We start from the raw sequence: 72089 nt of genomic DNA, 5'->3' as shown, positions 1-72089 counted from the left end.
GTCAATAAGAAGCTCCAAGGTATACAGTAACCTGAAGTGAAGCATCGGAATCTAAAACTGGACTCACAGGAGAGGCTGAAATCATAAAATGTTAGAGTGTCAGTCCTCTTGTACTTAAGTTGGAATTGTGCCTTTTGTATTAAATACGGATGCAAACTCTGTGTTTCATCGTCAATAAGAAGGTCCAAGGTTTACAGTAAACCTGAAGTGAAGCATCGGAATCAAACACTCAACTCACAGGAGAGGTACCAATCATAGAAAGTTAGTCAGTCCTCTTGTACTTATGTCGGCATTGTGCCTTTTGTATTAAATTCAGATCCAATTTCTGTGTCTCAACGTCAATAGGAAGGTTCAAGGGATACAGATAACCTGAAGTGAAGCATCGGAATCTAAAACTGGACTCACAGGAGAGGTTCAAATCATAGGAAGTGAGAGTGTCAGTCCTCTTGTACTTAACTCGGCATTGTGCCTTTTCTATTAAATTCAGATGCAATTTCTGTGTTTCATCGTCAATAAGAAGGTCCAAGGGATACAGTGATCCTGAAGTGAAACATCGGAATCTAAAACTGGACTCACAGGAGGGGTACAAATCACAGAAAATTAGAGTGTCGGTCCTCTTGTACTTAAGTCGGCATTGTGCCTTTTGTATTAAATTCGGATGCAATTTCTGTGTTTCATCGTCAATACGAAGGTCCAAAGGATACAGTAAACCTGAAGTGAAGCATCGGAATCTAAAACTGTACTCACAGGAGAGGTACAAATCATAGAAAGTTGGAGTGTCAGCCCTCTTGTACTTAAGTCGCCATTGTGCCTTTTGTATAAGATTCGGATGCAAGTTCTGTGTTTCATCGACAATAAGAAGGTCCGAGGTATACAGTAAACCTGAAATGAAGCATCAGAATCTAAAACTGGACTCACAGGAGAGGTTCAAATCATAGAAAGTGAGACTGCCAGTCCTATTGTAGTTAAGTCGGCATTGTGCCTTTTGTATTAAATTCGGATGCAATATCTGTATTTCATCGTCAATAAGATGGTCCAAGGTATACAGGAAACTTGAAGTGAAGCATCGGAATCTAAAACTGGACTCACAGGGAAGGTTCAAATCATAGAAAATGAGAGTGTCAGTCCTCTTTTACTTAAGTCGGCATTGTGCCTTGTGTATTTAATTCAGATGCAGTTTCTGTGTTTCATCGTCAATAAGAAGGTGCAAGGTATACAGTAAACCTGAAGTGAAGCATCGGAATCTAACACTCAACTCACAGGAGAGGGTCAAATCATAGAAAGTTAGAGTGCAAGTCCTCTTGTACTTAAGTCGGCATTGTGCCTTTTGAATTAAATTCGGATGCAATTTCTGTGTTTCATCGTCAATAGGAAGGTCCAAGGGATACAGTAAACCTGAAGTGAAGCATCGGAATCCAAAACTGGACTCACAGGAGACGTTCAAATCAAAGAAAGTGAGAGTCTCAGTCCACTTGTACTTAAGTCGTCATTGTGCTTTTCTATTAAATTTAGATGTAATTTCTGTGTTTCATCGTCAATACGAAGGTCCAAAGGATACAGTAAACCTGAAGTAAAGCATCGGAATCTAAAACTGGACTCACAGGAGAGGTTCAAATCATAGAAAGTGAGAGTGTCAGTCCTCTTTTACTTAAGTCGGCATTGTGCCTTGTGTAGTTAATTCAGATGCAATTTCTGTGTTTCAGCGTCAATAAGATGGTCCAAGGTATACAGAAACTTGAATTGAGGCATCGGAATCTAAAACTGGTCTCACAGGAGAGGTTGAAATCATAGAAAGTTAGAGTGTCAGTCCTCTTGTACTTAAGTTGGAATTGAGCCATTTGTATTAAGTTCGGATGCAAACTCTGTGTTTCATCGTCAATAAGAAGGTCCTAGGTATACAGTAAACCTGAAGTGAAGCATCGGAATCTAAAACTGGACTCACAGGAGAGGTTCAAATCATAGAAAGTTAGAGTGTCAGTGCTCTTGTACTTAGGTCGGCATAGTGCATTTTGTAGTAAATTCGGATGCAATTTCTGTGTTTCATCGTCAATAAGAAGGTCCAAGGTATACAGAAACCTGAAGTGAAGCATCGGAATCTAAAACTGGTCTCACAGGAAAGGTTGAAATCATAGAAAGTGAGAGTGTCAGTCTTCTTGTACTTAAGTCGGCTTTGTGCCTTTTGAATTAAAATTGGATGCATTTTCTGTGATTCATCGTCAATAAGAAGGTGCAAGGTATACAGTAAACCTGAAGTGCAGCATCGGAATCCAACCCTCAACTCACAGGAGAGGTTCAAATCAAAGAAAGTTAGAGTGTCAGTCGTCTTGTACTTATGTCGGCAATGTGCCTTTTTTTAAATTCGGATGCAATTTCTGTGTTTCACCGTCAATAGGAAGGTTCAAGGGATACTGTTAACCTGAAGTGAAGCATTGGAATCTAAAACTGGACTCACAGGAGAGGTTGAAATCATAAAATGTCAGAGTGTCAGTCCTCTTGTACTTAAGTTGGAATTGTGCCTTTTGTATTAAATACGGATGCAAACTCTGTGTTTCATCGTCAATAAGAAGGTCCAAGGTTTACAGTAAACCTGAAGTGAAGCATCGGAATCTAAAACTGGACTCACAGGAGAGGTTGAAATCATAAAATGTTAGAGTGTCAGTCCTCTTGTACTTAAGTTGGAATTGTGCCTTTTGTATTAAATACGGATGCAAACTCTGTGTTTCATCGTCAATAAGAAGGTCCAAGGTTTACAGTAAACCTGAAGTGAAGCATCGGAATCTAACACTCAACTCACAGGAGAGGTACCATTCATAGAAAGTTAGTCAGTCCTCTTGTACTTATGTCGGCATTGTGCCTTTTGTATTAAATTCAGATGCAATTTCTGTGTTTCATCGTCAATAAGAAGGTCCAAGGGATACAGTGAACCTGAAGTGAAACATCGGAATCTAAAACTGGACTCACAGGAGGGGTACAAATCACAGAAAATTAGGGTGTCAGTCCTATTGTACTTAAGTCGGCATTGTGCCTTTTGTATTAAATTCGGATGCAATTTCTGTGTTTCATCGTCAATACGAAGGTCCAAAGGATACAGTAAACTTGAAGTGAAGCATCGGAATCTAAAACTGTACTCACAGGAGAGGTTCAAATCATAGAGAGGGAGAGCGTCAGTCCTCCGTTAATTAAGTCGGCATTGTGACTTGTGTATTAAATTCGGATGCAATTTCTGTGTTTCATCGTCCATAAGAAGGTCCAAGGTATACAGTAACCTGATGTGAAGCATCGGAATCTAAATCTGGACTCACTGGAGAGGTTGAAATCATAAAATGTTAGAGTGTCAGTCCTCTTGTACTTAAGTTGTAATTGTGCCTTTTGTATTAAATTCGGATGCAAACTCTGTGTTTCATCGTCAATAAGAAGGACCAAGGTTTACAGTAAACCTGAAGTGAAGCATCGGAATCTAAAACTGGACTCACAGGAGTGGTTCAAATCATAGAAATTTGGAGTGTCAGCCCTCTTGTACTTAAGTCGCCATTGTGCCTTTTGTATAAGATTCGGATGCAAGTTCTGTGTTTCATCGACAACAAGAAGGTCCGAGGTATACAGTAAACCTGAAATGAAGCATCAGAATCTAAAACTGGACTCACAGGAGAGGTTCAAATGATAGAAAGTGAGACTATCAGTCCTATTGTAGTTTAGTCGGCATTGTGCCTTTTGTATTAAATTCGGATGCAATATCTGTATTTCATCGTCAATAAGATGGTCCAAGGTATACAGGAAACTTGAAGTGAAGCATCGGAATCTAAAACTGGACTCACAGGAGAGAATCAAATCATAGAAACTGAGAGTGTCAGTCCTCTTGTGCTTAAGACGACATTGTGCCTTTTGTAATAAATTCGGATGCAATTTCTGTGTTTCATCGTCAATACCAAGGTCCAATGGATACAGTAAACATGAAGTGAAGCATCGGAATCTAAAACTGGACTCACAGGAGAAGTTCAAATCACAGAATATTAGAGTGTCAGTCCACTTGTACATAAGTCGGCATTGTGCCTTTTGAATTTAATTGCGATGCAATTTCTGTGTTCCATTGTCAATAAGAAGGTCCAAGGTATACAGTAAACCTGAAGTGAAGCATCGGAATCTAAAACTGGACTCACAGGGGAGGTTCAAATCATAGAAAGTGAGAGTGTCAGTATTCTTTTACTTAAGTCGGCATTGTGCCTTGTGTATTTAATTCAGATGCAGTTTCTGTGTTTCATCGTCAATAAGAAGGTGCAAGGTATACAGTAAACCTGAAGTGAAGCATCGGAATCTAACACTCAACTCACAGGAGAGGGTCAAATCATAGAAAGTTAGAGTGCAAGTCCTCTTGTACTTAAGTCGGCATTGTGCCTTTTGTATTAAATTCGGATGCAATTTCTGTGTTTCATCGTCAATAGGAAGGTCCAAGAGATACAGTAAACCTGAAGTGAAGCATCGGAATCCAAAACTGGACTCACAGGAGAGGTTCAAATCAAAGAAAGTGAGAGTCTCAGTCCACTTGTACTTAAGTCGTCATTGTGCTTTTCTATTAAATTCAGATGCAATTTCTGTGTTTCATCGTCAATAAGAAGGTCCAAGGGATACAGTAAACCTGAAGTGAAGCATCGGAATCTAAAACTGGACTCACAGAAGAGTTTCAAATCATTGATAGTGAGGGTGTCAGTCCTCTTGTACTTAAGCCGGCATTGTGCCTTTTGTATTAAATTCAGATGAAATTTCTGTGTTTCATCGTCAATACGAAGGTCCAAAGGATACAGTAAACCTGAAGTAAAGCATCGGAATCTAAAACTGGACTCACAGGAGAGGTTCAAATAATAGAAAGTGAGAGTTCAGTCCTCTTTTACTTAAGTCGGCATTGTGCCTTGTGTATTTAATTCAGATGCAATTTCTGTGTTTCAGCGTCAATAAGAAGGTCCAAGGTATACAGAAACTTGAAGTGAGGCATCGGAATCTAAAACTGGTCTCACAGGAGAGGTTGAAATCATAGAAAGTTAGAGTGTCAGTCCTCTTGTACTTAAGTTGGAATTGAGCCATTTGTATTAAATTCGGATGCAATCTCTGTGTTTCATCATCAATAAGAAGGTCCTAGGTATACAGTAAACCTGAAGTGAAGCATCGGAATCTAAAACTGGACTCACAGGAGAGGTTCAAATCATAGAAAGTTAGAGTGTCAGTGCTCTTGTACTTAGGTCGGCATTGTGCATTTTGTAGTAAATTCAGATGCAATTTCTGTGTTTCATCGTCAATAAGAAGGTCCAAGGTATACAAAAACCTGAAGTGAAGCATCGGAATCTAAAACTGGTCTCACAGGAAAGGTTGAAATCATAGAAAGTGAGAGGGTCAGTCTTCTTGTACTTAAGTCGGCATTGTGCCTTTTTTATTAAATTCGGATGCAATTTCTGTGATTCATCGTCAATAAGAAGGTGCAAGGTATTCAGTAAACCTGAAGTGCAGCATTGGAATCCAACCCTCAACTCACAGGAGGGGTTCAAATCAAAGAAAGTTAGAGTGTCAGTCGTCTTGTACTTATGTCGGCAATGTGCCTTTTTTTAAATTCGGATGCAATTTCTGTGTTTCATCGTCAATAGGAAGGTTCAAAGGATACAGTTAACCTGAAGTGAAGCATCTGAATCTAAAACTGGACTCACAGGAGAGGTTCAAATCATAGAAAGTGAGAGTGTCAGTCCTCTTGTACTTAAGTCGGCATTGTGCCTTTTCTATTACATTCAGATGCAATTTCTGTGTTTCATCGTCAATAAGTAGTTCCAAGGGATACAGTAAACCTGAAGTAAAGCATAGGAATCTAAAACTGGACTCACAGGAGAGGTTCAAATCATAGAAAGTGAGAGTGTCAGTCCTCTTGTACTTAAGTTGGCATTGTGCCTTTTGTATTAAATTCGGATGCAATTTCTGTGTTTCATCGTCAATAAGAAGGTCCAAGGTATACAGTAACCTGAAGTGAAGCATCGGAATCTAAAACTGGACTCACAGGAGAGGTTGAAATCATAAAATGTCAGAGTGTCAGTCCTCTTGTACTTAAGTTGGAATTGTGCCTTTTGTATTAAATACGGATGCAAACTCTGTGTTTCATCGTCAATAAGAAGGTCCAAGGTTTACAGTAAACCTGAAGTGAAGCATCGGAATCTAACACTCAACTCACAGGAGAGGTACCAATCATAGAAAGTTAGTCAGTCCTCTTGTACTTATGTCGGCATTGTGCCTTTTGTATTAAATTCAGATCCAATTTCTGTGTTTCATCGTCAATAGGAAGGTTCAAGGGATACAGTTAACCTGAAGTGAAGCATCGGAATCTATAACTGGACTCACAGGAGAGGTTCAAATCATAGAAAGTGAGAGTGTCAGTCCTCTTGTACTTAAGTCGGCATTGTGCCTTTTCTATTAAATTCAGATGCAATTTCTGTGTTTCATCGTCAATAAGAAGGTCCAAGGGATACAGTAAACCTGAAGTGAAACATCGGAATCTAAAACTGGACTCACAGGAGGGGTACAAATCACAGAAAATTAGAGTGTCAGTCCTCTTGTACTTAAGTCGGCATTGTGCCTTTTGTATTAAATTCGGATGCAATTTCTGTGTTTCATCGTCAATACGAAGGTCCAAAGGGTACAGTAAACCTGAAGTGAAGCTTCGGAATCTAAAACTGTACTCACAGAAGAGTTTCAAATCATTGAAAGTGAGGGTGTCAGTCCTCTTGTACTTACGTCGGCATTGTGCCTTTTGTATTAAATTCAGATGAAATTTCTGTGTTTCATCGTCAATACGAAGGTCCAAAGGATACAGTAAACCTGAAGTAAAGCATCGGAATCTAAAACTGGACTCACAGGTAAGGTTCAAATCATAGAAAGTGAGAGTGTCAGTCCTCTTTTACTTAAGTCGGCATTGTGCCTTGCGTATTTAATTCAGATGCAATTTCTGTGTTTCAGCGTCAATAAGAAGGTCCAAGGTATACAGAAACTTGAAGTGAGGCATCGGAATCTAAAACTGGTCTCACAGGAGAGGTTGAAATCATAGAAAGTTAGAGTGTCAGTGCTCTTGTACTTAGGTCGGCATTGTGCATTTTGTATTAAATTTGGATGCAATTTCTGTGTTTCATCGTCAATAAGAAGGTCCAAGGTATACAGAAACCTGAAGTGAAGCATCGGAATCTAAAACTGGTCTCACAGGAAAGGTTGAAATCATAGAAAGTGAGAGTGTCAGTCTTCTTGTACTTAAGTCGGCATTGTGCCTTTTGTATTAAATTCGGATACAATTTCTGTGTTTCATCGTCAATAGGAAGGTCCAAGGGATACAGTAAACCCGAAGTGAAGCATCGGAATCTGAAACTGGACTCACAGGAGAGGTTCAAATCAAAGAAAGTGAGAGTGTCAGTCCACTTCTACTTAAGTCGGCATTGTGCTTTTTCTATTAAATTCAGATGCAATTTCTGTGTTTCATTGTCAATAAGAAGGTCCAAGGGTACAGTAAACCTGAAGTGAAGCATCGGAATCTAAAACTGGTCTCACAGAAGAGTTTCAAATCATAGAAAGTGAGGGTGTCAGTCCTCTTGTACTTAAGTCGGCATTGTGCCTTTTGTATTAAATTCAGATGCAATTTCTGTGTTTCATCGTCATTACGAAGGTTCAAAGGATACAGTAGACCTGAAGTGAAGCATCGGAATCTAAAACTGGACTCACAGGAGAGGTTCAAATCATAGAAAGTGAGAGTGTCAGTCTTCTTTTACTTAAGTAGGCATTGTGACTTGTGTATTAAATATGGATGCAATTGCTGTGTTTCATCGTCAAAAAGTAGGTCCAAGATATACAGTAACCTGAAGTGAAGCATCGGAATCTAAAACTGGACTCACTGGAGAGGTTGAAATCATAGAAAGTTATAGTGTCAGTCCTCTTGTACTTAAGTTGGAATTGAGCCATTTGTATTAAATTCGGATGCAAACTCTGTGTTTCATCGTCAATAAGAAGGTCCAAGGTATACAGTAAACCTGAAGTGAAGCATCGGAATCTAAAACTTTACTCACAGGAGAGGTTCAAATCAAAGAGTTTAAGAGTTTCACTCCTCTTTTATTTAAGACGGTATAGTGCATTCTGTATTAAATTTGGATGCAATTTCTGTGTTTCATCGACAGTAAGAAGGTCCAAGGGATACAGTAATCCTGATGTGAAGCACCGGAATCTAACACTCAACTCACAGGAGAGGTTCAAATCATAGAAAGTTAGAGTGTCAGTCCTCTTGTACTTATGTCGGCAATGTGCCTTTTGTATTAAATTCGGATGCAATTTCTGTGTTTCATCGTCAATAGGAAGGTTCAAGGGATACAGTTAACCTGAAGTGAAGCATCGGAATCTAAAACTGGACTCACAGGAGAGGTTCAAATCATAGAAAGTGAGAGTGTCAGTCCTCTTGTACTTAAGTCGGCATTGTGCCTTTTCTATTAAATTCAGATGCAATTTCTGTGTTTCATCGTCAATAAGAAGTTCCAAGGGATACAGTAAACCTGAAGTGAAGCATCGGAATCTAAAACTGGACCCACAGGAGAGGTTCAAATCATAGAAAGTGAGAGTGTCAGTCCTCTTGTACTTAAGTCGGTATTGTGCCTATTGTATTAAATTCGGATGCAATTTCTGTGTTTCATCGTCAATACGAAGGTCCAAAAGATACAGTAAACCTGAAGTGAAGCATCGGAATCTAAAACTGTACTCACAGGAGTGGTTCAAATCATAGAAAGTTAGGGTGTCAACCCTCTTGTACTTAAGTCGCCATTGTGCATTTTGTATAAGATTCGGATGCAAGTTCTGTGTTTCATCGACAATAAGAAGGTCCGAGGTATACAATAAACCTTAAAAGAAGCATCGGAATCTAAAACTGGACTCACAGGAGAGGTTGCAATCATATTAAGTTAGAGTGTCAGTCCTCTTGTACTTAGGTCGGCATTGTGCATTTTGTATTAAATTCGGATGTAATTTTTGTGTTTCATCGTCAATAAGAAGGTGCAAGGTATACAGGAAACCTGAAATGAAGCATCGGAATCTAAAACTGGACTCACAGGTGAGGTCCAAATCATAGAAAGTGAGACTGTCAGTCCTTTTGTTGTTAAGTCGGCATTGTGAGTTTTGTATTAAATCTGGATGCAATTTCTGTGTTTCATCGTCAATACGAAGGTCGAAAGGATACAGTAAACCTGAAGTGAAGCATCGGAATCTAAAACTGGACTCACAGGAGAGGTTCAAATCATAGAAAGTTAGAGTGTCTGTCCACTTGTACATAAGTCGGCATTGTGCCTTTTGAATTTAATTGCGATGCAATTTCTGTGTTCCATCGTCAATAAGAAGGTCCAAGGGATACAGTAACCCTGAAGTGAAGCATCGGAATCTAAAACTGGACTTACAGGGGGGGGTTCACATCATAGAAAGTTAGAGTGTCAGTCCTCTTGTACTTAAATCGGCATTGTGCCTTTTGTATTAATTCGGATGCAATTCCTATGTTTCATCGTCAACAAGAAGGTCCAAGGGATACAGTAAACCTGAAGTGAAGCAACGGAATCTAATTCTGGACTCACAGGAGAGGTTCAAATCATAGAAAGTTAGAGTGTCAGTCCTCTTGTACTTAGGTCGGCATTGTGCATTTTTTATTAAATTCGGATGCAATTTCTGTGTTTCATCGTCAATAAGAAGGTCCAAGGTATACAGGAAACCTGAAGTGAAACATCGGTATCTAAAACTGGACTGACAGGAGAGGTTCAAATCATAGAAAGTGAGAGTGTCAGTCCACTTGCACTTAAGTCGACATTGTGCCTTTTCTATTAAATTCAGATGCAATTTCTGTGTTTCATCGTCAATAAGAAGGTCCAAGGGATACAGTAAATCTGAAGTGAAGCATCGGAATCTAAAACTGGACTCACAGAAGAGTTTCAAATAATAGAAAGTGAGGGTGTCAGTCCTTTTGTACTTAAGACGGCATTGTGCCTTTTGTATTAAATTCAGATGCAATTTCTGTGTTTCATCGTCAGTACGAAGGTCCAAAGGATACAGTAAACCTGAAGTAAAGCATCGGAATCTAAAACTGGACTCACAGGTAAGGTTCAAATCATAGAAAGTGAGAGTGTCCGTCCTCTTTTACTTAAGTCGGCATTGTGCCTTGAGTATTTAATTCAGATGCAATTTCTGTGTTTCAGCGTCAATAGGAAGGTTCAAGGGATACAGTTAACCTGATGTGAAGCATCGGAATCTAAAACTGGTCTCACAGGAGAGGTTGAATTCATAGAAAGTTAGAGTGTCAGTGCTCTTGTACTTAGGTCGGCATTGTGCATTTTGTATTAAATTTGGATGCAATTTCTGTGTTTCATCGACAGTAAGAAGGTCCAAGGGATACAGTAATCCTGATGTGAAGCACCGGAATCTAACACTCAACTCACAGGAGAGGTTCAAATCATAGAAAGTTAGAGTGTCAGTCCTCTTGTACTTATGTCGGCAATGTGCCTTTTGTATTAAATTCGGATGCAATTTCTGTGTTTCATCGTCAATAGGAAGGTTCAAGGGATACAGTTAACCTGAAGTGAAGCATCGGAATCTAAAACTGGACTCACAGGAGAGGTTCAAATCATAGAAAGTGAGAGTGTCAGTCCTCTTGTACTTAAGTCGGCATTGTGCCTTTTCTATTAAATTCAGATGCAATTTCTGTGTTTCATCGTCAATAAGAAGTTCCAAGGGATACAGTAAACCTGAAGTGAAGCATCGGAATCTAAAACTGGACTCACAGGAGAGGTTCAAATCATAGAAAGTGAGAGTGTCAGTCCTCTTGTACTTAAGTCGGCATTTTGCCTTTTGTATTAAATTCGGATGCAATTTCTGTGTTTCATCGTCAATACGAAGGTCCAAAAGATACAGTAAACCTGAAGTGAAGCATCGGAATCTAAAACTGTACTCACAGGAGTGGTTCAAATCATAGAAAGTTAGGGTGTCAACCCTCTTGTACTTAAGTCGCCATTGTGCCTTTTGTAAAAGATTCGGATGCAAGTTCTGTGTTTCATCGACAATAAGAAGGTCCGAGGTATACAATAAACCTGAAAAGAAGCATCGGAATCTAAAACTGGACTCACAGGAGAGGTTCCAATCATATTAAGTTAGAGTGTCAGTCCACTTGTACTTAGGTCGGCATTTTGCATTTTGTATTAAATTCGGATGTAATTTTTGTGTTTCATCGTCAATAAGAAGGTGCAAGGTATACAGGAAACCTGAAATGAAGCATCGGAATCTAAAACTGGACTCACAGGTGAGGTTCAAATCATAGAAAGTGAGACTGTCAGTCCTTTTGTTGTTAAGTCGGCATTGTGAGTTTTGTATTAAATCTGGATGCAATTTCTGTGTTTCATCGTCAATACGAAGGTCGAAAGGATACAGTAAACCTGAAGTGAAGCATCGGAATCTAAAACTGGACTCACAGGAGAGGTTCAAATCATAGAAAGTTAGAGTGTCTGTCCACTTGTACATAAGTCGGCATTGTGCCTTTTGAATTTAATTGCGATGCAATTTCTGTGTTCCATCGTCAATAAGAAGGTCCAAGGAATACAGTAAACCTGAAGTGAAGCATCGGAATCTAAAACTGGACTTACAGGGGGGGGTTCACATCATAGAAAGTTAGAGTGTCAGTCCTCTTGTACTTAAATCGGCATTGTGCCTTTTGTATTAATTCGGATGCAATTCCTATGTTTCATCGTCAACAAGAAGGTCCAAGGGATACAGTAAACCTGAAGTGAAGCAACGGAATCTAATTCTGGACTCACAGGAGAGGTTCAAATCATAGAAAGTTAGAGTGTCAGTCCTCTTGTACTTAGGTCGGCATTGTGCATTTTTTATTAAATTCGGATGCAATTTCTGTGTTTCATCGTCAATAAGAAGGTCCAAGGTATACAGGAAACCTGAAGTGAAACATCGGTATCTAAAACTGGACTGACAGGAGAGGTTCAAATCATAGAAAGTGAGAGTGTCAGTCCACTTGCACTTAAGTCGACATTGTGCCTTTTCTATTAAATTCAGATGCAATTTCTGTGTTTCATCGTCAATAAGAAGGTCCAAGGGATACAGTAAATCTGAAGTGAAGCATCGGAATCTAAAACTGGACTCACAGAAGAGTTTCAAATAATAGAAAGTGAGGGTGTCAGTCCTTTTGTACTTAAGACGGCATTGTGCCTTTTGTATTAAATTCAGATGCAATTTCTGTGTTTCATCGTCAATACGAAGGTCCAAAGGATACAGTAAACCTGAAGTGAAGCATCGGAATCTAAAACTGGAATCACAGGAGAGGTTCAAATCATAGATAGTGAGAGTGCCAGTCCTCTTTTACTTAAGTCGGCATTGTGCCTTGTGTATTTAATTCGGATGCAATTTCTGTGTTTCATCGTCAATAAGAAGGTCCAAGGTATTCAGAAACCTGAAGTGAAGCATCGGAATCTAAAACTACACTCTCAGGAGAGGTTCAAATCATAGTAAGTTAGAATGTCTGTCCGCTTGTACTTAAATTGGCATTGTGCCTTTTGTATTTAATTCGGATGGAATTTCTATGTTTCATCGTCAACAAGAAGGTCCAAGGGATACAGGATACCTGAAGTGAAGCATCGGAATCTAAATCTGGACTCACAAGAGAGGTTCAATTCATAGAAAATTAGAGTGTCAGCGCGCTTGTACTTAGGTCGGCATTGTGCATTTTGTATTACATTCGGATGCAATTTCTGTGTTTCATCGTCAATAAGAAGGTGCAAGGTATACAGTAAACCTGAAGTGAAGCATAGGAATCTAAAACTGGACTCACAGGAGAGGTTAAAATCATAGAAAGTTAGACTGTCAGTCCTCTTGTAGTTAAGTCGGCATTGTGCCTTTTGTATTAAATTCGGATGCAATTTCTGTGTTTCATCGTCAATAAGAAGGTCCAAGGTATACAGGAAACCTGAAGTGAAGCATCGGAATCTAAACCTGGACTCACAGAAGAGGTTCAAATCATTGAAAGTGAGAGTGTCAGTCCTCTTGTACTTAAGTCGGCATTGTGCCTCTTGTATTAAATTCGGATGCAATTTCTGTGATTCATCGTCAATAAGAAGGTGCAAGGTATACAGTAAATCTGAAGTGAAGCATCGGAATCCAAACTCAACTCAGAGGAGAGGTTCAAATCAAAGAAAGTAAAAGTGTCAGTCCTCTTGTACTTAAGTCGGCATTGTGCCTTTTGTATTAAATGCGGATGCAATTTCTGTGTTTCATCGTCAATAGGAGGGTTCATGGGATACAGTAAACCTAAAGTGAATTATCGGAATCTAAAACTGGACTCACAGGAGAGTTTCAAATCATAGAAAGTGAGGGTGTCAGTCCTCTTGTACTTAGGTCGGCATTGTGCCTTTTGTATTAAATTCAGATGCAATTTCTGTGTTTCATCGTCAACACGAAGGTCCAAAGGATACAGTAAAATTGAAGTGAAGCATCAGAATCTCAAACTGGACTCAAAGGAGTGGTTCAAATTATAGAAAGTTAGACTGTCAGTCCTCTTGTAGTTTAGTCGGCAATGTGCCTTTTGTATTAAATTCGGATGCAATTTCTGTGTTACATCGTCAATAAGAAGGTCCAAGGTATACAGGAAACCTGAAGTGAAGCATCGGAATTTAAAACTGCACTCACAGGAGAGGTTCATATCAAAGAAACTTGGAGTGTCAGTAATCTTGTATTTAAGTCGGCATTGTGACTTTTGAAATTAATTCCGATGCAATTTCTGTGTTTCATCGTCAATAAGTAGGTCCAAGGGATACAGGAAACCTGATGTGCAGCATCGGAATCTAAAACTGGACTCACAGGAGAGGTTCAAATCATAAAAAGTTAGAGTGTCAGTTCTCTTGTAATTAAAGCGGCATTGTGCCTTTTGTATTAAATTCGGATACAATTTCTGTGTTTCATCGTCAATAAGAAGGTCCAAGGGATATAGTAAACCTGAAGTGAAGCATCGGAATCTAAAACTGGACTCACAGGAAAGGTTCAAATCATAGAGTTTTAGAGTTTCACTCCTCTTTTACTTAAGTCGGTATTATGCCTTTTGTATAAAATTTGGATGCAATTTTTTGTGTTTCATCGTCAATAAGAAGGTCTAAGGGATACTTTAAACCTGAAGTGAAGCATCGGAATCTAAAACTGGATTCACAGGAGAAGTTCAAATGATAGAAAGTTAGAGTGTCAGTCCTCTTGTACTTATGTCTTCCCTGTGCCTTGTGTATTATATTCGGATGCAAACTCTGTGTTTCATCGTCAATAAGAAAGTCCAAGGTATACAGCAAACCTGAAGTGAAGCATCGGAATCTAAAACTGGACTCACAGGGGGGGTTCAAATCACAGAAAGTTAGAGTGTCAGTCCTCTTGTACTTAAATCGGCATTGTGCCGTTTGTATTAAATTCAGATGAAATTTCTGTGTTTCATCGTCAATACGAAGGTCCAAAGGATACAGTAAACCTGAAGTAAAGCATCGCAATCTAAAACTGGACTCACAGGGGAGGTTCAAATCATAGAAAGTGAGGGAGTCAGTCCTCCTTTACTTAAGTCGACATTGTGCCTTGTGTATTTAATTCAGATGCAATTTCTGTGTTTCAACGTCAATAAGAAGGTGCAAGGTATACAGTAAACCTAAAGTGAAGCATCGGAATCTAACACTCAACTCACAGGAGAGGGTCAAATCATAGAAAGTTAGAGTGCAAGTCCTCTTGTACTTAAGTCGGCATTGTGCCTTTTGTATTAAATTCGGATGCAATTTCTGTGTTTCATCGTCAATAGGAAGGTCCAAGGGATACAGTAAACCTGAAGTGAAGCATCGGAATCCAAAACTGGACTCACAGGAGCGGTTCAAATCAAAGAAAGTGAGAGTCTCAGTCCACTTGTACTTAAGTCGTCATTGTGCTTTTCTATTAAATTCAGATGCAATTTCTGTGTTTCATCGTCAATAAGAAGGTCCAAGGGATACAGTAGACCTGAAGTGAAGCATCGGAATCTAAAACTGGACTCACAGAAGAGTTTCAAATCATTGAAAGTGAGGGTGTCAGTCCTCTTGTACTTACGTCGGCATTGTGCCTTTTGTATTAAATTCAGATGAAATTTCTGTGTTTCATCGTCAATACGAAGGTCCAAAGGATACAGTAAACCTGAAGTAAAGCATCGGAATCTAAAACTGGACTCACAGGTAAGGTTCAAATCATAGAAAGTGAGAGTGTCAGTCCTCTTTTACTTAAGTCGGCATTGTGCCTTGTGTATTTAATTCAGATGCAATTTCTGTGTTTCATCGTCACTAAGAAGGTCCAAGGGATACAGTAAACCTGAAGTGAAACATCGGAATCTAAAACTGGACTCACAGGAGGGGTACAAATCACAGAAAATTAGAGTGTCAGTCCTCTTGTACTTAAGTCGGCATTGTGCCTTTTGTATTAAATTCGGATGCAATTTCTGTGTTTCATCGTCAATACGAAGGTCCAAAGGGTACAGTAAACCTGAAGTGAAGCATCGGAATCTAAAACTGTACTCACAGAAGAGTTTCAAATCATTGAAAGTGAGGGTGTCAGTCCTCTTGTACTTACGTCGGCATTGTGCCTTTTGTATTAAATTCAGATGAAATTTCTGTGTTTCATCGTCAATACGAAGGTCCAAAGGATACAGTAAACCTGAAGTAAAGCATCGGAATCTAAAACTGGACTCACAGGTAAGGTTCAAATCATAGAAAGTGAGAGTGTCAGTCCTCTTTTACTTAAGTCGGCATTGTGCCTTGCGTATTTAATTCAGATGCAATTTCTGTGTTTCAGCGTCAATAAGAAGGTCCAAGGTATACAGAAACTTGAAGTGAGGCATCGGAATCTAAAACTGGTCTCACAGGAGAGGTTGAAATCATAGAAAGTTAGAGTGTCAGTGCTCTTGTACTTAGGTCGGCATTGTGCATTTTGTATTAAATTTGGATGCAATATCTGTGTTTCATCGTCAATAAGAAGGTCCAAGGTATACAGAAACCTGAAGTGAAGCATCGGAATCTAAAACTGGTCTCACAGGAAAGGTTGAAATCATAGAAAGTGAGAGTGTCAGTCTTCTTGTACTTAAGTCGGCATTGTGCCTTTTGTATTAAATTCGGATACAATTTCTGTGTTTCATCGTCAATAGGAAGGTCCAAGGGATACAGTAAACCCGAAGTGAAGCATCGGAATCTGAAACTGGACTCACAGGAGAGGTTCAAATCAAAGAAAGTGAGAGTGTCAGTCCACTTCTACTTAAGTCGGCATTGTGCTTTTTCTATTAAATTCAGATGCAATTTCTGTGTTTCATTGTCAATAAGAAGGTCCAAGGGATACAGTAAACCTGAAGTGAAGCATCGGAATCTAAAACTGGTCTCACAGAAGAGTTTCAAATCATAGAAAGTGAGGGTGTCAGTCCTCTTGTACTTAAGTCGGCATTGTGCCTTTTGTATTAAATTCAGATGCAATTTCTGTGTTTCATCGTCATTACGAAGGTTCAAAGGATACAGTAGACCTGAAGTGAAGCATCGGAATCTAAAACTGGACTCACAGGAGAGGTTCAAATCATAGAAAGTGAGAGTGTCAGTCCTCTTTTACTTAAGTAGGCATTGTGACTTGTGTATTAAATATGGATGCAATTGCTGTGTTTCATCGTCAAAAAGTAGGTCCAAGATATACAGTAACCTGAAGTGAAGCATCGGAATCTAAAACTGGACTCACAGGAGAGGTTGAAATCATAGAAAGTTATAGTGTCAGTCCTCTTGTACTTAAGTTGGAATTGAGCCATTTGTATTAAATTCGGATGCAAACTCTGTGTTTCATCGTCAATAAGAAGGTCCAAGGTATACAGTAAACCTGAAGTGAAGCATCGGAATCTAAAACTGGACTCACAGGAGAGGTTCAAATCAAAGAGTTTAAGAGTTTCACTCCTCTTTTATTTAAGTCGGTATAGTGCATTCTGTATTAAATTTGGATGCAATTTCTGTGTTTCATCGACAGTAAGAAGGTCCAAGGGATACAGTAATCCTGAAGTGAAGCACCGGAATCTAACACTCAACTCACAGGAGAGGTTCAAATCATAGAAAGTTAGAGTGTCAGTCCTCTTGTACTTATGTCGGCAATGTGCCTTTTGTATTAAATTCGGATGCAATTTCTGTGTTTCATCGTCAATAGGAAGGTTCAAGGGATACAGTTAACCTGAAGTGAAGCATCGGAATCTAAAACTGGACTCACAGGAGAGGTTCAAATCATAGAAAGTGAGAGTGTCAGTCCTCTTGTACTTAAGTCGGCATTGTGCCTTTTCTATTACATTCAGATGCAATTTCTGTGTTTCATCGTCAATAAGAAGTTCCAAGGGATACAGTAAACCTGAAGTGAAGCATCGGAATCTAAAACTGGACTCACAGGAGAGGTTCAAATCAAAGAGTTTAAGAGTTTCACTCCTCTTTTATTTAAGTCGGTATAGTGCATTCTGTATTAAATTTGGATGCAATTTCTGTGTTTCATCGACAGTAAGAAGGTCCAAGGGATACAGTAATCCTGATGTGAAGCACCGGAATCTAACACTCAACTCACAGGAGAGGTTCAAATCATAGAAAGTTAGAGTGTCAGTCCTCTTGTACTTATGTCGGCAATGTGCCTTTTGTATTAAATTCGGATGCAATTTCTGTGTTTCATCGTCAATAGGAAGGTTCAAGGGATACAGTTAACCTGAAGTGAAGCATCGGAATCTAAAACTGGATTCACAAGAGAGGTTCAAATCATAGAAAGTGAGAGTGTCAGTCCTCTTGTACTTAAGTCGGCATTGTGCCTTTTCTATTAAATTCAGATGCAATTTCTGTGTTTCATCGTCAATAAGAAGTTCCAAGGGATACAGTAAACCTGAAGTGAAGCATCGGAATCTAAAACTGGACTCACAGGAGAGGTTCAAATCATAGAAAGTGAGAGTGTCAGTCCTCTTGTACTTATGTCGGTATTGTGCCTTTTGTATTAAATTCGGATGCAATTTCTGTGTTTCATCGTCAATACGAAGGTCCAAAAGATACAGTAAACCTGAAGTGAAGCATCGGAATCTAAAACTGTACTCACAGGAGTGGTTCAAATCATAGAAAGTTAGGGTGTCAACCCTCTTGTACTTAAGTCGCCATTGTGCCTTTTGTATAAGATTCGGATGCAAGTTCTGTGTTTCATCGACAATAAGAAGGTCCGAGGTATACAATAAACCTTAAAAGAAGCATCGGAATCTAAAACTGGACTCACAGGAGAGGTTCCAATCATATTAAGTTAGAGTGTCAGTCCTCTTGTACTTAGGTCGGCATTGTGCATTTTGTATTAAATTCGGATGTAATTTTTGTGTTTCATCGTCATTAAGAAGGTGCAAGGTATACAGGAAACCTGAAATGAAGCATCGGAATCTAAAACTGGACTCACAGGTGAGGTTCAAATCATAGAAAGTGAGACTGTCAGTCCTTTTGTTGTTAAGTCGGCATTGTGAGTTTTGTATTAAATCTGGATGCAATTTCTGTGTTTCATCGTCAATACGAAGGTCGATAGGATACAGTAAACCTGAAGTGAAGCATCGGAATCTAAAACTGGACTCACAGGAGAGGTTCAAATCATAGAAAGTTAGAGTGTCTGTCCACTTGTACATATGTCGGCATTGTGCCTTTTGAATTTAATTGCGATGCAATTTCTGTGTTCCATCGTCAATAAGAAGGTCCAAGGGATACAGTAAACCTGAAGTGAAGCATCGGAATCTAAAACTGGACTTACAGGGGGGGGGGTTCACATCATAGAAAGTTAGAGTGTCAGTCCTCTTGTACTTAAATCGGCATTGTGCCTTTTGTATTAATTCGGATGCAATTCCTATGTTTCATCGTCAACAAGAAGGTCCAAGGGATACAGTAAACCTGAAGTGAAGCAACGGAATCTAATTCTGGACTCACAGGAGAGGTTCAAATCATAGAAAGTTAGAGTGTCAGTCCTCTTGTACTTAGGTCGGCATTGTGCATTTTTTATTAAATTCGGATGCAATTTCTGTGTTTCATCGTCAATAAGAGGGTCCAAGGTATACAGGAGACCTGAAGTGAAACATCGGTATCTAAAACTGGACTGACAGGAGAGGTTCAAATCATAGAAAGTGAGAGTGTCAGTCCACTTGCACTTAAGTCGACATTGTGCCTTTTCTATTAAATTCAGATGCAATTTCTGTGTTTCATCGTCAATAAGAAGGTCCAAGGGATACAGTAAATCTGAAGTGAAGCATCGGAATCTAAAACTGGACTCACAGAAGAGTTTCAAATAATAGAAAGTGAGGGTGTCAGTCCTTTTGTACTTAAGGCGGCATTGTGCCTTTTGTATTAAATTCAGATGCAATTTCTGTGTTTCATCGTCAGTACGAAGGTCCAAAGGATACAGTAAACCTGAAGTAAAGCATCGGAATCTAAAACTGGACTCACATGTAAGGTTCAAATCATAGAAAGTGAGAGTGTCCGTCCTCTTTTACTTAAGTCGGCATTGTGCCTTGTGTATTTAATTCAGATGCAATTTCTGTGTTTCAGCGTCAATAGGAAGGTTCAAGGGATACAGTTAACCTGATGTGAAGCATCGGAATCTAAAACTGGTCTCACAGGAGAGGTTGAAATCATAGAAAGTTAGAGTGTCAGTGCTCTTGTACTTAGGTCGGCATTGTGCATTTTGTATTAAATTTGGATGCAATTTCTGTGTTTCATCGACAGTAAGAAGGTCCAAGGGATACAGTAATCCTGATGTGAAGCACCGGAATCTAACACTCAACTCACAGGAGAGGTTCAAATCATAGAAAGTTAGAGTGTCAGTCCTCTTGTACTTATGCCGGCAATGTGCCTTTTGTATTAAATTCGGATGCAATTTCTGTGTTTCATCGTCAATAGGAAGGTTCAAGGGATACAGTTAACCTGAAGTGAAGCATCGGAATCTAAAACTGGACTCACAGGAGAGATTCAAATCATAGAAAGTGAGAGTGTCAGTCCTCTTGTACGTAAGTCGGCATTGTGCCTTTTCTATTAAATTCAGATGCAATTTCTGTGTTTCATCGTCAATAAGAAGTTCCAAGGGATACAGTAAACCTGAAGTGAAGCATCGGAATCTAAAACTGGACTCACAGGAGAGGTTCAAATCATAGAAAGTGAGAGTGTCAGTCCTCTTGTACTTAAGTCGGCATTGTGCCTTTTGTATTAAATTCGGATGCAATTTCTGTGTTTCATCGTCAATACGAAGGTCCAAAAGATACAGTAAACCTGAAGTGAAGCATCGGAATCTAAAACTGTACTCACAGGAGTGGTTCAAATCATAGAAAGTTAGGGTGTCAACCCTCTTGTACTTAAGTCGCCATTGTGCCTTTTGTAAAAGATTCGGATGCAAGTTCTGTGTTTCATCGACAATAAGAAGGTCCGAGGTATACAATAAACCTGAAAAGAAGCATCGGAATCTAAAACTGGACTCACAGGAGAGGTTCCAATCATATTAAGTTAGAGTGTCAGTCCTCTTGTACTTAGGTCGGCATTTTGCATTGTGTATTAAATTCGGATGTAATTTTTGTGTTTCATCGTCAATAAGAAGGTGCAAGGTATACAGGAAACCTGAAATGAAGCATCGGAATCTAAAACTGGACTCACAGGTGAGGTTCAAATCATAGAAAGTGAGACTGTCAGTCCTTTTGTTGTTAAGTCGGCATTGTGAGTTTTGTATTAAATCTGGATGCAATTTCTGTGTTTCATCGTCAATACGAAGGTCGAAAGGATACAGTAAACCTGAAGTGAAGCATCGGAATCTAAAACTGGACTCACAGGAGAGGTTCAAATCATAGAAAGTTAGAGTGTCTGTCCACTTGTACATAAGTCGGCATTGTGCCTTTTGAATTTAATTGCGATGCAATTTCTGTGTTCCATCGTCAATAAGAAGGTCCAAGGGATACAGTAAACCTGAAGTGAAGCATCGGAATCAAAAACTGGACTTACAGGGGGGGGTTCACATCATAGAAAGTTAGAGTGTCAGTCCTCTTGTACTTAAATCGGCATTGTGCCTTTTGTATTAATTCGGATGCAATTCCTACGTTTCATCGTCAACAAGAAGGTCCAAGGGATACAGTAAACCTGAAGTGAAGCAACGGAATCTAATTCTGGACTCACAGGAGAGGTTCAAATCATAGAAAGTTAGAGTGTCAGTCCTCTTGTACTTAGGTCGGCATTGTGCATTTTGTATTAAATTCGGATGCAATTTCTGTGTTTCATCGTCAATAAGAAGGTCCAAGGTATACAGGAAACCTGAAGTGAAACATCGGTTTCTAAAACTGGACTGACAGGAGAGGTTCAAATCATAGAAAGTGAGAGTGTCAGTCCACTTGTACTTAAGTCGACATTGTGCCTTTTCTATTAAATTCAGATGCAATTTCTGTGTTTCATCGGCAATAAGAAGGTCCAAGGGATACAGTAAATCTGAAGTGAAGCATCGGAATCTAAAACTGGACTCACAGAAGAGTTTCAAATAATAGAAAGTGAGGGTGTCAGTCCTTTTGTACTTAAGACGGCATTGTGCCTTTTGTATTAAATTCAGATGCAATTTCTGTGTTTCATCGTCAGTACGAAGGTCCAAAGGATACAGTAAACCTGAAGTGAAGCATCGGAATCTAAAACTGGAATCACAGGAGAGGTTCAAATCATAGAAAGTGAGAGTGTCAGTCCTCTTTTACTTAAGTCGGCATTGTGCCTTGTGTATTTAATTCGGATGCAATTTCTGTGTTTCATCGTCAACAAGAAGGTGCAAGGTATACAGTAAACCTGAAGTGAAGCATAGGAATCTAAAACTGGACTCACAGGAGAGGTTCAAATCATAGAAAGTTAGACTGTCAGTCCTCTTGTAGTTAAGCCGGCATTGTGCCTTTTGTATTAAATTCGGATGCAATTTCTGTGTTTCATCGTCAATAAGAAGGTCCAAGGTATACAGGAAACCTGAAGTGAAGCATCGGAATCTAAACCTGGACTCACAGAAGAGGTTCAAATCATTGAAAGTGAGAGTGTCAGTCCTCTTGTACTTAAGTCGGCATTGTGCCTCTTGTATTAAATTCGGATGCAATTTCTGTGATTCATCGTCAATAAGAAGGTGCAAGGTATACAGTAAACCTGAAGTGAAGCATCGGAATCCAACACTCAACTCAGAGGAGAGGTTCAAATCATAGAAAGTAAGAGTGTCAGTCCTCTTGTACTTAAGTCGGCATTGTGCCTTTTGTATTAAATTCGGATGCAATTTCTGTGATTCATCGTCAATAAAAAGGTGCAAGGTATACAGTAAACCTGAAGTGAAGCATCGGAATCTAACACTCATCTCACAGGAGAGGTTCAAATCATAGAAAGGTAGTGTGTCCGTCCTCTTGTACTTAAGTCGGCATTGTGCCTTTTGTATTAAATTCTGATGCAATTTCTGTGTTTCATCGTCAATAGGAAGGTTCAAGGGATACAGTAAACCTGAAGTGAATTATCGGAATCTAAAACTGAACTCACAGGAGAGGTTCAAATCATAGAAAGTGAGGGTGTCAGTCATCTTGTACTTATGTTGGCATTGTGCCTTTTCGATTAAATTCAGATGCAATTTCTGTGTTTCATCGTCAATAAGTAGGTCCAAGGGGTACAGTAAACCTGAAATGAAGCATCGGAATCTAAAACTGGACTCACAGGAGAGATTCAAATCACAGAAAGTGAGAGTGTCAGTCCTCTTGCACTTAAGTCGGCATTGTGCCTTTTGTATTAAATTCGGATGCTATTTCTGTGTTTCATCGTCAATACGAAGGTCCAAAGGATACAGTAAACCTGAAGTGAAGGATCGGAACCTAAAACTGGACTCACAGGAGAGGTTCAAATCATAGAAAGAAAGAGTGTCAGTCCTCTTTTACTTAAGTCGGCATTGTACCTTGTGTATTAAATTCGGATGCAATTTCTGTGTTTCATCGTCCATAAGAAGTTCCAAGGTATACAGTAACCTGAAGTGAAGCATCGGAATCTAAAACGGGACTCACAGGAGAGGTTGAAATCATTGGAAGTTAGAGGGTCTGTCCTCTTATACTTAAGTTGGAATTGTGCCTTTTGTATTAAATTCGGATGTAAACTCTGTGTTTCATCGTCAATAAAAAGGTCCAAGGGATACAGTAAACCTGAAGTGAAGCATCGGAATCTAAAACTGGACTCACAGGAGAGGTTCAAATCATAGAAAGTTAGAGTGTCAGTCCTCTCGTACTTAATTCGGCATTGTGCCTTGTGTATTATATTCGGATGCAATTTCTGTGTTTCATCGTCAATAAGACGGTCCAAGGTATACAGTAACCTGAAGTGAAGCATCGGAATCTAAAACTGGACTCACAGGAGAGGTTGAAACCATAGAAAGTTAGAGTGTCAGTCCTCTTGTACTTAAGTCGGCATTGTGCCTTGTGTATTATATTCGGATACATGTTCTGTGTTTCATCGTCAATAAGAAGGTCCAAGGGATGCAGGATACCTGAAGTGAAGCATCGGAATCTGAAACTGGACTCACAGGAGTGGTTCAAATCATGAAAAGTTAGAGTGTCAGCCCTCTTGTACTTAAGTCGCCATTGTGCCTTTTGTATAAGATTCGGATGCAATTTCTGTGTTTCATCGTCAATAAGAGGGTCGGAGGTATACAGTAAACCTGAAGAGAAGGATCGGAATCTAAAAGTGGACTCACAGGAAAGGTTCAAATCAAAGAAAGTTAGAGTGTCAGTAATCTTGTAGTTAAGTCGGCATTGTGACTTTTGAATTTAATTCCGATGCAATTTCTGTGTTTCATCGTCAATAAGAAGTTCCAAGGTATACAGTAAACCTGAAGTGAAGCATCGGAATCTAAAACTGGATTCACTGGAGAGGTTCAAATCATAGAAAGTTAGAGTGTCAGTCCTCTTGTACTTAAGTCGGCATTGTGCCTTTTGTATTAAATTCGGATGCAATTTCTATGTTTCATCGTCAATAAGTACGTCCAAGGGATACAGTAAACCTGAAGTGAAGCATCGGAAACTAAATCTGGACTCACCGGAGAGGTTCCAATCATATTAAGTTAGAGTGTTAGTCCTCTCGTTTTTAGGTCGGCATTGTGGATTTTGTATTAGATTCGGATGCAATTTCTGTGTTTCATCGTCAATAAGAAGGTACAAGGGATACAGTAAACCTGAAGTGCAGCATCGGAATCTAAAACTGGACTCACAGGAGAGGCTCTAATCATAGAAAGTTAGAGTGTCAGTCCTCTTGTACTTAAGTCGGCATTGTGCCTTGTGTATTATATTCGGATACATGTTCTGTGTTTCATCGTCAATAAGAAGGTCCAAGGGATGCAGGATACCTGAAGTGAAGCATCGGAATCTGAAACTGGACTCACAGGAGTGGTTCAAATCATGAAAAGTTAGAGTGTCAGCCCTCTTGTACTTAAGTCGCCATTGTGCCTTTTGTATAAGATTCGGATGCAATTTCTGTGTTTCATCGTCAATAAGAAGGTCGGAGGTATACAGTAAACCTGAAGAGAAGGATCGGAATCTAAAAGTGGACTCACAGGAAAGGTTGAAATCAAAGAAAGTTAGAGTGTCAGTAAACTTGTAGTTAAGTCGGCATTGTGACTTTTGAATTTAATTCCGATGCAATTTCTGTGTTTCATCGTCAATAAGAAGTTCCAAGGTATACAGTAAACCTGAAGTGAAGCATCGGAATCTAAAACTGGATTCACTGGAGAGGCTCAAATCATAGAAAGTTAGAGTGTCAGTCCTCTTGTACTTAAGTCGGCATTGTGCCTTTTGTATTAAATTCGGATGCAATTTCTATGTTTCATCGTCAATAAGTACGTCCAAGGGATACAGTAAACCTGAAGTGAAGCATCGGAAACTAAATCTGGACTCACCGGAGAGGTTCCAATCATATTAAGTTAGAGTGTTAGTCCTCTCGTTTTTAGGTCGGCATTGTGGTTTTGTATTAGATTCGGATGCAATTTCTGTGTTTCATCGTCAATAAGAAGGTACAAGGGATACAGTAAACCTGAAGTGCAGCATCGGAATCTAAAACTGGACTCACAGGAGAGGCTCTAATCATAGAAAGTTAGAGTGTCAGTCCTCATGTACTTAAGTCGGCATTGTGCCTTGTGTATTATATTCGGATGCAATTACTGTGTTTCATCGTCAATAAGAAGGTCCAAGGTATACAGTAACCTGAAGTGAAGCATCGGAATCTAAAACTGGACTCACAGGAGAGGTTCAAATCATAGAAAGTTAGAGTGTCAGTCCTCTTGTACTTAAGTTAAAATTGTGCCTTTTGTATTAAATTCGGATGTAAACTCTGTGTTTCATCGTCAATAAGAAGGCCAAGGTATACAGTAAACCTGAAGTGAAGCATCGGAATCTAAAACTGGACTCACAGGAGAGGTTCAAATCATAGAAAGTTAGAGTGTCAATCCTCATGTACTTAAATCGGCATTGTGCCTTTTGTATTTAATTCGGATGGAAATTCTATGTTTCATCGTCAACAAGAAGGTCCAAGGGATACAGGAAACCCGAAGTGAAGCATCGGAATCTAAATCTGGACTCACAGGAGAGGTTCAAATCATAGAAAGTGAGAGTGTCAGTCCTCTTGTACTTAAGTCGGCATTGTGAATCTTGTATTAAATTCGGATGCAATTTCTGTAATTCATCGTCAATAAGAAGGTGCAAGGTACACAGTAAACCTGAAGAGAAGCATCGGAACCTAAAACTGGACTCACAGGAGAGGTTCAAATCATAGAAAGTTAGATTGTCAGTCCTCTTGTACTTGAGTCGGCATTGTGCCTTGTGTATTACATTCGGATGCAATTTCTGTGTTTCATGGTCAATAAGAAAGTCCAAGGTATACTGTATCCCGAAGTGAAGCATCGGAATCTATAACTGGACTCACAGGAGAAGTTGAAATCATAGAAAGTTAGAGTGTCAGTCTTCTTGTACTTAAGTTGGAATTGTGCCTTTTGTATTAAATTCGGATGCAAACTCTGTGTTTCATCGTCAATAAGAAGGTCCAAGGTATACAGTAAACCTGAAGTGAAGCATCGGAATCTAAAACTGGACTCACAGGAGAGGTTCAAATCATAGAAAGTTAGAGTGTCAGTCCTCTTGTACTTAAATCGGCATTGTGCCCTTTGTATTTAATTCGGTTGGAAATTCCATGTTTCATCGTCAACAAGAAGGTCCAAGGGATACAGAAAACCTGAAGTGAAGCATCGGAATCTAAATCTGGACTCACAGGAGAGGTTCAAATCATAGAAAGTTAGAGTGTCAGTCCTCTTGTACTTAGGTCGGCATTGTGCATTTTGTTTTAAATTCGGATGCAATTTCTGTGTTTCATCGTCAATAAGAAGGTGCAAGGTATACAGTAAACCTGAAGTGAAGCATCGGAACCTAAAACTGGACTCACAGGAGAGGTTCAAATCATAGAAAATTTGACTGTCGGTCCTCTTGTAGTTAAGTCGGCATTGTGTCTTTTGTATTAGATTCGGATGCAATTTCTGTGTTTCATCGTCAATAAGAAGGTCCAAGGTATACATTAAACCTGATGTGAAGCATCGGAATCTAAAACTGGACTCACAGGAGAGGTTCAAATCATAGAAAGTGAGAGTGTCAGTCCTCTTGTACTTAAGTCGGCATTGTGCATTTTGTATTAAATTCGGATGCAATTTCTGTGTTTCATCGTCAATTAGAAGGTGCAAGGTATAATGTAAACCTGAAGTGAAGCATCGGAATCTAACACTCAACTCATAGGAGAGGTTCAAATCACAGAAAGTTAGAGCGTCAGTCCTCTTGTACTTAAGTCGGCATTGTGCCTTTTGTATTAAATTCGGATGCAATTTCTGTGTTTCATCGTCAATAGGAAGGTTCGAGGGATACGGTAAACCTGAAGTAAATTATTGGAATCTAAAACTGGACTCACAGGAGTGGTTCAAATCATAGAAAGTGAGGGTGTCAGTCCTCTTGTAGTTAAGTCGGCATTGTGCCTTTTCGATTGAATTCAGATGCAATTTCTGCCTTTCATCGTCAATAAGAAGGTCCAAGGGATACAGTAAACCTGAAGTGAAGCATCGGAATCTAAAACTGGACGCACAGGAGAGATTCATATCATAGAAGGTGAGAGTGTCAGTCCTCTTGTACTTTTGTCGGCATTCTGCCTTTTGGATTAAATTCAGATGCAACTTCTGTGTTTCATCGTCAATAAGAAGGTCCAAGGGATACAGTAAACCTGAAGTGAAGCATCGGAATCTAAAACTGGACTCACAGGAGAGATTCAAATCATAGCAAGTGAGAGTGTCAGTCCTCTTGTACTTAAGTCGGCATTGTACCTTTTGTATCAAATGCGGATGCAATTTCTGTGTTTCATCGTCAATACGAAGGTGCAAGGTATAGAGTAAACCTGAAGTGAAGCATCGGAATCTAAATCTGGACTCACAGGAGGGGTTCCAATCATATTAAGTTAGAGTGTCAGTCCTCTTGTTTTTAGGTCGGCATTGTGCATTTTGTATTAGATTCGGATGCAATTTCTGTGTTTCATCGTCAATAAGAAGGTCCAAGGGATACAGTAAACCTGAAGTGCAGCATCGGAATCTAAAACTGGACTCACAGGAGAGGTTCAAATAATAGAAAGTTAGAGTGTCAGTTCTCTTGTACTTAAAGCGGCATAGTGCCTTTTGTATTAAATTCGGATACAATTTCTGTGTTTCATCGTCAATAAGAAGGTCCAAGGGATACAGTAAACCTGAAGTGAAGCATCGGAATCTAAAACTGGACTCACAGGAGGGGTTCAAATCATAGAGTTTTAGAGTTTCACTCCACCTTTACTTAAGTCGGTATTGTGCATTTTGTATTAAATTTGGATGCAATTTCTGTGTTTCATCGTCAATAAGAAGGTGCAAGGGATACAGTAAACCTGAAGTGAAGCATCGGAATCTAACACTCAACTCACAGGAGAGGTTCAAATCACAGAAAGTTCGAGTGTCCGTCCTCTTGTACTTAAGTCGGCATTGTGCCTTTTGTATTAAATTCTGATGCAATTTCTGTGTTTCATCGTCAATAGGAAGGTTCAAGGGATACAGTAAACCTGAAGTGAATTATCGGAATCTAAAACTGGACTCACAGGAGAGGTTCAAATCATAGAAAGTGAGGTTGTCAGTCCTCTTGTACTTAAGTCGGTATTGTGCCTTTTGTATTAAATTCGGATGCAATTTCTGTGTTTCATCGTCAATATGAAGGTGCAAGGTATACAGTAAACCTGAAGTGAAGCATCGGAATCTAAAACTGGACTCACAGGAGAGGTTCAAATCATAAAAAGTTACACTGTCAGTCCTCTTGTAGTTTAGTCGGCAATGTCCCTTTTGTATTTAATTCGGATGCAATTTCTGTGTTTCATCGTCAATATGAAGGTGCAAGGTATCCAGTAAACCTGAAGTGAAGCATCGGAATCAAAAACTGGACTCACAGGAGAGGTTCAAATCATAGAAAGTTAGACTGTCAGTCCTCTTGTAGTTTAGTCGGCAATGTGCCTTTTGTATTAAATTCGGATGCAATTTCTGTATTACATCGTCAATAAGAAGGTCCAAAGTATACAGGAAACCTAAAGTGTAGAATCGGAATCTAAAACTGGACTCACAGGAGAGGTTCAAATCACAGAATATGAGAGTGTCAGTCCTCTTGTACTTAAGTCGGCATTGTGCCTTTTGTATTAAATTCGGATGCAATTTCTGTGATTCATCGTCAATAAGAAGGTGCAAGGTATGCAGTCAACCTGAAGTGAAGCATCGGAATCTAACACTCAACTCACAGGAGAGGTTCAAATCACAGAAAGTTAGAGTGTCCGTCCTCTTGTACATAAGTCGGCATTGTGTCTTTTGTATTAAATTCTGATGCAATTTCTGTGTTTCATCGTCAATAGGAAGGTTCAAGGGATACAGTAAACCTGAAGTGAATTATCGGAATCTAAAACTGGACTCACAGGAGAGGTTCAAATCATAGAAAGTGAGGGTGTCAGTCCTCTTGTACTTAAGTCGGCATTGTGCCTTTTCGATTAAATTCAGATGCAATTTCTGTGTTTCATCGTCGATAAGTAGCTTCAAGGGATACAGTAAATCTGAAGTGAAGCATCGGAATCTAAAACTGGACTGACAGGAGAGATTCAAATCACAGAAAGTGAGAGTGTCAGTCCTCTTGTACTTAAGTCGGCATTGTGCCTTTTGTATCAAATTCGGATGCTATTTCTGTGTTTCATCGTCAATATGAAGGTCCAAAGGATACAGTAAACCTGAAGTGAAGGATCGGAACCTAAAACTGGACTCACAGGAGAGGTTCAAATCATAGAAAGTCAGAGTGTCAGTCCTCTTTTACTTAAGTCGGCATTGTGCCTTGTGTATTAAATTCGGATGCAATTTCTGTGTTTCATCGTCAATAAGAAGTTCCAAGGTATACAGTAACCTGAAGTGAAGCATCGGAATCTAAAACTGGACTCACAGGAGAGGTTGAAATCATAGAAAGTTAGAGTGTCTGTCCTCTTATACTTAAGTTGGAATTGTGCCTTTTGTATTAAATTCGGATGTAAACTCTGTTTCATCGTCAATAAAAAGGGCCAAAGTATACAGTAAACCTGAAGTGAAGCATCGGAATCTAAAACTGGACTCACAGGAGAGATTCAAATGATAGAAAGTGAGAGTGTCAGTCCACTTGTACTTAAGTCGGCATTGTACCTTTTGTATTAAATTCGGATGCTATTTCTGTGTTTCATCGTCAATACGAAGGTCCAAAGGATACAGTAAACCTGAAGTGAAGGATCGGAATCTAAAACTGGACTCACAGGAGAGGTTCAAACCGTAGAAAGTGAAAGTGTCAGTCCTCTTTTACTTAAGTCGGCATTGTGCCTGTGTATTAAATTCGGATGCAATTACTGTGTATCATGGTCAATTAGAAGTTACAAGGTATACAGTAACCTGAAGTGAAGCATCGGAATTTAAAACTGGACTCAAAGGAGATGTTGAAATCATACAAAGTTAGAGTGTCTGTCCTCTTGTACTTAAGTTGGAATTGTGCCTTTTGTATTAACTTCGGATGCAAACTCTGTGTTTCATCGTCAATGACAAGGTCCAAAGTATACAGTAAACCTGAAGTGAAGCATCGGAATCTAAAACTGGACTCACAGGAGTGGTTCAAATCATGGAAAGTTAGAGTGTCAGTAATCTTGTATTTAAGTCGGCATTGTGAATTTTGAATTTAATTCCGATGCAATTTCTGTGTTTCATCGTGAATATGAAGGTCCAAGGTATACAGTAAACCTGAAGTGAAGCATCGGAATCTAAAACTGGACTCACAGGAGAGGTTCATATCATAGAAAGTTAGAGTGTCAGTCCTCTTGTACTTAAGTCGGCATTGTGCCTTTTGTATTAAATTCTGATGCAATTTCTAAGTTTCATCGTCAATAAGAAGGTCCAAGGGATACAGTAAACCTGATGTGAAGCATCGGAATCTAAATCTGGACGCACTTGATTGGTTCAATTCATATTACGTTAGAGTGTCAGTCCTCTTCTTTTTAGGTCGGCATTGTGCATTTTGTATTAGATTCGGATGCTTTTTCTGTGTTTCATCGTCAATAAGAAAGTCCAAGGGATACAGTAAACCTGAAGTGCAGCATCGGAATCCAAAACTGGACTCACAGGAGAGGTTCAAATCATAGAAAGATAGAGTGTCAGTTCTCTTGTACTTAAGTCGGCATTGTGCCTTTTGTATTAAATTTGGATACAATTTCTGTGTTTCATCGTCAATAAGAAGGTCCAAGGGATACAGTAAACCTGAAGTGAAACATCGGAATCTAATACTGGACTCACAGGAGTGGTTCAAATCATGGAGTTTTAGAGTTTCACTCTTCTTTTACTTAAGTCGGTATTGTGCATTTCGTATTAAATTTGGATGCAATTTCTGTGTTTCATCGTCATGAAGAAGGTCCAAGGTATACAGTAACCTGAAGTGAAGCATCGGAATCTAAAACTGGACTCACAGAAGAGATTCAAATCATAGAAAGTGAGAGTGTCAGTCCTCTTGTACTTAAGTCGGCATTGTACCTTTTGTATGAAATTCGGATGCTATTTCTGTGTTTCATCGTCAATACGAAGGTCCAAAGGATACAGTAAACCTGAAGTGAAGGATCGGAATCTGAAACTGGACTCACAGGAGAGGTTCAAATCGTAGAAACCGAGAGTGTCAGTCCTCTTTTACTTAAGTCGGCATTGTGCCTTGTGTATTAAATTGGGATGCAATTTCTGTGTTTCATTGTCAATAAGAAGTACCAAGGTATACAGTAACCTGAAGTGAAGCATCGGAATCTAAAACTGGACTCACAGGAGCGGTTGAAATCATAGAAAGTTAGAGTGTCTGTCCTCTTGAACTTAAGTTGGAATTGTGCCTTTTGTATTAAATTCGGATGCAAACTCTGTGTTTCATCGTCAATAAGAAGGTCCGAAGTATACAGTAAACCTGAAGTGAAGCATCGGAATCTAAAATTGGACTCACAGGGGAGGTTCAATACAAAGAAAGTTAGAGTGTCAGTAATCTTGTATTTAAGTCGGCATTGTGACTTTTGAATTTAATTCCGATGCAATTTCTGTGTTTCATCGTCAACAAGAAGGTCCAAGGTATACAGTAAACCTGAAGTGAAGCATCGGAATCTAAAACTGGACTCACAGGAGAGGTTCAAATCATAGAAAGTTAGTGTGCAGTCCTCTTGTACTTAAGTCGGCATTGTGCCTTTTGTATTAAATTCGGATACAATTTCTGTGTTTCATCGTCATTAAGAAGGTTCAAGGGATACAGTAAACCTGAAGTGAAGCATCGGAATCTAAAACTGGAGTCACAGGAGAGGTTCAAATCGTAGAGTTTTAGAGTTTCACTCCTCTTTTACTTAAGTCGGTATTGTGCATTTTGTATTAAATTTGGATGCAATTTCTGTGTTTCATCGTCAATACGAAGGTCCAAGGGATACAGCAAACCTGAAGTGAAGCATCGAAATCTAAAACTGGACTCACAGGAGAGGTTCAAATCATAGAAAGTTAGAGTGTCAGTCCACTTGTACTTAAGTCGGCATTGTGTCTTGTGTATTATAATCGGATGCAATTTCTGTCTTTCATCGTCAATATGAAGGTGCAAGTGATACAGTAAACCTGAAGTGAAGCATCGGAATTTAAATCTGGACTCACAGGAGAGATTCAAATCATAGAGAGAGTCAGTCCTCTTGTACTTAAGTCGGCATTGTGCCTTTCGTATTAAATTTGGATGCAATTTCTGTGATTCATCGTCAATAAGAAGGTGCAAGGCATACAGTAAACCTGAAGTGAAGCATCGGAATCTAACACTCAACTCACAGGAGAGGTTCAAATCATAGAAAGTTAGAGTGTCAGTCCTCTTGTACTTAAGTCGGCATTGTGCCTTTTGTATTAAATTCAGATGCAATTTCTGTGTTTCATCGTCAATAGGAAGGTTCAATTGATACAGTAAACCTGAAGTGAATTATCGGAATCTAAAACTGGACTCACAGGAGAGGTTCAAATCATAGAAAGTGAGGGTGTCAGTCCTCTTGTACTTAAGACGGCATTGTGGCTTTTCGATTACATTCAGTTGCAATTTCTGTGTTTCATCGTCAATAAGAAGGTCCAAGGGATACAGTAAACCTGAAGTGAAGCATCGGAATCTAAAACTGGACTCACAGGAGAGATTCAAATCATAGAAAGTGAGAGTGTCAGTCCACTTGTACTTAAGTCGGCATTGTACCTTTTGTATTAAATTCGGATGCTATTTCTGTGTTTCATCGTCAATACGAAGGTCCAAAGGATACAGTAAACCTGAAGTGAAGGATCGGAATCTAAAACTGGACTCACAGGAGAGGTTCAAACCGTAGAAAGTGAAAGTGTCAGTCCTCTTTTACTTAAGTCGGCATTGTGCTTGTGTATTAAATTCGGATGCAATTACTGTGTATCATGGTCAATTAGAAGTTCCAAGGTATACAGTAACCTGAAGTGAAGCATCGGAATTTAGAACTGGACTCAAAGGAGATGTTGAAATCATAGAAAGTTAGAGTGTCTGTCCTCTTGTACTTAAGTTGGAATTGTGCATTTTGTATTAAATTCGGATGCAAACTCTGTGTTTCATCGTCAATAACAAGGTCCAAAAGTATACAGTAAACCTGAAGTGAAGCATCGGAATCTAAAACTGGACTCACAGGAGTGGTTCAAATCATGGAAAGTTAGAGTGTCAGTAATCTTGTATTTAAGTTGGCATTGTGAATTTTGAATTTAATTCCGATGCAATTTCTGTGTTTCATCGTGAATAAGAAGGTCCAAGGTATACAGTAAACCTGAAGTGAAGCATCGGAATCTAAAACTGGACTCACAGGAGAGGTTCATATCATAGAAAGTTAGAGTGTCAGTCCTCTTGTACTTAAGTCGGCATTGTGCCTTTTGTATTAAATTCTGATGCAATTTCTAAGTTTCATCGTCAATAAGAAGGTCCAAGGGATACAGTAAATCTAAAGTGAAGCATCGGAATCTAAATCTGGACTCACAGGATTGGTTCAATTCATATTACGTTAGAGTGTCAGTCCTCTTGTTTCATCGTCAATACGAAGGTCCAAAGGATACAGTAAACCTGAAGTGTTGGATCGGAATCTAAAACTGGACTCACAGGAGAGGTTCAAATCATAGAAAATGAGAGTGTCAGTCCTCTTTTACTTAAGTCGGCATTGTGCCTTGTGTATTAAATTCGGATGCAATTTCTGTGCTTCATCGTCAATAAGAAGTTCCAAGGTATACAGTAACCTGAAGTGAAGCATCGGAATCTAAAACTGGACTCACAGGAGAGGTTGAAATCATAGAGAGTTAGAGTGTCTGTCCTCTTATACTTAAGTTGGAATTGTGCCTTTTGTATTAAATTCGGATGTAAACTCTGTTTCATCGACAATAAAAAGGTCCAAAGTATACAGTAAACCTGAAGTGAAGCATCGAAATCTAAAACTGGATTCACAGGAGTGGTTCAAGTCATGAAAAGTTAGAGTGTCAGCCCTCTTGTACTTAAGTCGCCCTTGTGCCTTTTGTATAAGATTCGGATGCAATTTCAGTGTTTCATCGTCAATAAGAAGGTCGGAGGTATACAGTAAACCTGAAGAGAAGTATCGGAATCTAAAACTGGACTCACAGGAGATGTTCAAATCAAAGAAAGTTAGAGTGTCAGTAATCTTGTATTTAAGTCGGCATTGTGACTTTTGAATTTAATTCCGATGCAATTTCTGTGTTTCGTCGTCAATAAGACGGTCCAAGGTATACAGTAAACCTGAAGTGAAGCATCGGAATCTAAAACTGGACTCACAGGAGAGGTTCATATCATAGAAAGTTAGAGTGTCAGTCCTCTTGTACTTAAGTCGGCATTGTGCCTTTTGTATTAAATTCGGATGCAATTTCTGTGTTTCATCGCCAATAAGAAGGTCCAAGGTATACATTAAACCTGAAGTGAAGCATCGGAATCTAAAACCGGACTCACAGGAGAGGTTCAAATCATAGAAAGTGAGAGTGTCAGTCCTCTTGTACTTAAGTCGGCATTGTGCCTTTTGTATTAAATTTGGATGCAATTTCTGTGATTCATCGTCAATAAGAAGGTGCAAGGCATACAGTAAACCTGAAGTGAAGCATCGGAATCTAACACTCAACTCACAGGAGAGGTTCAAATCATAGAAAGTTAGAGTGTCAGTCCTCTTGTACCTAAGTCGGCATTGTGCCTTTTGTATTAAATTCAGATGCAATTTCTGTGTTTCATCGTCAATAGGAAGGTTCAATTGATACAGTAAACCTGAAGTGAAGCATCGGAATCTAAAACTGGACTCACAGGAGAGGTTCAAACCGTAGAAAGTGAAAGTGTCAGTCCTCTTTTACTTAAGTCGGCATTGTGCTTGTGTATTAAATTCGGATGCAATTACTGTGTATCATGGTCAATTAGAAGTTCCAAGGTATACAGTAAACCAGAAGTGAAACATCGGAATCTAAAACTGGACCCACAGGAGAGGTAAAAATCATAGAAAATTAGACTGTCAGTCCTCTTGCAGTTAAGTCGGCATTGTGCCTTTTGTATTAAATTCGGATGCAATTTCTGTGTTTCATCGTCAATAACAAGGTCCAAAGTATACAGTAAACCTGATGTGAAGCATCGGAATCTAAAACTGGACTCACAGGAGTGGTTCAAATCATGGAAAGTTAGAGTGTCAGTAATCTTGTATTTAAGTCGGCATTGTGAATTTTGAATTTAATTCCGATGCAATTTCTGTGTTTCATCGTGAATAAGAAGGTCCAAGGTATACAGTAAACCTGAAGTGAAGCATCGGAATCTAAAACTGGACTCACAGGAGAGGTTCATATCATAGAAAGTTAGAGTGTCAGTCCTCTTGTACTTAAGTCGGCATTGTGCTTTTTGTATTAAATTCTGATGCAATTTCTAAGCTTCATCGTCAATAAGAAGGTCCAAGGGATACAGTAAACCTGAAGTGAAGCATCGGAATCTAAATCTGGACTCACAGGATTGGTTCAATTCATATTACGTTAGAGTGTCAGTCCTCTTGTTTTTAGGTCGGCATTGTGCATTTTGTATTAGATTCGGATGCTTTTTCTGTGTTTCATCGTCAATAAGAAAGTCCAAGGGATACAGTAAACCTGAAGTGCAGCATCGGAATCAAAAACTGGACTCACAGGAGAGGTTCAAATCATAGAAAGATAGAGTGTCAGTTCTCTTGTACTTACGTCGGCATTGTGCCTTTTGTATTAAATTCGGATGCTATTTCTGTGTTTCATTGTCAATACGAAGGTCCAAAGGATACAGTAAACCTGAAGTGTTGGATCGGAATCTAAAACTGGACTCCCAGGAGAGGTTCAAATCATAGAAAATGAGAGTGTCAGTCCTCTTTTACTTAAGTCGGCATTGTGCCTTGTGTATTAAATTCGGATGCAATTTCTGTGCTTCATCGTCAATAAGAAGTTCCAAGGGATACTGTTAAGCTGAAGTGAAGCATCGGAATCTAATACTGGACTCACAGGAGAGGTTCAAATCATTTAGTTTTAGAGTTTCACTCTTCTTTTACTTAAGTCGGTATTGTACATTTCGTATTAAATTTGGATGCAATTTCTGTGTTTCAGCGTCATGAAGAAGGTCCAAGGTATACAGTAACCTGAAGTGAAGCATCGGAATCTAAAACTGGACTCACAGGAGAGATTCAAATCAATGAAAGTGAGAGTGTCAGTCCTCTTGTACTTACGTCGGCATTGTGCCTTTTGTATTAAATTCGGATGCTATTTCTGTGTTTCATTGTCAATACGAAGGTCCAAAGGATACAGTAAACCTGAAGTGTTGGATCGGAATCTAAAACTGGACTCCCAGGAGAGGTTCAAATCATAGAAAATGAGAGTGTCAGTCCTCTTTTACTTAAGTCGGCATTGTGCCTTGTGTATTAAATTCGGATGCAATTTCTGTGCTTCATCGTCAATAAGAAGTTCCAAGGTATACAGTAACCTGAAGTGAAGCATCGGAATCTAAAACTGGACTCACAGGAGAGGTTGAAATCATAGAAAGTTAGAGTGTCTGTCCTCTTATACTTAAGTTGGAATTGTGCCTTTTGTATTAAATACGGATGTAAACTCTGTTTCATCGTCAATAAAAAGGTCCAAAGTATACAGTAAACCTGAAGTGAAGCATCGGAATCAAAAACTGGATTCACAGGAGTGGTTCAAATCATGAAAAGTTAGAGTGTCAGCCCTCTTGTACTTAAGTCGCCATTGTGCCTTTTGTATAAGATTCGGATGCAATTTCAGTGTTTCATCGTCAATAAGAAGGTCGGAGGTATACAGTAAACCTGAAGTGAAGCATCGGAATCTAAAACTGGACTCACAGGAGAGGTTCAAATCATAGAAAGTTAGAGTGTCAGTCCTCATGTACTTATGTCGGCATTGTGCCTTTTGTATTAAATTCGGATGCAATTTCTATGTTTCATGGTCAATAAGAAGGTCCAACGGATACAGTAAACATGAAGTGACGCATCGGAAACTAAATCTGGACTCACAGGAAAGGTTCCAATCATATTAAGTTAGATTGTCAGTTCCCTTGTACTTCAGTCGGCATTGTGCCTTTTGTATTAAATTCGGATACAATTTCTGTGTTTCATCGTCATTAAGAAGGTTCAAGGGATACAGTAAACCTGAAGTGAAGCATCGGAATCTAAAACTGGACTTACAGGAGAGGTTCAAATCATAGAGTTTTAGAGTTTCACTCCTCTTTTACTTAAATCGGTATTGTGCATTTTGTATTAAATTTGGATGCAATATCTGTGTTTCATCGTCATTAAGAAGGTCCAAGGGATACAGTAAACCTGAAGTGAAGCAATGGAATCTAAAACTGGACTCACAGAAGAGATTCAAATCATAGAAAGTGAGAGTGTCAGTCCTCTTGTACTTAAGTCGGCATTGTGCCTTGTGTATTAAATTGGGATGCAATTTCTGTGTTTCATCGTCAATAAGAAGTACCTAGGTATACAGTAACCTGACGTGAAGCATCGGAATCTAAAACTGGACTCACAAGAGAGGTTGAAATCATAGAAAGTTAGAGTGTCTGTCCTCTTGTACTTAAGTTGGAATTGTGCCTTTTGTATTAAATTCGGATGCAAACTCTGTGTTTCTTCGTCAATAAGAAGGTCCAAAGTATACAGTAAACCTGAAGTGAAGCATCGGAATCTAAAGCTGGACTCACAGGAGAGGTTCAATACAAAGAAAGATAGAGTGTCAGTAATCTTGTATTTAAGTCGGCATTGTGACTTTTGAATTTAATTCCGATGCAATTTCTGTGTTTCATCGTTAATAAGAAGGTCCAAGGTATACAGTAAACCTGAAGTGAAGCATCGGAATCTAAAACTGGACTCACACGAGAGGTTCAAATCATAGAAAGCTAGTGTGCAGTCCTTTTGTACTTAAGTCGGCATTGTGCCCTTTGTATTAAATTCGGATACAATTTCTGTGTTTCATCGTCATTAAGAAGGTTCAAGGGATACAGTAAACCTGAAGTGAAGCATCGGAATCTAAAACCTGACTCACAGGAGAGGTTCAAATCATAGAGTTTTAGAGTTTCACTCCTCTTTTACTTAAGTCGGTATTGTGCATTTTGTATTAAATTTGGATGCAATTTCTGTGTTTCATCGTCAATTCGAAGGTCCAAGGGATACAGCAAACCTGAAGTGAAGCATCGAAATCTAAAACTGGACTCACAGGAGAGGTTCAAATCATAGAAAGTTAGAGTGTCAGTCCTCTTGTACTTAAGTCGGCATTGTGTCTTGTGTATTATAATCGGATGCAATTTCTGTGTTTCATCGTCAATAAGAAGGTCCAAGGTATAAAGTAACCTGAAGTGAAGCATCGGAAGCTAAAACTGGACCCACAGGAGTGGTTGAAATCCTAGAAAGTTAGAGCGTCTGTCCTCTTGTTCTTAAGTTGGAATTGTGCCTTTTGTATTAAATTCGGATGCAAACTCTGTGTTTCATCGTCAATAAGATGGTCCAAGGTATACAGTAAACCTGAAGGGAAGCATCGGAATCTAAAACTGGCCTCACAGGAGAGGTTCAAATCATAGAAAGTGAGAGTGTCAGTCCTCCTGTACTTAAGTCGGCATTGTGCCTTTTGTATTAAATTTGGATGCAATTTCTGTGATTCATCGTCAAAAAGAAGGTGCAAGGCATACAGTAAACCTGAAGTGAAGCATCGGAATCTAACACTCAACTCACAGGAGAGGTTCAAATCATAGAAAGTTAGAGTGTCAGTCCTCTTGTACTTAAGTCGGCATTGTGCCTTTTGTATTAAATTCAGATGCAATTTCTGTGTTTCATCGTCAATAGGAAGGTTCAATTGATACAGTAAACCTGAAGTGAATTATCGGAATCTAAAACTGGACTCACAGGAGAGGTTCAAATCATAGAAAGTGAGGGTGTCAGTCCTCTTGTACTTAAGACGGCATTGTGGCTTTTCGATTAAATTCAGAAGCAATTTCTGTATTTCATCGTCAATAAGAAGGTCCAAGGGATACAGTAAACCTGAAGTGAAGCATCGGAATCTAAAACTGGACTCACAGGAGAGATTCAAATCATAGAAGGTGAGAGTGTCAGTCCACTTGTACTTAAGTCGGCATTGTACTTTTTGTATTAAATTCGGATGCTATTTCTGTGTTTCATCGTCAATACGAAGGTCCAAAGGATACAGTAAACCTGAAGTGAAGGATCGGAATCTAAAACTGGACTCACAGGAGAGGTTCAAACCGTTGAAAGTGAAAGTGTCAGTCCTCTTTTACTTAAGTCGGCATTGTGCTTGTGTATTAAATTCGGATGCAATTTCTGTGTTTCATCGTCAATAAGAAGTTCCAAGGTATACAGTAATCTGAAGTGAAGCATCGGAATTTAAAACTGGACTCAAAGGAGAGGTTGAAATCATAGAAAGTTAGAGTGTCTGTCCTCTTGTACTTAAGTTGGAATTGTGCCTTTTGTATTAAATTCGGATGCAAACTCTGTGTTTCATCGTCAATAAGAAGGTCCAAAGTATACAGTAAACCTGAAGTGAAGCATCGGAATCTAAAACTGGACTCACAGGAGTGTTCAAATCATGGAGAGTTAGAGAGTCAGCCCTCTTATACTTAAGTCGCCGTTGTGCATTTTGTATAAGATTCGGATGTAATTTCTGTGTTTCATCGTCAATAAGAAGGTCCAAGGGATACAGTAAACCTGAAGTGAAGCATCGGAATCTAAATCTGGACTCACAGGATTGGTTCAATTCATATTACGTTAGAGTGTCAGTCCTCTTGTTTTTAGGTCGGCATTGTACATTTTGTATTAGATTCGGATGCTTTTTCTGTGTTTCATCGTCAATAAGAAAGTCCAAGGGATACAGTAAACCTGAAGTGCAGCATCGGAATCCAAAACTGGACTCACAGGAGAGGTTCAAATCATAGAAAGATAGAGTGTCAGTTCTCTTGTAGTTAAGTCGGCATTGTGCCTTTTGTATTAAATTCGGATACAATTTCTGTGTTTCATCGTCAATAAGAAGGTCCAAGGGATACAGTAAATTTGAAGTGAAGCATCGGAATCTAATACTGGACTCACAGGAGAGGTTCAAATCATAGAGTTTTAGAGTTTTACTCTTCTTCTACTTAAGTCGGTATTGTGCATTTCGTATTAAATTTGGATGCAATTTCTGTGTTTCATCGTCATGAAGAAGGTCCAAGGTATGCAGTAACCTGAAGTGAAGCATCGGAATCTAAAACTGGACTCACAGGAGAGATTCAAATCATAGAAAGTGAGAGTGTCAGTCCTCTTGTACTTATGTCGGCATTGTGCCTTTTGTATTAAATTCGGATGCTATTTCTGTGTTTCATCGTCAATACGAAGGTCCAAAGGATACAGTAAACCTGAAGTGTTGGATCGGAATCTAAAACTGGACTCACAGGAGAGGTTCAAATCATAGAAAATGAGAGTGTCAGTCCTCTTTTACTTAAGTCGGCATTGTGCCTTGTGTATTAATTTCGGATGCAATTTCTGTGTTTCATCGTCAATAAGAAGTTCCAAGGTATACAGTAATCTGAAGTGAAGCATCGGAATCTAAAACTGGACTCACAGGAGAGGTTGAAATCATAGAAAGTTAGAGTGTCTGTCCTCTAGTACTTCAGTTGGAAATGTGCCTTTTGTATTTAATTTGGATGCAAACTCTGTGTTTCATCGTCAATAAGAGGGTCCAAAGTATACAGTAAACCTGAAGTGAAGCATATGAATCTAAAACAGGACTCACAGGAGAGGTTCAAATCATAGAAAGTTAGAGTGTCAGTCCTCTTGTACTTAAGTCGGCATTGTGCCTTTTGTATTAAATTCGCATACAATTTCTGTGTTTCATCGTCAATAAGAAGGTCCAAGGGATACAGTAAACCTGAAGTGAAGCATCGGAATCTAAAAATGGCCTCACAGGACAGGTTCAAATCATGGAAAGTTAGAGCGTCAGCCCTCTTGTACTTAAGTCGCCATTGTGCCTTTTGTATCAGAATCGGATGCAATTTCTGTGTTTCACCGTCAATAAGAAGGTCCAAGGGATACAGTTAACCTGAAGTGCAGCATCGGAATCTAAAACTGGACTCACAGGAGGGGTTCAAATCATAGAAAGTTAGAGTGTCAGTTCTCTTGTACTTAAGTCGGCATTGTGCCTTTTGTATTAAATTCGGAATCAATTTATGTGTTTCATCGTCAATAAGAAGGTCCAAGGGATACAGTAAACCTGAAGTGAAGCATCGGAATCTACAACTGGACTCACAGGAGTGGTTCAAATCATAGAAAGTTAGAGTGTCTGTCCTCTTGTACTTAAGTCGGTATTGTGCCTTTTGTATTAAATTCGGATCCACTTTCTGTGTTTCATCGTCAATTAGAAGGTCGAAGGGATACAGTAAACCTGAAGTGAAGCATCGGAATCTAAAACTGGACTCACAGGAGAGTATCAAATCATAGAGAGTTAGAGTGTCAGTCCTCTTGAACTTAAGTCGGCGTTGTGTCATTTGTATTAAATTCGGATGCGAACTCTGTGTTTCATCGTCAATGAGAAGGTCCAAGGGATACAGGAAACCTGAAGTGAAGCATCGGAATCTAAAACTGGACTCACAGGAGAGGTTCAAATCATAGAGTTTTAGAGTGTCACTCCTCTTTTACTTAAGTCGGTATTTTGCCTTTTGTATTAAATTCGGATGCAATTTCTGTGTTTCATCGTCAATAAGAAGGTGCAAGGTATACAGTAAACCTGAAGTGAAGCATCGGAAACTAAAACTGGACTCACAGGAGAGGTTCATATCATAGAAAGTGATAGTGTCAGTCCTCGTGTACTTATGTCGGTATTGTGCCTTTTGTATCAAATTCGGATGCAATTTCTGTGTTTTATCGTCAATAAGAAGGTGCCAGGTATACAGTAAACCTGAAGTGAAGCATCGGAATCTAAAACTGGACTCACGGGAGAGGTTCAAATCATAGAAAGTTAGAGTTTCACTCCTCTTGTACTTAAGTCGGCATTGTGCCTTGTGTATTAAATGCGGATGCAATTTCTGTGTTTCATCGTCAATAAGAAGTTCCAAGGTATACGGTAACCTGAAGTGAAGCATCGGAATCTAAAACTGGACTCACAGGAGAGGTTGAAATCATCGAAAGTTAGAGTGTCTGTCCTCTTGTACTTAAGTTGGGATTGTGCCTTTTGTAATAAATTCGGATGCAAACTCTGTGTTTCATCGTCAATAAGACGGTCCGAAGTATACAGTAAACATGAAGTGAAGCATCGGAAACTAAAACTGGACTCACAGGAGTGGTTTAAATCATGGAAAGTTAGAGTATCAGCCCACTTGTACTTCAGTCGCCATTGTGCCTTTTGTATTTAATTCGGATGGAATTTCTATGTTTCATCGTCAACAAGAAGGTCAAAGGTATGCAGTAACCTGAAATGAAGCATCGGAATCTAAAACTGGACTCACAGGAGAGATTCAAATCATAGAAAGTGAGAGTGTCAGTCCTCTTGTACTTATGTCGGCATTGTGCCTTTTGTAATTCATTCGGATGCTATTTCTGTGTTTCATCGTCAATACGAAGGTCCAAAGGATACAGTAAACCTGAAGTTTTGGATCGGAATCTAAAACTGGACTCACAGGAGAGGTTCAAATCATAGAAAATGAGAGTGTCAGTCCTCTTTTACTTAAGTCGGCATTGTGCCTTGTGTATTAATTTCGGATGCAATTTCTGTGTCTCATCGTCAATAAGAAGTTCCAAGGTATACAGTAACCTGAAGTGAAGCATCGGAATCTAAAACTGGGCTCACAGGAGAGGTTGAAATCATAGAAAGTTAGAGTGTCTGTCCTCTAGTACTTCAGTTGGAAATGTGCCTTTTGTATTTAATTTGGATGCAAACTCTGTGTTTCATCGTCAATAAGAGGGTCCAAAGTATACAGTAAACCTGAAGTGAAGCATAGGAATCTAAAACAGGACTCACAGGAGAGGTTCAAATCATAGAAAGTTAGAGTGTCAGTCCTCTTGTACTTAAGTCGGCATTGTGCCTTTTGTATTAAATTCGCATACAATTTCTGTGTTTCATCGTCAATAAGAAGGTCCAAGGGATACAGTAAACCTGAAGTGAAGCATCGGAATCTAAAAATGGCCTCACAGGACAGGTTCAAATCATGGAAAGTTAGAGCGTCAGCCCTCTTGTACTTAAGTCGCCATTGTGCCTTTTGTATCAGAATCGGATGCAATTTCTGTGTTTCACCGTCAATAAGAAGGTCCAAGGGATACAGTTAACCTGAAGTGCAGCATCGGAATCTAAAACTGGACTCACAGGAGGGGTTCAAATCATAGAAAGTTAGAGTGTCAGTTCTCTTGTACTTAAGTCGGCATTGTGCCTTTTGTATTAAATTCGGAATCAATTTCTGTGTTTCATCATCAATAAGAAGGTCCAAGGGATACAGTAAACCTGAAGTGAAGCATCGGAATCTACAACTGGACTCACAGGAGTGGTTCAAATCATAGAAAGTTAGAGTGTCTGTCCTCTTGTACTTAAGTCGGTATTGTGCCATTTGTATTAAATTCGGATGCAAACTCTGTGTTTCATCGTCAATAAGAAGGTCCAAGGTAGACAGTAAACCTGAAGTGAAGCATCGGAAACAAAAACTGGACTCATAGGAGAGGTTCAAATCATAGAAAGTAAGAGTGTCAGTCCACTTGTACTTAAATCGGCATGGTGCCTTTTGTATTTAATTCGGATGGAATTTCTATTTTTCATCGTCAACAAGGAGGTCCAAGGTATACAGTAAACCTGAAGTGAAGCATTGGAATATAAAACTACACTTACAGGAGAGGTTCAAATCATAGAAAGTTAGAGTGTCAGTCCTCTTGTACTTAAGTCGGCATTGTGCCTTGTGTATTAAATTCGGATGCAATTTCTGTGTTTCATCGTAAATAAGAAGGTCCAAGGTATACATTAAACCTAAAGTGAAGCATCGGAATCTAAAACTGGACTCACAGGAGTGGTTCAAATCATAGAAAGTGAGAGTGTCAGTCCTCTTGTACTTAAGTCGGCTTTGTGGCTTTTGTATTAAATTCGGATGCAATTTCTGTGATTCATCGTCAGTAAGAAGGTGCAAGGTATACAGTAAACCTGAAGTGAAGCATCGGAATCTAACACTCAACTCACAGGAGAGGTTCAAATCATAGAAAGTTAGAGTGTCAGTCCTCTTGTACTTAAGTCGGCATTGGGCCTTTTGTATTAAATTCGGATGCAATTTCTGTGTTTCATCGTCAATAGGAAGGTTCAAGGGATACAGTAAACCTGAAGTGAATTATCGGAATCTAAAACTGGACTCACAGGAGAGGTTCAAATCATAGTAAGTGAGGGTGTCAGTCCTCTTGTACTTAAGTCGGCATTGTGCCTTTTCGATTAAATTCGGATGCAATTTCTATGTTTCAACGTCAATAAGAATGTCCTAGGGATACAGTAAATCTGAAGTGCAGCATCGGAATGTAAAACTGGACTCACAGGAGAGGTTCCAATCATAGAAAGTTAGAGTGTCAGTCCTCTTGTACTTAAGTCGGCATTGTGCCTTTTGTATTAAATTCGGATGCAATTTCTATGTTTCATCGTCAATAAGAAGGTCCAAGGGATACAGTAAATCTGAAGTGAAGCGTCGGAATTTAAAACTGGACTCACAGGAGAGGTTCAAATCATAGAAAGTTAGAGTGTCTGTCCTCTTGTACATAAGTTGGAATTGTGTGTTTTGTATTAAATTCGGATGCAAACTCTGTGTTTCATCGACAATAAGAACGTCCAACGGATGCAGAAAACCTGAAGTGAAGCATCGGAATCTAAAACTGAACTCACAGGAGAGTTTAATATCATAGAGTTTTAGTGTGTCACACCTCTTGTACTTAAGTCGGTATTGTGTCTTTTGTATTAGATTCGGATGCAATTTTCGTGTTTCATCTTCAATACGAAGGTCCAAGGGGTACAGTAAACCTGAAGTGAAGCATCGGAATCTAAAACTGGACTCACAGGAGAGGATCAAATCAAACAAAGTTAGAATGTCAGTAATCTTGTATTTAAGTCGGCATTGTGACTTTTGAATTTAATTCCGATGCAATTTCTGTGTTCCATCGTCAATAAGAAGGTCCAAGGTAAACAGTAAACCTGAAGTGAAGCATCGGAATCTAAAACTGCACTCACAGGAGAGGTTCAAATCATAGAAAGTTGGAGTGTCAGTCCTCTTGTACTTAAGTCGTCATTGTGCCTTTTGTGTTAAATTCGGATGCAATTTCTATGTTTCATCGTCAATAAGAAGGTCCAAGGGATACAGTAAACCTGAAGTGAAGGGTCGGAATTTAAATCTGGACTCACAGTAGAGGTTCCAATCATATTAAGTGAGAGTGTCAGTCCTCTTGTGTTTAGGTCGGCGTTGTGCATTTTGTATTAGATTCGGATGCAATTTCTGTGTTTCATCGTCAATAAGGAGGTCGAAGGGACACAGTAAACCTGAAGTGCAGCATCGGAATCTAAAACTGGACTCATAGGAGAGGTTCAAATGATAGAAAGTTAGAGTGTCAGTCCTCTTGTACTTAAGTCGGCATTGTGCCTTGTGTATTAAATTCGGATGCAATTTCTGTGTTTCATCGTCAATAAGAAGGTCCAAGGTATACAGTAACCTGAAGTGAAGCATCGGAATCTAAAACTGGACTCACAGGAGAGGTTGAAATCATAGAAAGTTAGAGTGTCAGTCCTCTTGTACTTAAGTTGGAATTGTGCCTTTTGTGTTAAATTCGGATGCAAACTCTGTGTTTCATCGTCAATAAGAAGGTGCAAGGTATACAGTAAACCTGAAGTGAAGCATCGGAATCTAACACTCAACTCACAGGAGAGGTTCAAATCATAGAAAGTTAGAGTGTCTGTCCTCTTGTACTTAAGTCGGCATTATGCCTCTTGTATTTAATTCGGATGCAATTTCTGTGTTTCATCGTCAATAGGAAGGTTCAAGGGATACAGTAAACCTGAAGTGAATTATCGGAATTTAAAACTGGACTCACAGGAGAGGTTCAAATCATAGAAAGTGAGAGTGTCAGTCCTCTTGTACTTAAGTCGGCATTGTGCCTTTTGTATTAAATTCGGATACAATTTCTGTGTTTCATCGTCAATACGAAGGTCCAAAGGATACAGTAAACCTGAAGTGAAGCATCCGAATCTAAAACTGGACTCACAGGAGTGGTTCAAATCATGGAAAGTTAGAGTGTCAGTCCTCTTGTACTTAAGTCGCCATTTTGCCTTTTGTATAAGAATCGGATGCAATTTCTGTGTTTCATCGTCAATAAGAAGGTCGGAGGTATACAGTAAACCTGAAGAGAAGGATCGGAATCTAAAACTGGACTCACAGGAGAGGTTCAAATCAAAGAAAGTTAGAGTGTCAGTCCTCTTGTACTTAAGTCGGTATTGTGCCTTTTGTTTTAAATTCGGATTCAATTTCTGTGTTTCATCGTCAATAAGAAGGTCCAAGGTATACAGTAAACCTGAAGTGAAGCATCGGAATGTAAAACTGGACTCACAGGAGAGATTCAAATCATAGAGAGTTTGAGTGTCAGTCCACTTGTACTTAAGTCGGCGTTGTGTCTTTTGTATTAAATTCGGATGCAAACTCTGTGTTTCACCGTCAATAAGAAGGTCCAAGGGATACAGAAAACCTGAAGTGAAGCATCGGAATCTAAAACTGCACTCACCGGAGTGGTTCAAATCATAGAGTTTTAGAGTGTCACTCCTCTTTTACTTAAGTCGGTATTGTGCCTTTTGTATTAAATTCGGATGCAAATTCTGTGTTTCATCGTTAATAAGACGGTCCAAGGGATGCAGTAAACCTGAAGTGAAACATCGGAATCTAAAACTGGACCCACAGGAGAGGTTCAAATCATAGAAAATTAGAGGGTCAGTCCACTTGTACTTATGTCGGCGTTGTGCCTTTTGTAAATAAATTCGTATGCAATTTCTGTGTTTCATCGTCAATAAGAAGGTGCAAGGTATACAGTAAACCTGAAGTGAAGCATCGGAAACCAAAACTGGACTCAAAGGAGAGGTTCATCTCATAGAAAATGATAGTGTCAGTCCTCGTGTACTTATGTCGGTATTGTGCATTTTGTATTAAATTTGGAGGCAATTTCTGTGTTTCATCGTCAATAAGAAGGTCCAAGGGATACAGTAAAACTGAAGTGAAGCATCAGAATCTAAAACTAGACTTACAGGAGAGGTTCAAATCATAGAAGGTTAGAGTGTCAGTCCTCTTGTACTTAAGTCGGCATTGTGCCTTGTGTATTAAATTCGGATGCAATTTCTGTGTTTCATCGTCAATAAGAAGGTCCAAGGTATACAGTAACCTGAAGTGAAGCATCGGAATCTAAAACTGGACTCACAGGAGAGGTTGAAATCATAGAAAGTTAGAGTGTCAGTCCTCTTGTACTTAAGTTGGAATTGAGCCTTTTGTATTAAATTCGGATGCAAACTCTGTGTTTCATCGTCAATAAGAAGGTCCAAGGTATACAGTAAACCTGAAGTGAAGCATCGGAATCTAAAACAGGACTCACAGGAGAGGTTCAAATCATGGAAAGTTAGAGTGTCAGTCCTCTTGTACTTAAGTCGCCATTGTGCCTTTTGTATAGGAATCGGATGCAATTTCTGTGTTTCATCGTCAATAAGAAAGTCGGAGGTATACAGTAAACCTGAAGAGAAGGAGCGGAATCTAAAACTGGACTCACAGGAGGGGTTGCAATCAAAGAAAGTTAGAGTGTCAGTAATTTTGTATTTAAGTCGGCATTGTGACTTTTGAATTTAATTCCGATGCAATTTCTGTGTTCCATCGTCAAAAAGAAGGTCCAAGGAAAACTGTAAACCTGAAGTGAAGCATCGGAATCTAAAACTGGACTCACAGGAGAGGTTCAAATCATAGAAAGTTGGAGTGTCAGTCCTCTTGTACTCAAGTCGTCATTGTGCCTTTTGTATTAAATTCGGATGCAATTTCTATGTTTCATCGTCAATAAGAAGGTCCAAGGGATACAGTAAACCTGAAGTGAAGGGTCGGAATTTAAATCTGGACTCACAGAAGAGGTTCCAATCATATTAAGTGAGAGTGTAAGTCCTCTTGTGTTTAGGTCGGCGTTGTGCATTTTGTATTAGATTCGGATGCAATTTCTGTGTTTCATCGTCAATAAGAAGGTCGAAGGGACACAGTAAACCTGAAGTGCAGCATCGGAATCTAAAACTGGACTCATAGGAGAGGTTCAAATGATAGAAAGTTAGAGTGTCAGTCCTCTTGTACTTAAGTCGGTATTGTGCCTTTTGTTTTAAATTCGGATTCAATTTCTGTGTTTCATCGTCAATAAGAAGGTCCAAGGGATATAGTAAACCTGAAGTGAAGCATCGGAATCTAAAAGTGGACTCACAGGAGAGATTCTAATCATAGAGAGTTTGAGTGTCAGTCCTCTTGTACTTAAGTAGGCATTGTGTCTTTTGTATTAAATTCGGATTCAAACTCTGTGTTTCATCGTCAATAAGAAGGTCCAAGGGGTACAGAAAACCTAAAGTGAAGCATCGGAATCTAAAACTGAACTAACAGGAGAGGTTCAAATCATAGAGTTTTAGAGTGTCACACCTCTTGTACTTAAGTCGGTATTGTGTCTTTTGTATTAAATTCGGATGCAAATCTCGTGTTTCATCTTCAATAAGAAGGTCCAAGGGATACAGTAAACCTGAAGTGAAGCATCGTAATCTAAAACTGGACTCACAGGAGAGATTCAAATTATAGAGAGTTAGAGTGACAGTCCATTTGTACTTAAGTCGGCATTGTGCCTTGTGTATTAAAATCGGATGCAATTTCTGTGTTTCATCGTCAATAAGAAGGTCCAAGGTATACAGTAAACCTGAAGTGAAGCATCGGAATGTAAAACTGGACTCACAGGAGAGGTTCCAATCATAGAAAGTTAGAGTGTCAGTCCTCTTGTACTTAAGTCGGCATTGTGCCTTTTGTATTAAATTCGGATGCAAACTCTGTGTTTCATCGTCAATAAGAAGGTCCAAGGGATACAGTAAACCTGAAGTGAAGCATCGAAATCTAAAACAGGACTCACAGGAGAGGTTAAAATCATAGAAAGTTAGAGTGTCAGTCCTATTGTACTTAAGTCGGCGTTGTGCCTTTTGTATTACATTCGGATTCAATTTCTGTGTTTCATCATCAATAAGAAGGTCCAAGGGATACAGTAAACCTGAAGTGAAGGATCGGAATCTACAACTGAACTCACAGGAGAAGTTCAAATCATAGAGAGTTAGAGTGTCACTCGTCTTGTACTTATGCCACTATTGTGTCTTTTGTATTAAATTCGGATGCAATTTCTGTGTTTCATCGTCAATAAGAAGGTCCAAGGGATACAGTAAACCTGAAGTGAAGCATCGGAATCTAAAACTGGACTCACAGGAGAGATTCAAATCATAGAGAGTTAGAGTGTCAGTCCTCTTGTACTTTGGTCGGCTTTGTGCCTTTTGCATTAAATTCGGATGCAATTTCTGTGTTTCATCTTCAATCAGAAGGTCCAAGGGATACATTAAACCTGAAGTGAAGCATCAGAATCTAAAACTGGAGTCACAGGAGAGGTTCAAATCATAGAGAGTTAGAGTGTCAGTCCTCTTGTACTTTGGTCGGCTTTGTGCCTTTTGCATTAAATTCGGATGCAATTTCTGTGTTTCATCGTCAATAAGAAGGTCCAAGGGATACATTAAACCTGAAGTGAAGCATCAGAATCTAAAACTGGAGTCACAGGAGAGGTTCAAATCATAGAGAGTTTGAGTGTCAGTCCTCTTGTACTTAGGTCGGCATTGTGCTTTTTGTATTAAATTCGGATGCAATTTGTTTGTTTCATCGTCAAAAAGAAGCTCCAAGGGATACAGTAATCCTGATGTGAAGCATCGGAATCTAAAACTGGACTGACATTAGAGGTTCAAATCATAGAAAGTTAGAGTGTCAGTCCTCTTGTACATAAGTCGGCATTGTGCCTTTTGTATTAAATTCGGATGCAAACTCTGTGTTTCATCGTCAATAAGAAGGTCCAAGGGTTACAGTATACCTGAAGTGAAGCATCGGAATCTAAATCTGGACTCACAGGAGAGGTACAAATCATAGAATGTTAGAGTGTCAGTCCTCTTGTACAAAAGTCGGCATTGTGCCTCTTGTATTACATTCGGATGCAATTTCTGTGTTTCATCGTCAATAAGAAGGTCCAAGGGATACAATAAATCTGAAGTGAAGCATCGGAATCTGAAACTGGACTCACAGGAGAGGTTCATATCATAGAGAGTAAGAGTGTCACTCCTCTTGTACTTAAATCGGTATTGTGTCTTTGTATTAAATTCGGATGCAATTACTGTGTTTCATCGTCAATAAGAAGGTCCAAGGGATACAGTAAACCTGAAGTCAAGCATCGGAATCTAAAACTGGACTCACAGGAGAGGTACAAATCATAGAAAGTTAGAGTGTCAGTCCTCTTTTACTTAACTCGGCATTGTGCCTTTTGTATTAAATTCGGATGCAAACTCTGTGTTTCATCGTCAATAAAACGGTCCAAGGGATACAGTTCACTTGAAGTGAAGCATCGGAATGTAAAACTGGACTCATAGGAGAGGTTCAAATCATAGAGAGTTAGAGTGTCAGTTCTCTTGTACTTAAGTCGGCATTGTGCCTTTTGTATTAAATTCGGATGCAATTTCTGTGTTTCATCGTCAATAAGAAGGTCCAAGGGATACAGTAAACCTGTAGTGAAGCATCGGAATACAAAACTGGACTCACAGGAGTGGTTCATATCATAGAAACTTAGAGTGTCAGACCTCTTGTAATTAAGTCGGCATTGACCCTTTTGTATTAAATTCGGATGCAATTTCTGTGTTTCATCGTCAAGAAGAAGGTCCAAGGGATACAGTGAACCTGAAGTGAAGCATCGGAATCTTAAACTGGACTCACAGGAGAGGTTCATATCATAGAAAGTTAGAGTGTCAGTCCTCTTATACTTATGTGGGCATTGTGCCTTTTGTATTAAATTCGGATGCAAACTCTGTGTTTCATCGTCATTAAGAAGTCCAAGGGATACAGAAAACTTGAAGTGAAGCATCGGAATCTAAAACTGGACTCACAGGAGAGGTTCAAATCATAGAAAGTTAGAGTGTCAGTCCTCTTGTACTTAAGTCGGCATTGTGCCTTTTGTATTAAATTCGGATGCAAACTCTGTGTTTCATCGTCAATAAAAAGGTCCAAGGGATACAGTAAAATTGAAGTGAAGCATCGGAATGTAAAACTGGACTCATAGGAGTGGTTCAAATCATAGAGAGTTAGAGTGTCAGTTCTCTTGTACTTAAGTCGGCATTGTGAATTTTGTATTAAATTCGGATGCAATTTCTGTGTTTCATCGTCAATAAGAAGGTCCAAGGGATACAGTAAACCTGAAGTGAAGCATCGGAATCCAAAACTGGACTCACAGGAGGGGTTCATATCATAGAAACTTAGAGTGTCAGACCTCTTGTACTTAAGTCGGCATTGACCCTTTTGTATTAAATTCGGATGCAATTTCTGTGTTTCATCGTCAATAAGAAGGTCCAAGAGAGCCAGTAAACCTAAAGTAAAGCGTCGGAATCGAAAACTATACTCATAGGAGAGGTTCAAATCATAGAGTGTAAGACGCCAATACGATGGTCCAAGGAATACAGTACCCCTGAAGTGAAGCATCGGAATCTAAAACTGGACTCACAGGAGAGGTTCAAATCATAGAAAGTGAGAGTGTCAGTCCTCCTGTACTTAAGTCGGCATTGTTCCCTTTGTATTAAATTCGGATGCAATTTCTGTGTTTCATCGTCAATAAGAAGGTCCAAGGGATACTGTTAAGCTGAAGTGAAGCATCGGAATCTAAAACTGGACTCACAGGAGTGGTTCAAATCATGGAAATTGAGAGTGTCTGTCCTCTTGTACCTAAGTCGGCATTGTGGCTTGTGTATTAAATTCGGATGCAATTTCTGTGTTTCATCGTCAATTAGAAGGCCTAAGGGATACAGTAAACTTGAAGTGAAGCATCGGAATGTAAAACTGGACTCATAGGAGTGGTTCAAATCATAGAGAGTTAGAGTGTCAGTTCTCTTGTACTTAAGTCGGCATTGTGACTTTTGTATTAAATTCGGATGCAATTTCTGTGTTTCATCGTCAAGAAGAAGGTCCAAGGGATACAGTAAACCGGAAGTGAAGCATCGGAATCTTAAACTGGACTCATACGAGAGGTTGAAATCTAGAGAGTAAGAGTGTCACTCCCCTTGAACTTAAGTCGGTATTGTGTCTTTTGTATTAAATTCGGATGCAATTTCTGTGTTTTATCGTCAATCAGAAGGTCCAAGGGATACAGTAAAACTGAAGTGGCGCATCGGAATCTAAAACTGGACTCACGGGAGAGATTCAAAGCATAGAGAGTTTGAGTGTCAGTCCTCTTGTACTTAAGTCGGCATTGTGCCTTTTGTATTAAATTCGGATGCCAATTCTGTGTTTCATCGTCAATAAGATGGTCCAAGGGATACAGTAAACCTGAAGTGAAGCATCGGAATCTAAAACTGGACTCACAGGAGAGGTTCAAATCATAGAAAGTTAGAGTGTCAGTCCTCCTGTACATAAGTCGGCATTGTACCTTTTGTATTAAATTCGGATGCAAACTCTGTCTCATCGTCAATAAGAAGGTCCAAGGGATACAGTATACCTGAAGTGAATCATCGGAATCTAAGACTGGACTCACAGGAGAGATTCAAATCATAGAAAGTTAGAATGTCAGTCCTCTTGTACTTAAGTCGGCATTGTGCCTTTTGTATTAAATTCGGTTTCAATTTCTGTGTTTCATCGTCAATACGATGGTCCAAGGAATACAGTACCCCTGAAGTGAAGCATCGGAATCTAAAACTGGACTCACAGGAGAGGTTCAAATCATAGAAAGTGAGAGTGTCAGTCCTCTTGTACTTAAGTCGGCATTGTTCCCTTTGTATTAAATTCGGATGCAATTTCTGTGTTTCATCGTCAATAAGAAGGTCCAAGGGATACAGTTAAGCTGAAGTGAAGCATCGGAATCTAAAACTGGACTCACAGGAGTGGTTCAAATCATGGAAATTGAGAGTGTCTGTCCTCTTGTTTCTAAGTCGGCATTGTGCCTTGTGTATTAAATTCGGATGCAATTTCTGTGTTTTATCGTCAATAAGAAGGCCTAAGGGATACAGTAAACCTGAAGTGTAGCATCGGAATCTAAAACGGGACTCACAGGAGAGGTTCAAATCATAGAACGTTAGAGTGTCAGTCCTCTTGTACTTAAGTCGGCATTGTGCCTTTTGTATTAAATTCGGATGCAATTTCTGTGTTTCATCGTCAATAAGAAGGCCTAAGGGATACAGTTAACCTCAAGTGAAGCATCGGAATCTAAAACGGGACTCATAGGAGAGGTTCAAATCGTAGAACTTTAGAGTGCCAGTCCTCTTGTACTAAAGGCGGCATTGTGCCTTTTGTATTAAATTCGGTTGCACTTTCTGTGTTTCATCGTCAATACGAAGGTCCAAGGGATACAGTAAACCTGAAGTGAAGCATCGGAATCTAAAAGTGGACTCACAGGAGCGGTTCCAATCATAGAAAGTGAGAGTGTCAGTCCTCTTGTACCTAAGGCGGCATTGTGTCTTTTGTATTAAATTCGGATGCAATTTCTGTGTTTCATCGTCAATAAGAAGGTCCAAGGGATACAGTTAATCTGAAGTGAGGCATCGGAATATAAAACTGGACTCACAGGAGCGGTTCCAATCATAGAAAGTGAGAGCGTCAGTCCTCTTGTACTTACGTCGGCATTGTGCCTTTTTGTATTAAATTCGGATGCAATTTCTGTGTCTCACCTTCAATAAGAGGGTCCAAGGGATACAGGAAACCTAACGTGAAGCATCGAAATCTAAAACTGGACTCACAGGAGAGGTTCATATCATTGAAACTTAGAGTGTCAGACCTCTTGTACTTTAGTCGGCATTGTCCCTTTTGTATTAAATTCGGATGCAATTTCTGTGTTTCAGCGTCAAGAAGAAGGTCCAAGGGATACAGTAAACCTGAAGTGAAGCATCGGAATCTAAAACAGGACTCACAGGAGAGGTTCAAATCATAGGATGTTAGAGTGTCTGTCCTCTTGTACTAAAGTCGGCATTGTGCCTTTTGTATTAAATTCGGATGCAATTTCTGTGTGTCATCGTCAATAAGAAGGCCTAAGGGATACAGTAAACCTGAAGTGAAGCATCGGAATCTAAAACGGGACTCACAGGAGAGGTTCAAATCATAGAACTTTAGAGTGTCAGTCCTCTTCTACTTAAGTCGGCATTGTGCCTTTTGTATTAAATTCGGTTGCACTTTCTGTGTTTCATCGTCAATACGAAAGACCAAGGGATACAGTAAACCTGAAGTGAAGCATCGGAATCTAAAACTGGACTCACAGGAGCGGTTCCAATCATAGAAAGTGAGAGTGTCAGTTCTCTTGTACTTAAGTCGGCATTGTGCCTTTTGTATTAAATTCGGATGCAATTTCTGTGTTTCATCGTCTATAAGAAGGTCCAAGGGATCCAGTAAACCTGAAGTGAAGCATCGGAATCTAGAACTGGACTCATAGGAGAGTTTCAAATCATAGAGAGTAAGAAAGTCACTCCCCTTGTACTTAAGTCGGTATTGTGTCTTTTGTATTAAATTCGGATGCAATTTCTGCGTTTCATCGTCAATAAGAAGGTCCAAGGGATACAGTAAACTTGAAGTGAAGCATCGGAATCTAAAACTGGACTCACAGGAGAGGTTCAAATCATAGAGAGTTAGAGTGTCAATTCTCTTGTACTTAAGTCGGCATTGTGCCTTTTGTATTAAATTCGGATGCAATTTCTGTGTTTCATCGACAATAGGAAGCTCCAAGGGATACAGTAAACCCAAAGTGAGGTATCGGAATCTAAAATTGGACTCACCGGAGAGAGTCAAATCATAGAGAGTTAGAGTGTCAGCCCTCTTGTACTTAAGTCGGCATTGTGCCTTTTGTATTAAATTCGGATGCAATTTCTGTGTTTCATCGTCAAGAAGAAGGTCCAAGGGATACAGTAAACCGGAAGTGAAGCATCGGAATCTTAAACTGGACTCATACGAGAGGTTGAAATCTAGAGAGTAAGAGTGTCACTCCCCTTGAACTTAAGTCGGTATTGTGTCTTTTGTATTAAATTCGGATGCAATTTCTGTGTTTTATCGTCAATCAGAAGGGCCAAGGGATACAGTAAACCTGAAGTGGAGCATCGGAATCTGAAACTGGACTCACGGGAGAGATTCAAAGCATAGAGAGTTTGAGTGTCAGTCCTCTTGTACTTAAGTCGGCATTGTGCCTTTTGTATTAAATTCGGATGCCAATTCTGTGTTTCATCGTCAATAAGATGGTCCAAGGGATACAGTAAACCTGAAGTGAAGCATCGGAATCTAAAACTGGACTCACAGGAGAGGTTCAAATCATAGAAAGTTAGAGTGTCAGTCCTCCTGTACATAAGTCGGCATTGTACCTTTTGTATTAAATTCGGATGCAAACTCTGTCTCATCGTCAATAAGAAGGTCCAAGGGATACAGTATACCTGAAGTGAATCATCGGAATCTAAGACTGGACTCACAGGAGAGATTCAAATCATAGAAAGTTAGAATGTCAGTCCTCTTGTACTTAAGTCGGCATTGTGCCTTTTGTATTAAATTCGGTTTCAATTTCTGTGTTTCACCGTCAATAAGAAGGTCCATGTGATACAGTAAACCCGAAGTGAAGCATCGGAATCTACAACTGGACTCTCAGAAGAGGTTAAAATCATAGAAAGTGAGAGTGTCAGTCCTCTTGTACCTAAGGCGGCATTGTGTCTTTTGTATTAAATTCGGATGCAATTTCTGTGTTTCATCGTCAATAAGAAGGTCCAAGGGATACAGTTAATCTGAAGTGAGGCATCGGAATCTAAAACTGGACTCACAGGAGCGGTTCCAATCATAGAAAGTGAGAGCGTCAGTCCTCTTGTACTTACGTCGGCATTGTGCCTTTTTGTATTAAATTCGGATGCAATTTCTGTGTCTCACCTTCAATAAGAGGGTCCAAGGGATACAGGAAACCTAACGTGAAGCATCGAAATCTAAAACTGGACTCACAGGAGAGGTTCATATCATTGAAACTTAGAGTGTCAGACCTCTTGTACTTTAGTCGGCATTGTCCCTTTTGTATTAAATTCGGATGCAATTTCTGTGTTTCAGCGTCAAGAAGAAGGTCCAAGGGATACAGTAAACCTGAAGTGAAGCATCGGAATCTAAAACAGGACTCACAGGAGAGGTTCAAATCATAGGATGTTAGAGTGTCTGTCCTCTTGTACTAAAGTCGGCATTGTGCCTTTTGTATTAAATTCGGATGCAATTTCTGTGTGTCATCGTCAATAAGAAGGCCTAAGGGATACAGTAAACCTGAAGTGAAGCATCGGAATCTAAAACGGGACTCACAGGAGAGGTTCAAATCATAGAACTTTAGAGTGTCAGTCCTCTTCTACTTAAGTCGGCATTGTGCCTTTTGTATTAAATTCGGTTGCACTTTCTGTTTTTCATCGTCAATACGAAAGACCAAGGGATACAGTAAACCTGAAGTGAAGCATCGGAATCTAAAACTGGACTCACAGGAGCGGTTCCAATCATAGAAAGTGGGAGTGTCAGTCCTCTTGTACTTAAGTCGGCATTGTGCCTTTTGTATTAAATTCGGATGCAATTTCTGAGTTTCATCGTCTATAAGAAGGTCCAAGGGATCCAGTAAACCTGAAGTGAAGCATCGGAATCTAGAACTGGACTCATAGGAGAGTTTCAAATCATAGAGAGTAAGAAAGTCACTCCCCTTGTACTTAAGTCGGTATTGTGTCTTTTGTATTAAATTCGGATGCAATTTCTGCGTTTCATCGTCAATAAGAAGGTCCAAGGGATACAGTAAACTTGAAGTGAAGCATCGGAATCTAAAACTGGACACACAGGAGAGGTTCAAATCATAGAGAGTTAGAGTGTCAATTCTCTTGTACTTAAGTCGGCATTGTGCCTTTTGTATTAAATTCGGATGCAATTTCTGTGTTTCATCGACAATAGGAAGCTCCAAGGGATACAGTAAACCCAAAGTGAGGTATCGGAATCTAAAATTGGACTCACCGGAGAGAGTCAAATCATAGAGAGTTAGAGTGTCAGCCCTCTTGTACTTAAGTCGGCATTGTGCCTTTTGTATTAAATTCGGAAGCAATTTCTGTGTTTCGTCGTCAATAAGAAGGTCCAAGGGATACAGTAAACCTGAAGTGAAGCATCGGAATCCAAAACTGGACTCACAGGAGCGGTTCCAATCATAGAAAGTGAGAGTGTCAGTCCTCTTGTACTTAAGTCGGCATTGTGCCTTTTGTATTAAATTCGGTTTCAATTTCTGTGTTTCACCGTCAATAAGAAGGTCCATGTGATACAGTAAACCCGAAGTGAAGCATCGGAATCTACAACTGGACTCTCAGAAGAGGTTCAAATCATAGTTAGAGTGTCACTCCTCTTGTACTTAAGTCGGTATTGTGCATTTTGTATTATATTTTGATGCATTTTCTGTGTTTCATCGTCAATAAGAAGGTCCTAGGGATACATTAAACCTGACGTGAAGTATCGGAGTCTAAAACTGGACTCACAGGAAAGGTTCAAATCATAGAAAGTGAGAGTGTCAGTCCTCTTGTACCTAAGTCGGCATTGTGCCTTTTGTATTAAATTCGGATGCAATTTCTGTGTTTCATCGTGAATAAGAAGGTCCAAGGGATACAGTTAAGCTGAAGTGAGGCATCGGAATCTAAAACTGGACTCACAGGAGCGGTTCCAATCATAGAAAGTGAGAGCGTCAGTCCTCTTGTACTTACGTCGGCATAGTGCCTTTTGTATTAAATTCGGATGCAATTTGTGTGTCTCACATTAAATAAGAAGGTCCAAGGGATACAGGAAACCTGACGTGAAGCATCGAAATCTAAAACTGGACTCACAGGAGAGGTTCATATCATTGAAACTTAGAGTGTCAGACCTCTTGCACTTTAGTCGGCATTGTCCCTTTTGTATTGAATTCGGATGCAATTTCTGTGTTTCAGCGTCACGAAGAAGGTCCAAGGGATACAGAAAACCTGAAGTGAAGCATCGGAATCTAAAACTGGACTCACAGGAGCGGTTCCAATCATAGAAAGTGAAAGTGTCAGTCCTCTTGTACTTAAGTCGGCATTGTGCCTTTTGTATTAAATTCGGATGCAATTTCTGTGTTTCATCGTCTATAAGAAGGTCCAAGGGATCCAGTAAACCTGAAGTGAAGCATCGGAATCTAGAACTGGACTCATAGGAGAGGTTCAAATCATAGAGAGTAAGAAAGTCACTCCCCTTGTACTTAAGTCGGTATTGTGTCTTTTGTATTAAATTCGGATGCAATTTCTGTGTTTCATCGTCAATAAGAAGGTCCAAGGGATACAGTAAACTTGAAGTGAAGCATCGGAATCTAAAACTGGACTCACAGGAGAGGTTCAAATCATAGAGAGTTAGAGTGTCAGTTCTCTTGTACTTAAGTCTTCATTGTGCCTTTTGTATTAAATTCGGATGCAATTTCTGTGTTTCATCGACAATAGGAAGCTCCAAGGGATACAGTAAACCCGAAGTGAAGTATCGGAATCTAAAACTGAACTCACCGGAGAGAGACAAATCATAGAGAGTTAGAGTGTCAGTCCTCTTGTACTTAAGTCGGCATTGTGCCTTTTGTATTAAATTCGGAAACAATTTCTGTGTTTCGTCGTCAATAAGAAGGTCCAAGGGATACTGTAAAACTGAAGTGAAGCATCGGAATCTAAAACCGGACTCACAGGAGAGGTTCAAATCATAGAAAGCTAGAGTATCAGTCCACTTGTACTTAAGTCGGCATTGTGCCTTTTGTATTAAATTCGGATGCAAACTCTGTGTTTCATCGTCAATAAGAAGGTCCAAGGGATACGGTAAACCTGAAGTGAGGCATCGGAATCTAAAACTAGACTCACAGGAGAGGTTCATAACATAGAAACTTAGAGTGTCAGGCCTCTTGTACTTAAGTCGGCATTGTTCGTTTTGTATTAGATTCGGATGCAATTTCTGTGTTTCATCGTCAAGAAGAAGGTCCAAGGGATACAGTAAACCTGAAGTGAAGCATCGGAATCGAAAACTGGACTCACTGGAGAGGTTCAAATCATAGAAATTTAGAGTGTCTGTCCTCTTGTACTAAAGTTGGCGTTGTGCCTTTTGTATTAAATTCGGATGCAATTTCTGTGTTTCATCGTCTATAAGATGGTCCAAGGGATCCAGTAAACATGAAGTGAAGCATCGGAATCTAGAACTGGACTCGTAGGAGAGGTTCAAATCATAGAGAGTAAGAAAGTCACTCCCCTTGTACTTAAGTCGGTATTGTGTCTTTTGTATTAAATTCGGATGCAATTTCTGTGTTTCATCGTCAATAAGAAGGTCCAAGGGATACAGTAAACTTGAAGTGTGCATCGGAATCTAAAACTGGGCTCACAGGAGAGGTTCAAATCATAGAGAGTTAGAGTGTCAGTTCTCTTGTACTTAAGTCGGCATTGTGCCTTTTGTATTAAATTCGGATGCAATTTCGGTGTTTCATCGACTATAGGAAGCTCCAAGGAATACAGTAAACCCGAAGTGAAGTATCGGAATCTAAAACTGGACTCACAGTAGAGAGTCAAATCATAGAGAGTTAGAGTGTCAGTCCTCTTGTACTTAAGTCGGCATTGTGCCTTTTGTATTAAATTTGGAAACAATTTCTGTGTTTCGTCGTCAATAAGAAGGTCCAAGGGATACTGTAAAACTGAAGTGAAGCATCGGAATCCAAAACCGGACTCACAGGAGAGGTTCAAATCATAGAAAGCTAGAGTATCAGTCCACTTGTACTTAAGTCGGCATTGTGCCCTTTGTATTAAATTCGGATGCAAACTCTGTGTTTCATCGTCAATAAGAAGGTCCAAGGGATACGGTAAACCTGAAGTGAGGCATCGGAATCTAAAACTAGACTCACAGGAGAGGTTCAAATCATAGAAAGTTAGAGTGTCACTCCTCTTGTACTTCAGTCGGCATTGTGCCTTTTGTATTAAATTCGGATGCAATTTCTGTGTTTCATCGTCAATCAGAAGGTCCAAGGCATACAGTAAACCTGAAGTGGAGCATCGGAATCTAAAACTGGACTCACAGGAGAGATTCAAATCATAGAGAGTTTGAGTGTCAGTCCTTTTGTACTTAAGTCGGCATTGTGCCTTTTGTATTAAATTCGGATGCAATTTCTGTGTTTCATCGTCAATAAGAAGGTGCAAGAGATACAGTAAACCTGAAGTGAAGCATCGGAATCAAAAACTGGACTCACAGGAGAGGTTCAAATCATAGAAAGTTAGAGTGTCAGTCCTCTTGTACTTAAGTCGGCATTGTGCCTTTTGTATTAAATTCAGATGCAAACTCTGTGTTTCATCGTTAATAAAATGGTCCAAGGGATACAGTAAACTTGAAGTGAAGCATCGGAATGTAAAACTGGACTCAGAGGAGAGGTTCAAATCATAGAGAGTTAGAGTGTCAGTTCTCTTGTACTTAAGTCGGAATTGTGCCTTTTGTATTAAATTCGGATGCAATTTCTGTGTTTCATCGTCAATAAGAAGGTCCAAGGGATACAGTAAACCTGAAGTCAAGCATCGGAATCTAAAACTGGACTCACAGGAGAGGTTCATATCATAGAAAGTTAGAGTGTCAGTCCTCTTATACTTAAGTCGGCATTGTGCCTTTTGTATTAAATTCGGATGCAAAATCTGTGTTTCATCGTCAATAAGAAGGTCCAAGGGATACAGAAAACTTGAAGTGAAGCATCGGAATGTAAAACAGGACTCACAGGAGAGCTTCAAATCATAGAAAGTGAGAGTGTCAGTGCTCTTGTACTTAAGTCGGCATTGTGCCTTTTGCATTAAATTCGGATGCAAACTCTGTGTTTCATCGTCAATAAGATGGTCCAAGGGATACAGTAAACTTGAAGTGAAGAATCGGAATGTAAAACTGGACTCATAGGAGAGGTTCAAATCATAGGGAGTTAGAGTGTCATTTCTCTTGTACTTAAGTCGGCATTGTCCTTTTGTATTAAATTCGGTTGCTATTTCTGTGTTTCATCGTCAATAAGAAGGTCCAAGGGATACAGTATACCTGAAGTGAAGCATCGGAATCCAAAACTGGACTCACAGGAGAGGTTCATATCATAGAAACTTAGAGTGTCAGACCTCTTGTACTTAAGTCGGCATTGTGCCTTTTGTATTAAATTCAGATGCAAACTCTGTGTTTCATCGTCAATAAAATGGTCCAAGGGATACAGTAAACTTGAAGTGAAGCATCGGAATGTAAAACTGGACTTAGAGGAGAGGTTCAAATCATAGAGAGTTAGAGTGTCAGTTCTCTTGTACTTAAGTCGGAATTGTGCCTTTTGTATTAAATTCGGATGCAATTTCTGTGTTTCATCGTCAAGAAGAAGGTCCAAAGGGTACAGTAAACCTGAAGTGAAGCATCGGAATCTAAAACTGGACTCACAGGAGAGGTTCAAATCATAGAAATTTAGAGTGACTGTCCTCTTGTACTAAAGTCGGCATTGTGCCTTTTGTATTAAATTCGGATGCAATTTCTGTGTTTCATCGTCAATAAGAAGGTCCAAGAGATCCAGTAAACCTAAAGTAAAGCATGGGAATCGAAAACTATACTCATAGGAGAGGTTCAAATCATAGAGGGTAATACTGTCACTCCCCTTGTACTTAAGTCGGTATTGTGTCTTTTGTATTAAATTCGGATGCAATGTCTGTGTTTCATCGTCAACAAGAAGGTCCAAGGGGTACAGTAAACTTAAAGTGAAGCATCGGAATCTAAAACTGGACTCAAAGGAGAGGTTCAAATCGTAGAGAGTTAGAGTGTCAGTCCTCTTGTACTTAAGTCGGCATTGTGCCTTTTGTATTAAATTCGGATGCAATATCTGTGTTTCATCGTCAAAAGGAAGCTCCAAGGGATACATTAAACCCGAAGTGAAGCATCAGAATCTAAAACTGAACTCCTATGAGAGATTCAAATCATAGAGAGTTAGAGTGTCAGTTCTCTTGTACTTAAGTCGGCATTGTGCCTTTTGTATAAAATTCGGATGCAATTTCTGTGTTTCACCGTCAATAAGAAGGACCAAGGGATACAGTAAAACTGAAGTGAAGCATCGGAATCTAAAACCGGACTCACAGGAGAGGTCCAAATCATAGAAAGTTAGAGTATCAGTCCTCTTGTACTTAAGTCGGCATTGTGCCTTTTGTATTAAATTCGGATGCAATTTCTGTGTTTCTTCGTCAATCAGATGGTCAAAGGGTTACAGTAAACCTGAAGTGGAGCATCGGAATCTAAAACTGGAATCACAGGAGAGATTCTAACCATAGTGAGTTTGAGTGTCAGTCCTCTTGTACTTAAGTCGGCATTGTGCCTTTTGTATAAAATTCGGATGCAATTACTGTGTTCCATCGACAATAAGAAAGTCCAAGGGATACAGTAAACCTGAAGTGAAGCATCGGAATCTAAAACTGGACTCACAGGAGAGGTTCATATCATAGAAACTTAGAGTGTCAGACCTCTTGTACTTAAGTCTGCATTGTGCCTTTTGTATTAAATTGGGATGCAATTTCTGTGTTTCAGCGTCAAGAAGAAGGTCCAAGGGATACAGTAAACCGGAAGTGAAGCATCGGAATCTAAAACTGGACAAACAGGAGAGGTTCAAATCATAGAAAGTTAGAGTGTCCGTCCTTTTGTACTAAAGTCGGCATTGTGCCTTTTGTATTAAATTCGGATGCAATTTCTGTGTTTCATCATCAATAAGCAGGTCCAAGGGATCCAGTACACCTGAAGTGAAGCATCGGAATCTAAAACTGGACTCATACGAGAAGTTGAAATCTAGAGAGTAAGAGTGTCATTCCCCTTGTACTTAAGTCGGTATTGCGTCTTTTGAATTAAATTCGGATGCAATTTCTGTGTTTCATCGTCAATCAGAAGGTCCAAGGGATACAGTAAACCTGAAGTGGAGCATCGGAATCTAAAACTGGACTCACAGAAGAGGTTCAAATCATAGAAATTGAGAGTGTCAGTCCTCTTGTACTTGAATAGGCATTGTGCCTTTTGTATTAGATTCGGATGCAATTTCTGTGTCTCATCTTCAATAAGAAGGTAGAGGGATACAGAAAACCTGAAGTGAAGCATCGGAATCTATAACTGGACTCACAGGAGAGGTTCATATCATAGAAACTTAGAGTGTCAGACCTGTAGTACTTAAGTCGGCATTGTCCCTTTTGTATTAAATTCGGATGCAATTTCTGTGTTTCATCGTCAAGAAGAAGGTCCAAGGGATACAGTTAACCTGAAGTGAAGCATCGGAATCTAAAACTGGACTCACAGGAGAGGTTCAAATCATAGAAAGTTAGAGTGTGTGTCCTCTTGTACTAAAGTCGGCATTGTGCTTTTGTATTAAATTCGGATGCAATTTCTGTGTTTCATCGTGAAAAAGAAGGTCCAAGGGATCCAGTAAACCTGAAGTGAAGCATCGGAATCTAAAACTGGGCTCATAGGAGAGGTTCAAATCATAGAGAGTAAGAGTGTCACTCCTCTTGTACTTTAGTTGGTATTGTGTCTTTTGTATTAAATTCGGATGCAATTTCTGTGTTTCATCATCAGTAAGAAGGTCCAACGGATACAGTAAACTTGAAGTGAAGCATCGGAATCGAAAACTGGACTCACAGGAGAGAATCAAATCATAGAGAGATAGAGTATCAGTCCTCTTGTACTTAAGTCGGCATTGTGCCTTTTGTATTAAATTCGGATGCAATTTCTGTGTTGCATCGTCAATAAGAAGGTCCAAGGGATACATTAAACCTGAAATGAAACATCGGAATCTAAAACTGGACTCACAGGAGAGGTTCAAGTCATAGAAAGTTAGAGTGTCAGTCCTCTTGTACTTAAGTCGGCATTGTGCCTTTTGTATTACATTCGGATGCAAACTCTGTGTTTCATCGTCAATAAGAAGGTCCAAGGGATACAGTATACCTGAAGTGAAGCATCGGAATCTATAACTGGACTCACAGGAGCGGTTCAAATCATAGAAAGTGAGAGTGTCAGTCCTCTTGAACTTAAGTCGGCATTGTGCCTTTTGTATTAATTTCGTATGCAATTTCTGAGTTTCATCGTCAATAAGAACGTCCAAGGGATACAGTAAACCTGAAGTGAAGCATCGGAATCTAAAACTGGACTCACAGGAGAGGTTCAAATCATAGAAAGTGAGAGTGTCAGTCCTCTTGTCCTTAAGTCGGCATTGTGCCTGTTGTAATAAATTCGAATGCAATTTCTGTGTTTCATCGTCAATAAGAACGCGCAAGGTATACAGTAAACCAAAAGTGCAGCATCGGAATCTAAAACTGGACTCACAGGAGAGTCTCAGATCATAGAAAGTTAGAGTGTCAGACCTCTTGTACTTAAGGCGGCATTGTGCCTTTTGTATTAAATTCGGATGCAATTTCTGTGTTTCATCGTCAAAAAGAAGGTCCAAGGGATCCAGTAAACCTGAAGTGAAACATCGGAATCTAAAACTGGACTCACAGGAGAGTTTCAAATCATAGAGAGATAGAGTGTCAGTCCTCTTGTACTTAAGTCAGCATTGTGCCTTTTGTATTACATTCGGATGCAAACTCTGTGTTTCATCGTCAATAAGAAGGTCCAAGGAATACAGTATACCTGAAGTGAAGCATCGGAATCTATAACTGGACTCACAGGAGCGGTTCAAATCATAGAAAGTGAGAGTGTCAGTCCTCTTGTACTTAAGTCGGCTTTGTGCCTTTTGTATTAAATTCGGATGCGATTTTTGAGTTTCATCGTCAATAAGAACGTCCAAGGGTTACAGTAAACCTGAAGTGAAGCATCGGAATCTAAAACTGGACTCACAGGAGAGGCTCAAATCATAGTGCGTTAGAGTGTCACTAATCTTGTACTGAAGTCGGTATTGTGCCTTTTGTATTAAATTTAGATGCAATTTCCGTGTTTCATCGTCAATAAGAAGGTCCAATTGATACTTTAAACCTGAAGAGAAGCATCGGAATCTAAAACTGGACTCACAGGACAGGTTCAAATCATAGAAAGTTAGAGTATCAGTCCTCTTGTTCTTAAGTCGGCATTGTGCCTTTTGTATTTAATTCGGATGCAATTTCCGTGTTTCATCGTCAATACGAAGGTCCAAGGGATACAGTTAGGCTGAAGTGAAGCATCGGAATCGATAACTGGACTCACAGGAGAGGTTCAAATCATAGAAAGTGAGAGTGTCAGTCCTCTTGTACTTAAATCGACATTGTGCCTTTTGTATTAAATTCGGATGCCAACTCTGTGTTTCATCGTCAATAAGAAAGTCCAAGGGATACAGTATACCTGAAGTGAAGCATCGGAATCTATAACTGGACTCACAGGAGAGGTTCAAATCATAGAGAGTTAGAGTGTCACTCCTCTTGTACTTAAGTCGGTATTGTGCCTTTTGTATTAAATTCGGATGCAATTTCTGTGTTGCATCGTCAATAAGAAGGTCCAAGGGATACATTAAACCTGAAATGAAACATCGGAATCTAAAACTGGACTCACAGGAGAGGTTCAAGTCATAGAAAATTAGAGTGTCAGTCCTCTTGTACTTAAGTCGGCATTGTGCCTTTTGTATTACATTCGGATGCAAACTCTGTGTTTCATCGTCAATAAGAAGGTCCAAGGGATACAGTATACCTGAAGTGAAGCATCGGAATCTATAACTGGACTCACAGGAGCGGTTCAAATCATAGAAAGTGAGAGTGTCAGTCCTCTTGTACCTAAGTCGGCATTGTGGTTTTTGTATTAATTTCGTATGCAATTTCTGAGATTCATCGTCAATAAGAACGTCCAAGGGATACAGTAAACCTGAAGTGAAGCATTGGAATCTAAAACTGGACTCACAGGAGAGGTTCAAATCATAGAAAGTGAGAGTGTCAGTCCTCTTGTACTTAAGTCGACATTGTGCCTGTTGTAATAAATTCGAATGCAATTTCTGTGTTTCATCGTCAATAAGAATGCGCAAGGTATACAGTAAACCAAAAGTGCAGCATCAGAATCTAAAACTGGACTCACAGGAGAGTTTCAGATCATAGAAAGTTAGAGTGTCAGACCTCTTGTACTTAAGGCGGCATTGTGCCTTTTGTATTAAATTCGGATGCAATTTCTTTGTTTCATCGTCAAAAAGAAGGTCCAAGGGATCCAGTAAACCTGAAGTGAAACACCGGAATCTAAAACTGGACTCACAGGAGAGTTTCAGATCATAGAGAGATAGAGTGTCAGTCCTCTTGTACTTAAGTCGGCATTGTGCCTTTTGTATTAAATTCGGATGCAATTTCTGTGTTGCATCGTCAATAAGAAGGTCCAAGGGATACAGTATACCTGAAGTGAAGCATCGGAATCTATAACTGGACCCACAGGAGCGGTTCAAATCATAGAAAGTGAGAGTGTCAGTCCTCTTGTACTTAAGTCGGCTTTGTGCCTTTTGTATTAGATTCGGATGCGATTTCTGAGTTTCATCGTCAATAAGAACGTCCAAGGGATACAGTAAACCTTAAGTGAAGCATCGGAATCTAAAACTGGACTCACAGGAGAGGTTCAAATCATAGTGCGTTAGAGTGTCACTCCTCTTGTACTGAAGTCGGTATTGTGCCTTTCGTATTAAATTTTGATGCAATTTCCGTGTTTCATCGTCAATAAGAAGGTCCAATTGATACTTTAAACCTGAAGTGAAGCATCGGAATCTAAAATTGGACTCACAGGAGAGGTTCAAATCATAGAAAGTTAGAGTATCAGTCCTCTTGTTCTTAAGTCGGCATTGTTCCTTTTGTATTTAAGTCGGATGCAATTTCCGTGTTTCATCGTCAATACGAAGGTCCAAGGGATACAGTTAAGCTGAAGTGAAGCATCGGAATCGATAACTGGACTCACAGGAGAGGTTCAAATCATAGAAAGTGAGAGTGTCAGTCCTCTTGTACTTAAATCGACATTGTGCCTTTTGTATTAAATTCGGATGCCAACTCTGTGTTTCATCGTCAATAAGAAAGTCCAAGGGATACAGTAAACCTGAAGTGAAGCATCGGATTCTAATACTGGACTCACAGGAGAGATTCAAATCATAGAAAGTTAGAGTGTCTGTCCTCTTGTACTAAAGTCGGCATTGTGCCTTTCGTATTAAATTCGGATGCAATTTCTGTGTTTCATCGTCAATAAGAAGGTCCAAGGGATCCAGTAAACCTGAAGTGAAGCATCGGAATCTAAAACTAGACACATAGGAGAGATTCAAATCATAGAGAGTAAGAGTGTCACTCCTCTTGTACTTAAGTCCTTATTGTGTCTTTTGTATTAAATTCGGATGCAATTTCTGCGTATCATCGTCAGTAAGAAGGTCCACGGGATACAGTAAACTTGAAGTGAAGCATCGGAATCTAAAACTGGACCCACAGGAGAGTTTCAAATCATAGAAAGTTAGAGTGTCAGACCTCTTGTACTTATGTCGGCATTGTGCTTTTGTATTAAATTCGGTTGCAATTTCTGTGTTTCATCGTCAATACGAAGGTCCAAGGGATACAGTAAACCTGAAGTGAAGCATCGGAGTCTAAAACTGGACTCACAGGAGCGGTTCACATCATAGAAAGTGAGAGTGTCAGTCCTCTTGTACTTAAGTAGGCATTGTGCCTTTTGTATTAAATTCGGATGCAATTTCTGTGTTTCATCGTCAATAAGAACGTCCAAGGTATACAGTAAACCTGAAGTGAAGCATCGGAATCTAAAACTGGACTCACAGGAGAGATTCAAATCATAGAAATTTAGAGTGTCTGTCCTCCTGTACTAAAGTCGGCATTGTGCCTTTTGTATTACATTCGGATGCAATTTCTGTGTTTCATCGTCAATAAGAAGGTCCAAGTGATCCAGTAAACCTGAAGTGAAGCATCGGAATCTAAAACTGGACTCATAGGAGAGGTTCGAATCATAGAGAGTAAGAGTGTCACTGCTCTTGTACTTAAGTCGGTATTGTGTCTTTTGTATTAAATTCGGATGCAATTTCTGTGTATCATCGTCAGTAAGAAGGTCCAAGGGTTACAGTAAACTTGAAGTGAAGCATCGGAATCTAAAACTGGACTCACAGGAGAGGTTCAAATCATAGAAATTGAGAGTGTCAGTCCTCTTGTACTTAAGTCGGCATTGTGCCTTTTGTATTACATTCGGATGCAAACTCTGTGTTTCATCGTCAATAAGAAGGTCCAAGGGATACAGTATACCTGAAGTGAAGCATCGGAATCTATAACTGGACTCACAAGAGCGGTTCAAATCATAGAATGTGAGAGTGTCAGTCCTCTTGTACTTAAATCGACATTGTGCCTTTTGTATTAATTTCGTATGCAATTTCTGAGTTTCATCGTCAATAAGAACGTCCAAGGGATACAGTAAACCTGAAGTGAAGCATCGGAATCTAAAACTGGACTCACAGGAGAGGTTCAAATCCTAGTGCGTTAGAGTGTCACTCCTCTTGTACTGAAGTCGGTATTGTGCCTTTCGTATTAAATTTTGATGCAATTTCCGTGTTTCATCGTCAATAAGAAGGTCCAATTGATACTTTAAACGTGAAGTGAAGCATCGGAATCTAAAACTGGACTCACAGGAGAGGTTCAAATCATAGAAAGTTAGAGTATCAGTCCTCTTGTTCTTAAGTCGGCATTGTTCCTTTTGTATTTAACTCGGATGCAATTTCCGTGTTTCAACGTCAATACGAAGGTCCAAGGGAAACAGTTAAGCTGAAGTGAAGCATCGGAATCGATTACTGGACTCACAGGAGAGGTTCAAATCATAGAAAGTGAGAGTGTCAGTCCTCTTGTACTTAAATCGACATTGTGCCTTTTGTATTAAATTCGGATGCCAACTCTGTGTTTCATCGTCAATAAGAAAGTCCAAGGGATACAGTATACCTGGAGTGAAGCATCGGAATCTATAACTGGACTCACAGGAGAGGTTCAAATCATAGAGAGTTAGAGTGTCACTCCCCTTGTACTTAAGTCGGTATTGTGCCTTTTGTATTAAATTTGGATGCAATATCTGTGTTTTAACGTCAATAAGATGGTCCAAGGGATACAGTAAACCTGAAGTGAAGCATCGGATTCTAATACTGGAATCACAGGAGAGATTCAAATCATAGAAAGTTAGAGTGTCTGTCCTCTTGTACTAAAGTCGGCATTGTGCCTTTCGTATTAAATTCGTATGCAATTTCTGTGTTTCATCGTCAATAAGAAGGTCCAAGGGATACATTAAACCTGAAGTGAAGCATCAGAATCTAAAACTGGACTCACAGGAGAGGTTCAAATCATAGAGAGTTTGAGTGTCAGTCCTCTTGTACTTAGGTCGGCATTGTGCTTTTTGTATTAAATTCGGATGCAATTTGTTTGTTTCATCGTCAAAAAGAAGCTCCAAGGGATACAGTAATCCTGATGTGAAGCGTCGGAATCTAAAACTGGACTGACATTAGAGGTTCAAATCATAGAAAGTTAGAGTGTCAGTCCTCTTGTACTTAAGTCGGCATTGTGCCTTTTGTATTAAATTCGGATGCAAACTCTGTGTTTCATCGTCAATAAGAAGGTCCAAGGGATACAGTATACCTGAAGTGAAGCATCGGAATCTAAATTTGGATTCACAGGAGAGGTACAAATCATAGAATGTTAGAGTGTCAGTCCTCTTGTACAAAAGTCGGCATTGTGCCTCTTGTATTACATTCGGATGCAATTTCTGTGTTTCATCGTCAATAAGAAGGTCCAAGGGATACAATAAATCTGAAGTGAAGCATCGGAATCTGAAACTGGACTCACAGGAGAGGTTCATATCATAGAGAGTAAGAGTGTCACTCCTCTTGTACTTAAATCGGTATTGTGTCTTTGTATTAAATTCGGATGCAATTACTGTGTTTCATCGTCAATAAGAAGGTCCAAGGGATACAGTAAACCTGAAGTCAAGCATCGGAATCTAAAACTGGACTCACAGGAGAGGTACTAATCATAGAAAGTTAGAGTGTCAGTCCTCTTTTACTTAACTCGGCATTGTGCCTTTTGTATTAAATTCGGATGCAAACTCTGTGTTTCATCGTCAATAGAAAGGTCCAAGGGATACAGTTCACTTGAAGTGAAGCATTGGAATGTAAAACTGGACTCATAGGAGAGGTTCAAATCATAGAGAATTAGAGTGTCAGTTCTCTTGTACTTAAGTCGGCATTGTGCCTTTTGTATTAAATTCGGATGCAATTTCTGTGTTTCATCGTCAATAAGAAGGTCCAAGGGATACAGTAAACCTGTAGTGAAGCATCGGAATACAAAACTGGACTCACAGGAGTGGTTCATATCATAGAAACTTAGAGTGTCAGACCTCTTGTAATTAAGTCGGCATTGACCCTTTGGTATTAAATTCTGATGCAATATCTGTGTTTCATCGTCAAGAAGAAGGTCCAAGGGATACAGTGAACCTGAAGTGAAGCATCGGAATCTTAAACTGGACTCACAGGAGAGGTTCATATCATAGAAAGTTAGAGTGTCAGTCCTCTTATACTTATGTGGGCATTGTGCCTTTTGTATTAAATTCGGATGCAAACTCTGTGTTTCATCGTCATTAAGAAGTCCAAGGGATATAGAAAACTTGAAGTGAAGCATCGGAATCTAAAACTGGACTCACAGGAGAGGTTCAAATCATAGAAAGTTAGAGTGTCAGTCCTCTTGTACTTAAGTCGGCATTGTGCCTTTTGTATTAAATTCGGATGCAAACTCTGTTTTTCATCGTCAATAAAAAGGTCCAAGGGATACAGTAAACTTGAAGTGAAGCATCGGAATGTAAAACTGGCCTCATAGGAGTGGTTCAAATCATAGAGAGTTAGAGTGTCAGTTCTCTTGTACTTAAGTCGGCATTGTGAATTTTGTATTAAATTCGGATGCAATTTCTGTGTTTCATCGTCAATAAGAAGGTCCAAGGGATACAGTAAACCTGAAGTGAAGCATCGGAATCCAAAACTGGACTCACAGGAGGGGTTCATATCATAGAAACTTAGAGTGTCAGACCTCTTGTACTTGACCTTGAGCAAGCGCCAGTGTATATGACGCAACTCAGTGCTTACGTCATGCTCTGTACGAGCAAAAAAAACTGTTCTCACTCTATGGCCTCCGGTCAATGTAGCGTACGTCTTGCGTTCAGAATCTAGCCGGTCAATGTTTTTAATGAAAGAATTTTTTTTATGTTTTTTTTTTTTAAAGGAAATGAGGTTAGGATAAGAGATTGTTTATTTTAATTTTTATAATAATGTGTAACATCTCCATAAACTTGTATTTTAGCACATCTTCCGGCACCTTTAATCCACAGACACACACTCTCCTGTTCATTAATTTTACGATGGTTCCTTGTTCTAAACCAAAATGCCTGGTTAGATGTGAAATAGGAAATACCCAAATCCCTATTAAACACTTCTCCAACATGAAAAGTGCGGTAGGCTATGACATCTCTTGCATTGAAACCTTCCAAGCCAGTAACATTCTTCACTTTATCACCATTATAACGAACAACAGCAACAGTAATCCAACCATTACCAGCTTGATGTGTGTCTAATTGGGTAAGT

The sequence above is a fragment of the Schistocerca americana genome, chromosome 7 (genome assembly GCF_021461395.2).
Source record: "Schistocerca americana isolate TAMUIC-IGC-003095 chromosome 7, iqSchAmer2.1, whole genome shotgun sequence".
In the NCBI taxonomy this organism is placed as follows: Eukaryota; Metazoa; Arthropoda; class Insecta; order Orthoptera; family Acrididae; genus Schistocerca; species Schistocerca americana.
Note: the sequence above shows the minus strand (reverse complement) of the source record.